Source organism: Tamandua tetradactyla, chromosome 11 (assembly GCF_023851605.1).
Source record: "Tamandua tetradactyla isolate mTamTet1 chromosome 11, mTamTet1.pri, whole genome shotgun sequence".
In the NCBI taxonomy this organism is placed as follows: Eukaryota; Metazoa; Chordata; class Mammalia; order Pilosa; family Myrmecophagidae; genus Tamandua; species Tamandua tetradactyla.
In genome coordinates, this window is record NC_135337.1 from 17223788 (window position 1) to 17295876 (window position 72089).

At 35.2% G+C, this 72089-nt stretch overlaps 1 non-coding gene and 2 pseudogenes across 1 annotated transcript; 1 reads left to right on the plus strand and 2 right to left on the minus strand.

Moving 5' to 3' along the window:
• Positions 1-24372: 24372 nt before the first annotated feature.
• Positions 24373-53108, minus strand: LOC143649073 (NACHT, LRR and PYD domains-containing protein 9-like; annotated as a pseudogene).
• Positions 39305-39468, minus strand: LOC143651094 (U1 spliceosomal RNA). The gene has a single exon (XR_013159833.1). It is a non-coding gene; the product is annotated as a U1 spliceosomal RNA (small nuclear RNA).
• On the plus strand, positions 45448-45544 carry LOC143651055 (U6 spliceosomal RNA; annotated as a pseudogene).
• Positions 53109-72089: the final 18981 nt, after the last annotated feature.

Here is a 72089-nt window from a genome sequence, read left to right on the forward strand (position 1 = left end):
GAACATACAAGTGATTATTTACAATATGCCTAAAATCTCTCGGTTCAATTCAGCACCACCTGAAAAGTCTAAGAAAAGTCTCAAGTTTGAAATGTAATCAGCTTTTTGATATTTAAGGGATTTATATCCAGAAAAAAAAAAACTCACACGTTCAATAACATTATTTTCAACTGTAGATAATAGCAGGAATAGGTTACTTTACAAAATTAAGTTATGGTTTCTAAAAACTAGTTCAGAGTTCTACTTATTTAAATGCTACTTTCTAATTTAAATGTCTTACAAGTGTCATCTCTCCTGTGAGGACTTCTTAGGTCATTCTCTGTTTTTTTTTTTAATTCTTCCAGCATTTTTATTCCTTTGTTACCACTGTCTTATACTATGCCCTTGTATAAATATATTCTAACTAGAATAGAAACTCTTTGAAGCTAAGAATTAGGTTTTCTCTATTTACGATAGAATTTACTAATAGAAATATTCTGATGGACATTAACAGAGCCACTACAAATTCAAAATATTTCACATGCTGAGGTAACAAATGGTCAAGTAAACAAAAGCCCGACTGTTTGAAATCCAGGTAATCAAGGTTATAAAAAAAATCCATTTATATTGCTTATTAAGCTTGACCAATTTCTTAAATAGGGTATATTTGAAGAATTAACATATTCTTAATTATACTTTATATAAGTTTTATTACCAGGTACATTACTCAGTACACCTAACCTAACCTATCTAGTCAAGCTATTTTAAGAGGAATTTTGAGAATGTATTTATAATACTAGCTTATTTTATCAGTAAACTTATAGACTTAGCAAAAACCCACCCAAGCAGAATATAATTGTGATTATTCAACTCAAAATTTATCATAACATTCTTTTTATCAGAGGTTGAAAAGAACTCTTTGTTTTCATAACATTTTAAAATACAAACAATTTTAAAAGTACACTGACTGTCAAGTTCTGGAAAATATACTGCAACTATTTCATTTGTACCAAGACTAAATTCAGGAAAAACTTTTCCATCTCTCTCAAAGATCTTTCATTATACTTACTAAAATTTGATAATTAGATTTTATTCAGTTAATGCTATCCCAAAGCTGTTTATAGTTTAATAATAATCTGATCACTAATTACCACTGCAACAATAATATTAACAAACACACCCTATTTTTTTTTTTTGGCACATTTTTCTGCTTGCCATTTCTAATCTCCAAGCCCAGTAAAAATAATTCTAAACCACAACTCACCATATCTTTCTGTGCCTAGTTCGCCCCCATATATTTAGGTGATTGAGTCTTAGGGAAATGATAAGTTGTAAAGAAAAATATCAGGCTTGTTGAATTTGAATTTGAAAGTTTTAGGTGCGGGCCATGGAATTTTGAGAGCTCCTATGCCCTTACTTTAACTATTTCCAATGATTGGATTTATTTTACTAAAAGCTGTGGCCAGGTCCATTTCAAAAGGTCTTTGCTCTTTTCAGAGGCAACTCTTTGCCAGTTTTCTGCTTTCTTAAGGAAATGCCAGGCACAGTTTCCTTCTAATGTCCTGGTTTGTTTATAGTAATTACAAAAGTAAGATTTTTGCATCTTGCTGTTCATATTTTTCCTCTTTTTATTCTTTTACTTCAAAGTACCAATTTATATCAGGCACTTATTTTTTTAACACAGTTCAAATAGAGTTCGTTAAGAATTTTCATATTAATTTGCTATTATCATCTGGAGGTATGAGAATATACAGTGAAAATGCAGTAGACACAAATAGAAAATTAGTTACACAAGAAACAGAAACGGAAATACTTTTGAGATAAATAAAAGAATAAATAAATTATCTCATCCCATTTCTACCTTTTTGCAGAACAATTCTAACTGCAATATCTTTAACTTTAACTATAATGGTGTATTTTCATTTTAAATCATATTGAGGCCAGATTATGTTAAAGAAATAAAACTTTTTTTTATACACTCATAACCAAAATCTTCAACTTTCAATATAGCCCAAAGGCTGTATTTCCATAATCAGCAACCAATTAGGAACATTTGACCAAGACAAATGCAAGAACATACCAACTAATAACTAGACTGAACACACCCGCTGTGCTATGCTGGTTTGAATCTGTAGTGGACCCCAGAAAACCTAAGTCCTTTAATCCTCATTCAGTATTGCTGGTTGGGAACTTTTTGACTATTTCCATGGAGGTGTGACCCACCCAATTGTGGTTGATAACTTTTGATTAGATGGCTTCCATGGAGTTGTGACTCTACCCATTCAAGGTGGCCCTTGTTTAGTTTACCGGACTCCTTTAAAAGAGGAAAAAATTCGGAGAGAGATGAGAGCCACAAGACCATGAGAGCCCACACAGCAAGGGACCCTTGGAGATGAAGAAGGAAAACACCCCCAGGGGAGGTTCATGAAACAAGAAGCCTGGAGAGAAAGCTAGCATATGTTGTCAGCTGCACTGTGTGCTTTTCCAGCTGAGAGAGAAATCTTGAACTTCATCAGTCTTTCTTGAGTGAAGGTAACCTCTTGGTGTTTTAATTTGGACACTTTTATAAGCTTGATTTAATTGGGACATTTTCACAGCTTTAGAACATGTAAACTTGCAACATAATAAATTCGCCTTTTTCAAAGCCATTCCATTTCTGGCTTTGAAATTCTGGTATATTGCATTCTAGCAGCTTGCAAACTAGACCACCAGCTAACAAACAGGCATTAAGCACTTAACATACTGATTAACAATTAAACAAACAAACTTTTTGCTATACTAAGGTAACATACTGGCTAGTGTTTACTTAACTTCATTAAATATCAATTAGTAGTTGGATTACTCATGTTTTGAGAGTATAGTCAACAGACAAATTTAGGCCAGGGCCTTAAACCCTGTACAGAATACACACCAAACACATCAATTAACAATGAACAGACATAAAACACTTAGCATACCAATTTAACAATACCTAGGTAACACACTGACTAACAGTTATATAGGCCTACTTAAATTAATTAAACACCAGTTAATTGTTGGATTAGGTCAGGGCTCAGACCCTGTCATATGGTACCCCAAAACAGAAGGTGTAGAGGTCAGAGGAAAGGGGATCATTCTGGAAGCATGACCCTTGACTAGGTCAAGGGTACTCACCCTTCCTATTTACTCCCCAATCCACTTTTACCCTGATGACCCACTCATCCTGTCAGATGTTCCAACACAGAACTGGAAATGGTTTCTCTCTTTGAAGCTTTTCAAGGTGCCAAAATCTCTGGAGAATTGGCAGAACAGAGAAACCGTGGTTGCCAAGCCTTGAGACTAAATTCAGTCCAGCAGCTGCAAATGGCTTATTGCATTTGCTCAAATGCCTGGCTTGCCTCCTCTGCAGGGGCTCCAGAGATCTGGGCATTTGACCCTAAGGGTTGCCAAATTGTTACCAGACAAAGGCCATGGATTCTTTTGCTGGATGCACTCAATAGTCAATTCCTGAGACACTGGGATTTACAAGAGAGAAAGAGTTTACTGCTAGGTGCATAGTAGGAGAGCAGATGGCCTAGCAGCCCAAAATCTGTCTCAATAATTTTTAATATGTAAATTTAGTAGGATACCTGGCAAATATATTCTCAATACATTTTTTTTAACTTTTTTTTTCTTTTTACATTTACATGGGCAGGCACCGGGAATCGAACCCGAGTCCTCTGGCATGGCAGGCAAGCGTTCTTGCCTGCTGAGCCACCGTGGCCTGCCCCTCAATACATTTTTATTGAAAGAATGAATAAACCAGGCAAACCTTTCTCCAATATTATAAAATAATGGGAAAATGAATGCAGTTTTATTGTCAGTAAAGGATAATTTAGGAATGATAACCTATTTGAAAAAGGAATTATAAAAATGTTTGCTATTTGAATAAAGCTGTAACATAATGAAAATCTTTTCTGGTCTTTGTCCCCAGTTCCTGGGAAGCTACCTCTGAATCTGAATCTTTGGAATATTCTCTGATAGAACTGTCTTATGTTATGCATGATGGCCCTACCTCTACCACATCTGATAATTCATATGTTAATGAATGACAAGGTGGGGCAGTCAGATCTTAAGTCTCAGGATCGTAGAGGCTAGTCACATCAGAAAGACAACCTATGTGACTAAGGGATTGAGACTCTGAATCATGTCATATCCTTCAGACCTTGTTGTCCTCTAGGAGAAGAGAGGGGTTACAGATTGAGTTCAACCACATGGACATTGATTCAACCAATCATGCCCACATAATGGAACCCCATATAAACTTGGGGCACTCAAAGCTCACGAAGCATTTCCATGATTGAGAAAATATAACATTATACCAGGAGGGTGATGTGGCTGATTCTAACTTCACGTAGAGAGGATGTGGATGTTTGCATATGAAACCCTTCCAGACATCTCATTATATGTCTCTTCTTTTGGCTCCTTATTTGTATCCCTTTATTATAATAAAAATATAATTGTAAGTATAGTGCTTTCAGTAGGTTCTGTGAGTGGTTCTGGCAAATCATAGAACCCGAGGAAGTGGTAGGAACCTCCCAATTTATGGTTAATTGATCTGGAACTCATGACTAGTGTCCAAAAGGCAACCTTGTAGAGATTAAACTGTGTAGTTAGAGCCAGAATTGAAGTGATTGAGTTACTGAAGTGTTTGTATCTCCTGATTCAAATTTTATATCCACATATCTGGTGTCAGATTTGCTTTAAATTTTGATTCTGATATCATGTATATAACCTAACATCTCTCCTTTTAATCACACTCAAATATATATTATACCACCACTGAGGTGGGGATTGGGAATGGGAAATTAAGGCTTAAAATGTAAAGATCTTTATTTGAAAGTATGGAACTGTTATGGTTATGTGTGTCAGTGATGGTAGCAAAGCATTATAAATAGAATTAACAGCCCATTAACATCATGATATATGTTTTAAGTGTATTATTCTAAATATACGAGTGTACTTCTTAATAAAAATGGAAAATTTCTTCATTTGATAACCTCCTGTTCTATTCCCTGCATGCACGTTCTCCATGACAATAAATAGTCTTAAATCATATCCGTTCGATGGCTACAATAAATTACATTGAATTGGAGGATCATGACGATTTAATCATCCTCTTACTGGGCCTCGTGGTTTTTGTTGTTGTTTTTCTTCTATTTTAACAACGCTGTGGAAAAAAATAAAAACCTCTGTAGTTAAATTTGACCAGTTACACAAATAAGGGAAAGGTCTATATTTTAGTTACTCTATGTAGCATAATTTAGAGTTTTAAAGCAACGCATTATCACATATGTGTGGTCATTCATTTGCTACTTTGAAATAAAATACCTAGTACATTAAGTCTGTGTACAAGAATATTTTTAGTTCTAGAAAATTAAATTGTTATATAGTGGTGATAACAGAATAAGTATTTGAAATTTCTCTGATTAGTCAGTTTAGAAATAAAGATGTTTAACTAAACAATGCTTCCAAAGCCAATATGCAGAGGATGTCTACCTAGAGAAAAGGTCGGCAAAGTATGGCCTGCAGCGCCAGATCTAAACAGGTGACTTTTTCTATAAATGAAGTTTTATTAAAATACACACTTGCTCATTTCTTTTTTGTGTGTATCCAACTGCATTGTCTATTTCCAATTTCACACTACAACAAATTACCATATGGCTCACAAAATCTAAAATATTATCTATTGGCTCTTTACAGAAAAAAAATTGCTGACTCCTGTTCTAGAGCAATCATTAGCAAAACAATTTCTTGATACCTCCCAAGTTGCTTAATATTGATTTCAGCATTTTTTTTTTCATTTGCTCAACCAATCTTCATTGTGCCTTTATTGTCTGGGTTTCATAATTTATAATTGGGTAGTCCAGTATCTAGGGCTTTGGACTTATATCTGTAAAAATCAGCAGGGTTCTGGACCTGACTGTATCTCATTAAAGCTGAGTAATGATAGGTCTGCTAAATAACCAGGCACACATAAAATCCATGGTGGGTGACTAGTGGTTTCCCTGGTAATGCAGTTTACAAGAGCTGAAAAAATACAATGACACAGTGTTAGAATATCTCAATAGTAATGCCAATACCATTTTTTTCCCATAAATAACTTCTCATTATGTTGCAGAAAATATAATGAAAATTAAAACACTCCATTGCTTGTTTTTATTAGACTTTTTATAGGAGGAATTCTGAGGAAAAAATCAACGTTTCTTCAGCAGGATAAACTGTCTTGGTTTGGTAAAAACACATACTTCCAATTCTTATTGACTTACAAAAAGTCCCTCTGGTCAACTGCTGCTCTGGTTCATATTGCATTCACTCCAGAATGTATCTGGAACATTGTAGATCTTGAGAAAATAGATACATGGCAACCCAATATTTGCTTGTTAATCATCAGCTCTAAATTGGCCAAAATATATGCCACTCCTACATATGAGGATGAAGAAACATGAACCTCCCTTAGCAGGGATACTGATAAGCCTTCTGTAATGCCTTCTTTAGTGACAGAAAAGTTCATAGTTTGAACAATGGTATTTTAAAACAACATGCTTAGAATATAATCTTGCATTTTTTGTAGATTATAAAATTCTGTAAATATGTGCATAGTAACCAATGGGTCATCAAGACCTGAGTTTGATTGCTTCTGATGAAAAGACTTTTGGAAAATGTACACATATAGAATAACTTTCAGATGCTATAAATAACAAAATAGAGACGTTAAAATAAATTTGAACACATCTGAGTTCAAAAGTTAACAGTTGAAATTTACTTTCCTAAATGGAATATTATGGGCAATGTAATATGCTATCATTTTTCTTCAACTCTAATGTCTCAAATTATTTGGACTTTAGATAACACTATATCAAAAAAATTGGATGAGTGGGCAAAAAATGACAGCCTTAGTGTATAATATTAACTCCCTTTTCTTCCCAGATTTGTTCTTGGAGAAAGTAAATACCAGCACATTAATGGAAATATAACCATATGTCTGTAACAGTAATTCTTTTGAGATATCCTGTGAAAGGGGTAGGTGTTTTTGTAATCCCTAGAATAAAGCTAGAAAATAATTTGCCTTTCCTTAAACTGGGAGCTTCCCAAGAAGCTCAAAGGTAGCATTTGCTGATTATGCTCCTCAGAGAATGAGGCAAATTCTCATGAATTTGAAATATATATGAAATGAGATTCCACGAGTTAAAACCTAGTGAAACTGTTAAACTCTAGAGATGAAGACGATATACTAGAAGTATCCAGAGGGAAAGAATAATTGATTTAAAAATGAAAGAGAATCAGACCAACATTGGCTCTCTCAAGAATGTTGTAGTGTAGAAAATTGTGAAATCCCATCTGTTGGCTATTGAGAAAAAGATATTGTGATGCCAGAATCTTATACTCATCAGAGATAATATACATCTGTTGGAAGGAACAAAGAAAAACATTCAGTGGGATATTTGGCTTTGTGAAATGAAAACTGTTTGGCAGTTACTTAAAAAATTAACATAAACTTACCACATAACCCAGCCATTCCACTGTTGGTTATTTATAAAAGCAATGAAAATATATGTCTATGCAACATTTTGTGTGTGATTGTTCATAAAAATATTATTTGTAATGGTTCAAAATCAGTAACAATCCAAATATCCATCAAGTGGTTAATGTTTCAAAAAATGTGATAAATTCAAAAGATGGAATATTATTCAGTAATAAGAAGGAACCAACTACATATACATCATAATATATGAAGGAACTTCAAAAACATCTGCTAAGTGAAAGTGAAAGGAAAAGTTAAAATTACATGAGATATCCAGAGATGATAAATGCATAAACAAAGAAAGCAAATTAGTTGTTGCCCTAATTTAGGGGTAGGACCAGGAGTTGACTACAAAAGGGCAGAAGTAAACTTTTTTTGAGGGTTGGAAATCTTTTATAACTATTGTGGTGACAGTCTCATAATTTTATATATTTACTAAAAATCACTGATTTTTACATTTATAATGGGTGAATTTTATGGCATGTAAATTATACCTCAATATAAAAAAAAAGTAAAGACAATTCAGACATGCAAGGGCTCTGAATTATGCCATACACATACTCTCTCAAGAAAAAAAGACAAAGATATATTTTCATTGCATGAAAATTCAGTTAGAAAAGAGGTCTCATGATAGTGGAAGACAAGTGATACAGAAAACATTTGTTTCTCTCTCTCATCTTTATTTTTTTGTTATATCTGTCCATTTATCAGTCTCTATCCTTCCATCATCCCTGCAAACATCCAGATCACTTTATTAAACTTAATAAAGTACATTCAGGAATGTTGTACTTTTCTCCTATTGCTACCTTCAGATATACTGTGTCCAATCTCCTGACTTCACTCTTCAGTGATATCTTCAGCAGATCCCATAGCTCCTGCATAAATTTCTGCTGATAAGAATTGCCCAGTCTTCACGTATAAAAAAGCACAGGCTAATCTCATTCAAAACCTAAATCTCTAGCCCATTTAAAACTTCTATCAACTGAAAAGTTGTGATAAAAATGAGAAAGATGAAATAATTTTAAAATTATTTTACTTTGCTGAAATTGTTAGTCCTACTTCTGAATATCCAATGCTTTTCTTCATAATGTGCATGAAACTGTTGCTATATGACTGCACCTTTGCAAATTGGATTGACATTTTATGATAGATCTGGGATTTCATGGAATGGGAAGATGGATTATTCAACATTAGAGATTACAGCACACAATTCATTAAATGAAATTATTCCTTTAAAAATATAATAACTGAAGTTGTCTGTATCCATGTGTTTCAGTTGGCATAAACGATGGGAATTTGTGCCAGTTTGAAATGTCATATTGTATGATTCAGTCTTACAGGGACAGCGGTTTGCTTGAATCCTAATTTAACAGAGTACTGCAGAAACTTTTGATTAGATGATCTCCAGGGAGATGTGGCATGCCTAATTGTGGCTGTGACCTTTTGGTTGGATGGAGATGTGACCCCACCCATTTAAGGTAGGTCTTGATTAGTTTACCGGAGTCCTTTAAAAGAGGAAATATTTTGGAGAGAGCAGAGCTGACAGAAACTTCAGAGCCCAGAGCTGATGCAGATGCTGACACTTGGAAAAAAGAGACAGGGATGTTTGGAGATATTTTGAGCCCAACAAAAATCACCCTGAGATGTTAAGCAAGCCAGAACCTGGTGATAGCCAATGGAGGCCAAGAGATGAAAGTTAGCCCTAGAGAAACAAAGTGGGGAACCCCAACAGGAACAGAGGCTGAGAGCAATGGAATCCAGGAGTAAAGGACCAGAAGATGCCATCCATGTGATTATCTAGCTGACTTGAGGTGTGCTTGACCTTCCAGGTATCTTTCCCTGGATGCCTTAGTTTGGACATTTTTATAGGTTTAGAACTGTAGATCTGTAACTAATTGGATTCTTTTTATAAAATCCATCCCAATTATTGAATATTGCATCCTGGCAGCTCAAAAAACTAATACAGAAATGTATGGCTCATAGTTTCGAGGCCAGAAGACCACATACAATGGTCTCAACAAGGTAATACTTTCTTCCTAAAGACGGGAATTATGGGTCTGGCTGCCCATGACCTTTGGTCCTTCTCCATCACATGGCAATGAATAGAGTGGCATGTACTAGCCTCTCTCTTTACTTCTGGGTTCTGTTGACTTCCAACTTCTTCCTTCCCTTGGCTTTTCTTTCTGTCTGAATTTTATTCTGCTTATGAAGGACTCTGGTAATAGGATTAGGACCCATTCTGATTGAATACGCCATATCCTCATGAAGCACACTCATTAAAACTTCCTACTTACAAAGGATTCATACTGCGGGAATATGCTAAGTTTAAGAACATGATTTTCTGGGGTGCAAAGCTCCAAACACTCATGCCATGCATAGTATATAGTTAATAGGCTCTGTAGAAATGGCCTACGCCTTTCAACACAGAAATGGATGAATTATCATAACGCAACAAAAGCTAATAGCCTTTTAAGCTAAGACTCATGTAGAAAATGAGTCTCTCAGGCAATCACTAGTTCTGTATAAAAGACCAATAAACAATGGTCTTAACACAATTTAATCTTGCTTCAATATTTAGCCTGAGGATTAAATATGCAAAATTATAGCAAGAAAGAAGAATGAGAGCTACTGAAATCCTTTCTTCTCTATTTAAAAGTCTTAGCCTTAGCTTCACATCTCAACTTTTGTTACAGATTTTTACTGGCTTTAACACAGAAGCCCCATTTAAAGACGACACATATTATTTATCAATTTCTACAGAAAAATTTTCTTGTTACTTTGTGGTTTGAGAAAACACCTTTATAATTGTCTCAGGTTCTATGAGTTAGAAATCCAGACATGGTTTGAGTGGGTCCTATCTTTCAGAATTATTCCTTAAGTTTACAATGAAGGTGCTGTCTGGAGATATGGTCTCGTTTGAAAGTTCAAAAAGCTCAACCATGTTGTTGGTTCTTCTTTTGTTTGTATGCTGCATGGTAGGGTCACATTTCATTCTTTTTCCATGTGAGTATACCGTTATTGCAGCACCATTTGTTGAATTTTTGTTTGCTTGTTTGTTTGGCTTGTTTATTTTTTGGGGGGAAGTACATGGGCCAGGAATCGAACCCGGGTCTCCCGCATGGCAGGCAAGAATTCTACCACTGAACTCCCTTGCACCCCTTGTTTCTTATTGATGGTTGTGTGAAGAGACTCTGTTCCTCACTGCTGATGGCCAGAGGCCTCCCTGCAGTTTCTGACCGTGTGGGTCTCTGCTCATGACATAGAGGCTTGCTTCATCAGAACAAGCACAACCAAAAAAAGCCAGAGGAAGAGAATGCAAGTAAGACATTAGTACAATATTTTACAGCCAACCCTCAGAAGTTATATCTTTGCCATATTTTTTACAAGGTCCAGCCCACACATAAGGAGAGGGGACTATCCAAGGGTATGGATACCAGGTGGCAAAGGTCACTGAGAGTCATTTTGAAGCTGACCACCGTAAGCATCTATGACAGTTAATACACTACCTAGTTTATAGGTATTCTTGGAAAACTGGACCATAGGTAATAAGGGAAGAAATCAGCTGTTAAAAATCTGTGGATATGATATTGGCCTACATATAAATCAAATGAACAGATTTGTATAATTAATAGTTTAAAAATGCATCTTAAATCAATTTTTGAAATTATTTCATATATTTCCATTGTGGCTTTTCTCAAAGAAAATTATTTTCTCCCATTGTATTTGATCTGTCTAAAAGACTCATGTTATGTTTATTTGAGATCTAGGAATGTTCTAGTAAAGCTTTTATTAATGCATTTTTTATGTTATGATATTTGTATTTACAGATGACTGTGCTTGATTAGAAAAGTTATACTTCAATAGTCAGCCTAATCCTGAATACTCTAGAATTTTAAAATATAACTTGGGATTTGAGCAAACAAAATGGAAATGAATGAATAAATGAGTCTACTGTATTATCTTACTTTAGCATGTTTCAAGAAATAAAATGCTCTGTAACAGTTTAAAACAATAATGTAAAGTGTCTGAATAGATAAATCTAAACTTTATTTTTTAAAAAACAACCCCCATACACACACTGTCTCTGTTTCCTAAAGCATAATATAGATGTGAGATTCCCACAATATCATTTCAGTATGAAAATCTCCATATCCTATCACATCCATGAGATATTATAATTTTCAGTTGTAACACTCTAAGAAAAACAACCTATTGTGAAATCCTATTAAGCATTTTCAGAATATATTATGCTCCAAGCTGCATGACTTTATCTAGTAATCTTGGAGACAAAACTCTTAGAGAAAACCCTAAAGGAAACACTGGTGTTTTATTCTTCCATAAGCAAAATAAGAAAAGAATCATTGTATCACAATATCAGTAAAGGTAGATTAACAAATTTCATTTAACTCCTGTAAAACCAATGAAGAAAAAAATCCTCTTCCATATGCTTGAAAAATCTTTACTGACTTTCTAAGAAAAAGGCCTTTAGTAAATATCAGATGTATGCCCTACAACCAAGATAATTATAGCCCTATGAAAATAATAGATCAATAGAAAATCACTTTTAAAATATTGCATGTACATATACTTCTCTATATATTCAAAACATGGACAGATTCAAATTATAAGTGGAAGAATGGTCTCAAGATTTTGCTAGAAGCCCTGGAGTTTATAATTATAAATGTTATCTTATATGCTTGTTGAAGATTGTTAAAATAATATTTTATTCATTTAAGTAAATATTTTGTAATCAGAAAAAAGTATATTCTAACATACACATTAGTGACAGAAGAGAATATTTAAATTATTGTATTTTATCTACACGGAAGTTTTAGCAGAATGTTTATATCTTAATTTAATAAATTGTAGTACTCTTACCGAATTTTTAAATCTATTTTTCACACATTTTGTCAGTCTTTTGACAAAATATAATTAATTTTATGTTGCTAGGGTTTAAACATTTTGCTTTTTATTGAATGGAAATATGGCAGAGTTTGAATTTTTAAATACTTGTGCTTAAATTTACATATATCAATAAAACTGCATTTTCATCCATTTTTAAGTTTCTTGTTTCTTAATGGAAATACTATCTGATCAAATAATAGAAATATTGGATCATTGTGATGGTTTGAATCTTTTATGTATTCCAGAAAAAACATGTTTTAATCCTGATCCAGTCTTGTAGGAGCAGCCATTTGTTTTAATACTGATTCAATACTGTAAGTTGGAATCTTTTGATTGAATTTTCTACAGGGATATGTGACACACCCAATTGTGAGCATGAACTTCGATAGATGGAGATGTGATTCCACCCATTCTAGGTGGGTCTTGGTTAGCTTATTGGAATCCTTTAAAAGAGGAAACATTTCGGAGATAGAGCCAGAAGTAACAGAAAGGAGAGAAATGACAAAGCCTCTGAGCTGTCAAAAACTTCATAGCAGAACTGACACAGATGTGGACACGTGGAGAATAGAGACACAGATGTTTGGAGAAGCTTAAAGCCCAGCAGATGTTGCCATGAGATGTTAAGCAAGCCAGAACCTGGAAAGGCATATGCCAGGCATGTGATTACCCAGCTGACAAAGGTGCTCCTAATCCAAGGACCTTCCTGTAATTAAGATAGCCTCTTGTTGGTGCCTTAATTTGGGAATTTTCATTGCCTTAGAAAGTAAACTTGTAACTTATTAGATTCTCCTTTTTAAAAGCCATTCCAGTTTTGGTATATTGCATTCTGGCAGCTTGCAAAGTAACACAGATTTTGATACCAGATAAGTGGGGTGCTTTTGTGGTTTGCAAATACTAAACACATTGGAACATCTTTTTAAATGGATAGGGGGGAGATTTTGGCAGAATTGTGAGAAGTTTGATAGAGAAAGCTTAGAATGCTTTGAAGAAATTGTTGATAGAAATGTGGACTCAGGATACTTTTGATAAAGGCTTTAGACAGAAATGATGAATGTGTCATTCCATACTGGAAGGAAGACATTCTTTGTAGATGGAAGGCAGAATTTGAGAGCGATGAATTTGGATACTGAGCAGAAGGAATTTTTAACTAAATATGAAAAATACCATCTGGCTTTTCCTTGCAGTTTATAGTAAAATGAGAGATGAAAGAGATAAGTTATGAATTGAACTCTTGCATACAAAGAAAACAGAAATTGGTATTCTGGAAAATTCTGGGTTTCCAGAAAGTGAGACCCCAACGAATAAGGACCCATGTGAGGATTTATCCAAACATGGAAGTAGTCAGCCATTACAGAGAAAAACAACAGAACCTGGAGAGAGCCAAGGGGAGCCAAGAGATGAAAGCCAGCCCTGGGGAAGTAAAGTGAGGAACCCCCACAAGAGCAGAGGCTGAAACCAATGGAGCCCAGGAGCAATGGACCAGTGTGCCTTCCCAGCTGATAAAAGGTGTTGCAGACGCATCAGTTTTCCTTGATTAAGGTATCTTTTACTGGATGCCTCCGTTTGGACACTTTCACTTCCTTTAGAACTTTAATCTTGTAGCTTATTAAATTCTTCTTTTTAAAAAAATCATTCCAGTTCTAGTATAACACATTTAAACCAAGAACTGCCACAATCTGAAGAGTGCTATTGGATCCTGCAACCTGAGATATGGGCAAGGAATGCTTTTTCCTTTGTAAAGGACGAAAAACTCATAAGCTGAGGATCAAAGCAACTGTTCGGAATCTGGAGAAAAATAGATTGTAGAAATCCTGGACCCAAGAGAAAGTAGATGAACATGCAGAAATGACTTCCATGGATCACTGATTATTCTTCTTGACAACTGAGTGTTATGAAAGAAGGAAATAGTTAAATGTTAGCTATTACTAATACAGTTAATATTAATAGCAACATATTATGAAGACTCTTACCTATCCACCACAGGAGAGGTGGAGAATCAGCACAAGACCCCAAACAATTGATACATTCCTAAACAAATGCATTTTTCTTAGAAATCAGAAAAAAATGAGAATAAATTAAAATTATTTGCTTGGGAATTAGAAAAGACATGCAATGAATTTTAATAAAGGCAAATATCTGATATTGGTAAAATGGGAAACAAAAACCTAAATTCAAAATTTGATTCTTTTGAATGGAGCCAAAAACTAAGAGGGAAAGAGAACATACAAAAATATATATTATAAATGAAAATATATTAAGTTTTGATAAAAACAGGTTAAATATCATGTCAAATGTGAAAGGCTAAAAGAAAAACTAAAAGAAAAAAAAAAGTAAAAGAAATTCAACATTATTTCAGCAATCCAGGACAAAAAAAATGTGGAAGACTGGCCATCGTCAATACCCTACCAATACTTGTAGTAAAAATGAAAAACAAAAGTTTTGATTATGACTACACATTTGTACATATTAAATAACTAATAGCAAGTAATTTACAAAAATATTATTTTATTATAGTACAAGATAAACTCGTATAAAAAAGGATGTAGTGGCTCATAAAAGATAAAAGTTTATTTCCCTTTTTTTTAAATGGTGAAGCACAAATAGTCTTCCAGTGACAGCAGACAGCAGGACAGGTTGACCATTTTAGTACTTGGATTTTAGGATTATGCCAGCTATTGTCATGCCTAGCCAACGGAACACAGAAAGTGAAAATGAAAGACAGAAAACCTGGTTTTTACTGAAATGAACAAAAAGTTTAGCACGTCATTCTGCTTGTATTTCAATATACTGAATTTCCTTATGAAGCACATTTAGCTGAGGGAGGGATGTTTTTAAAATACAGTGATTTTTTCTGGATGGCTAATTTCACAATTTAAACTCCGTGGATCTATTACCTAAAAAGTAGGAATTTACACCATGAAAATTGTTTCCTTTCACATGAACTTATTAGATTTTATTCCAAGAATGCATGTGGCTTAATATCAGGAAATCTACTAATATAAATGACTGTAACCTCAAATTGTGACTGGAGAAAACATAAATCATGCTGACTAATCTCTTTCTGAATTCATGAGCAAGCACCTCATGAGGGTCCTTGGTGCCTAAAAGCGGTAAGGTTTTCTCTTCAAAAACCTCCAACACTTTCTCCCAGAACCTACCTCTTGCCTGCTCAGCTGTTTTGCCTCTCCAGGCATTAATCCTCACCCTTCCTACCGGCTGAAGCCCACCCTACAGGACATGATGCCTCTGTCAACGAAAAATAGGAGTTGCATAAAAGAACTGTGGGACCCAAATAAAACCTGGAGCAGGAAATAAAACCTTGCCTTTTTTTCACTGATAAAATCGAATCCGTTAGAAGGGTACTTTCTCATTCTCCACTACTAATCTCTCAAATGCACTGCACTGTTTTCCCATCACAATGTATGAACTTCCCATGTTCCCACCTGAGGGCAATGGCTCTACTTGTTTTGAAGACTTTGTGCTTTCAATTATCACCTTATTTTCTCACATCAGATTTTATTTCTCTATAGGATCAATTCCAATAGCAGCAAAACGTGCAGTTATTATTTTTCAACTAACGAAGTCATCTCTTAAACCCACAGTGCTTTCTAAATATAGTTATATTTTTCTATTTTTAAAGAAAAATTACTCTAAATAGATCCCCACTTCCTCAACTATCTAGACCCAAACTCAGTTAAGCACTAGATGTAACCTCTAGTCATTAAGAAAATGCTAGTCAGTCATCCATGATCTCAGCAGGGTTTCATTTGATCATGAATTATCATTCACATTAATCAAACGCTCAGCAGCATTTGATACAGTAAGTAAATCACTCCCTTTTTTCATTTGGCTACTGGATCCATTCTTTGGATGATTTCATCCAGACTTATTTACAAAGCTGTCAGTACCACCTACATATTATTACTCCAGATCTAAATCTTTCCTGTGAATTCCAAGCTTTTATATTCAACTGCATATCCAACAACTTCCATTGGATGTCAGAATATCATTTCAAAACGAGATCCTGCACCAATTTTCCCAAAGCCAGTGAATAATACGTCTGTTCATTTGCTCAGGTTTAACCATCATTCATCAACTCTCTCATTCCCCTGTTTCAAAACATAAAATCTATCAGTAAACCTTACTGTGCTACCTTCAAAATCAATTGATTCCAATATCTACACTTCTGCCAGCTTTGAATATACTGCTATAATAATCATCTCTGGATGGAAATACTGCAGAGGACTTCTTTTTTCTTCTATTCTTACTGGCTCAAAATAGAGTAGACAAATTGATCAGATAAATCGGTTGAATCAGAATTTTCAGTGCCTAAAAGGATGAATTATCTGGGGGCAGACCAGTGTACCTGGGAGGACCAATAGGGAAAAAAAAATGAAATAAAATTTTGAAGCATGAAAAATACCTTGAAAATAGGGAAGACTAGCCTATCTCAGATTCTAGAGAACAGAAAACTCTATATTAGTAAGTCACATCAACATCTCTGAAGTAAGCATTTACCAATCCTGGGTATTAGTAGAAAATTGAAGCACAGGGTCATTTCTAGAAGACAAAGAAACAATCAGAGGTTTAGGTAGTCATGTGAAAATAGAGACAAAATTAGAGACTTAATGGAAGACAAGTATAAATAGAAGAGCAACAGAAGAGTTCCAAGCAGAAGTGCAGGAAGAAAAACTGGAAAAAGCAAAAGACAACATGGGACCAACATGCCTTATTCAAAAATATTTCATACACACAATTTACTCTGTTCCTCCCCCATGAATTTCTTTGCTTTTGTTAAAAATCACCAGATTTCTCACCACAATAAAAAAATTAATTCTGCTTTTTTATTAAAATCAAGAAAATTATAAAGATGCTTACTATTGATATTACTGCTTATCTCTGTCTAGTAGGTACTGCTGAATGCAATCAGTCTAAAACAAGGGATAATTTGCATAACTATTGGCATATCAAAGTGAGTTGATCTGTTTTTGTTTTTGGGGTGCACGGTTCAGGAAATGAAGAATGATTTGCTTTTGATATGATTATATATCTAGAAAATCTGAAGATAAAAACAATACACATGCAAAAAACCTCTATATTATCAGGAGAATTTGTTAAGGGGCTGGATAGAAAATAACTATCAGGAGATTAATAGTTTTTCTTCCAAACTAGCACAATTTGTACTTTTTTTATACAGCAAATATTGGAAGCTGGCCCACATTAGGCCAAGTGGTTTCTAAGTACTTACAAAACATGAGAGAAGAAAACAGAGAAAGTTATCAGCCTCCTTACAGCTTATATTTGGGAGCAAGGAGTCGATAGAAATAATAAACAAATAAATTACAACATATGTGAGAAAGTCACAAATGTCACAGAAAAATTTTTAAAGTGGTTTAGGTGAATGGGAGTCAATTGGTGATTATAAGCAGAAGGATCATAGTTTCACTTCCCTGCAAACCATTCTCTGCATTCAGATACTGAGAGCTCTCTAAAATGAAACATGGTGTTATCAATCATTTTCCCAAAACTTAGCTATCAAATTACTAGCATCACACAAATAATATTTGGTGATTTTGTTTAAATGTACATGTTCAGAGCCTTCTTGGCCATTCTCCATATATGGTGAGATATTATGAAACATTTAAATTCTTTCCCTTTTAAAATCTGTGTAACTGCCTATTTCACATTTGAATTACAATACTCTGCTTAGTTTTATTACCTTTTGTGAATTTTTTGTGATCTGTCTCTAATAGACTGAACTAATTACTACATCTGTGATATTTATGTATGTGTGTGTGTGTTTCACTTAACTCACTTAAATCACATATTCACATAAAATATAATTATGAGAGAATTACTATTTTTATGTACATTTTGTCTTGTTTCCTGGTCCTGTAGTGAGTGATTTGAGGACTGGAAATTGTCATTTTTATAAAGCATAGAAGGATGATAATGAATGCATGAAAATAACATGAAAAGATAACCTTAGCTATTAACCATGAGAACTTCTTTTCAAATGGTCATTAGTATTTATTCAGAGGACACCAAGACTTGCTTGGAATGCAACACAGAGATGGGGAGCAATGGTTGCTCAGTGGCAGAGTTCTTGTTTGCCATGCCGGAGACCTGGGCTCGTTTCCTGGTGCCTACCCACGTAAAACAAACAAACAAACAAACAAAAGACCGGAGACAGGGAATGATATAATTAAACCACCTAGCTACAACTTTCCTAGTTGATTTTTCCCTTAACCCAGACATGGTGTATATTGTGCTAAATAGAGATGTTTAAATGAAATAAGTAGATTATGCAGATGAATACATGAGAGTTTATAAGGCTATAGAAAGTGTAGCATTAGCAAGTAGCAAAGATTTCAACCAGGCAACTCATATTTATACCTTCCATTTTCAATAGCATATTGGATTTATCTAGGTTATGTTAGATAGGCTCTTAAATTTTAACCAGGTGTTGGTATTAGATGAAACTTAATTATCCCAATTTATATATAATATGTGGTCACTTGAATAGACACTAGTAGTTTGCTCTGATTCTAAACAAAACCTGGACATAGGATGAAAAATTTTTTTGGTATGCTGTTCTGCAGGGGTCACATTTCATTCTTTTTCTATGTGAGCATCCCTTATTGCAGCATCATTTTTTTGAATTTTTTTTGTTTGGTTGGGTTTTCATTTGTTTGCTTGTTTGTTTGGGAAGTGCATGGGCAGGGAATCGAACCCGGGTCTCTCGCATGACAGGGGAGAATTCTACCACGTTTCACTCCCCAGAATAATTTTAATATCTAAATAAACTGAAATCTCAGAATCCAGGAAAGTAGTTTTATTTTCTCTAGAACATTGGTATTTTATTGTTGAGTATTCTTCTTTTAGTATCATGTTCCAGATACCAAAATGAAAATAATTTAAAGTTGCTCATTAATGCTATGAAATGGGATATAGTTTAGTGTAGTTATGGTTGTTACTATTATTTTTATATTTTAAAATTTAGAGTGATACAAACAGACATGCAATATATTTGTTTTCTCTTAATTTTACTTGGAATTTCCAATATTTGTCTATGAGAGTACTGGTTATTTAGTTAGAATTTTATAGTATGATACGTATTTGCAAAGTGGATTTTTGAAATGTGTAAAAACTATTGCAATAAGAAATTAAATGGAACAACTGACATATGATCCATAGAAAAAATCTTTGACCCCAGTATTTCATCATTATAATTTACTAGTTATTCAAAGGCAGTTTTAATTAAAAATACACTCTATGGAAGATTATCTTCAAAATCTATCTATTTTTATAACAATCTTTGATGAATCTGTCCGTTGTGCTGAGGTTGTTAGCCAGTTTTATGATTTTTATCTAGCAAAATGAGAGTTAGAAAGAACAGAAATGAGCTGTGGACAATCTTCAGTGGGAATAACTTTAGGAAAAATTACTTTCACAATTTAACTAAGCTAACATAAAGTTAAAGACTATAGAGCTGTTGTTAATTCATTAAATGGAAGGAACTGAGATGTCTATCTATGATGCTTTTCTCTAAAGAAAATCTACTGGACACTGAGCATTTTGTTTATCTAAATCCTTTTATTTATTTTATATTATGACCCCATGCTTATGCATATCTTATTCTTTTCATGGTGCATTGGAGCAAATGTCCAGTATTGTCTCTGATAACATAACTGGCCTTTTCAGAAGACAAAGTAGGTAAGTGTCAATTAATAATATCTAGATGCATTCATCTGATCCCACCATCAGCCATTTCATCTTCCTCTATTGTTTCTAATTGGAAAGTTTTTCTTTGTCTAATAAAAAATATTCTTGGAGATGATCTACTTAGCAAAAAACTGTATAAGAGGATTTATTGATAGCCAGGAATGATCAAAGCCTAAAGTAGGTAGGTATGGTGTAGTACTTGGGCAAGAAAATCAATACAAAGGGTGCAAAGAACATATTAATCTGAAGTATCAAGAGGTTCTACAATAGCCAAAGCCATGTATTCATTCTCCAAACTTGCTTTCTTCCTGTGGTGCCCATTTTTTTTAGGAGAGTCAGGTTCTTAATTTCATCCACAGGACATGGGCAAACATGAAGCACACCTGCCCAGGCTCATAGTATATTTGAAAATTTAGATTAATTTAATATCGACTGAACTTTATCCTCACTTCTTCCACCAAGTAAGAAAATAAATCAGATTTTTGTGACATTTTCATTCCTTTCTTTCTTCTTTTCTCCCTCTTCCTGCTCCTCCTCCTCCTCTTTCTCCGTCTCCTCACTCTTCCTTTCTTTCTCATTTTCTCTCACTTTCCCATTTTGTTTATTTTATTTGCTTATATTTTAGATGATTCACCAATCTTCAAAGATGCCTGGATGGCCAGATGGTTCCTTCTACTTCATATATGTATATTTTGATACAATCATCTATCTACTTGAGATAATGAAAGTTTATATAAAGTAGGAGTCACATAACTTTTTATTCAAATGTTATAAGTGGCAGAAAAATACACTTCTTAACAAATAAGCACTTGTTATAATTGTCAAAATTTGCATGTGCTGCCTCAACATGCATCTTACATTGGCTAAGCCATTTACCTCAACATGGACCTTTGGTCTAGCTAATGAGTGGCTTTCCAGCTTGGGACATAAACTCCCCCAGAGCCCAAACCCACATCTGCAGCCAACACCCACACCACCCACACTCCTCACCAAAACCCACAGCTGGTCTCAAATGACAAGCTAGCCACCCCTACAATGCATGGATCCCCAGTAGTTTTCTCTTTTCATGTGCATTTGCTCCTGTGGGAAATCTACTACCCTCCACCCCTGAACCACAGAAAAGGCATAAGCCACGGGTCCCTCTTGCTTTGCAGGTTGAACCACTTGGTACTACAGCGCTTCCCACTGCCCCCTCATGGCCCCCCTCTCTCTCTCTGGGACCTGTGAGTACACACTATCTTATCTTAAGCATTATGGCCTCCTTTTCCCATTGCATTGCATCTGATCTACCCCCAGACCCAATTTTAAAATCTGACTTAACTGATTTAGAACAGCACTATATTGCAGATTCCAAAAATGTCAGAGGAGCTGAAACAGTTTTGTCACAGATTGTCTATCTATATATTTGAGAGCAAACGAATGAAATATACTACAAAGAGATTAAAATTAAAAGGCATGTAATTATTTATATATCTTTATTAAAAATTAGTAACACAAATTGAACATTCTCAACAATTCCATTTGTCACTTTCCCAGGGAGGCCTCAGTAGGATAAAATTGATTTACAATAGAAATTATTCAGAAATTCTTTTAGTAGAAGGTATTGTTTCATATTTATAACCCTTTATTTTAGGGCACGTGAACCTTCCATGGGTCTTGTAAAGCCTTTTATACATTTTAACTCATGTGACTTGCAATTAATCTTAGTGTAACAGAACAGCAGGACATATTTCTGTGATTTAAAATTGTTTTCTTTCTTCAATTTTTCTTTCAATATGTAATCTGGAAATGTCATAAGAAAAGTAGTTTCCTTAAAATTATAATGCAATATTTCTGCAATTCCTAGCACATTAGTTAACAAGTTTCTCATCTGTAGGTTTCTTCCAGTTTTTACTATATTGACACTATCATTTTACTCTGACAGTCGACAATATTATATGGTTGTCATCAGCTGTATTCTACTACCTTCTTAGGATCTCTCCTTGCTTCTATTCTGGCTCTTCAAATATATTCTGTTTTAATCATCTAATTTAAACCTCTCACTTCTCTAAGTCTTTGTCTCTTGTTATGTGAAATAAGTAAATTACTCAGCTGATTTCTAACTTTCCTCTAGCCCTTAAATTATATGAAGTTTGTTTTTGGTCTTTCATCCCCTAGGGAAAGGCCCTTTCCCTTGAGTCTCTGCTCTTTTTTTTAAAAAAAACATTTTATGGCATTACCATTTATCCAAGCATTCACTCTTACAGTTTTCAATATTTTTCCTTTTCTTTTTTTTTTACCCTGCATAAATTCCTATTTATTTTGCTCTTTTGAATTTTTATTTGTTTATCCACCATTGTATTCTCATTTCTGTCATGTTTGTTTATATCCTCATTAACTTGACCCTGAATTTTTGGCCTGGCTTCCTTCCTAGTTGTACTACTTTCTACATGCTCTCTTTTCAGGTCACCCTCCTCACACACCTGCCAGAACAACAGCAGCCATATTCAAATGAGTTCAATAACCCATATTGCCAACTAAATTAACTATAAGCATAAAATTCTGGTGTTCAAGATTTCTACAACTATCTCATAGCCCTATCCCTGTTGCTTATCATAAAACTACATAAAACTTTTCCAAATGTGTAAAATTTGAATTTTCCTAAAGAACATATTTGCCCCCATTTTATTTGATTAATGTTTTTAATGTTATTTAGTTTTGTTTATTTTAACTCAATAAATTCTATGCATATGTTTATATACTCTCTTTTCTTTGGAATTCCTTCCCCATATCATCAAAGGCCACACTTGTCATACGGTCAATTGCAAATCTACTATTTAGTTGTCAAAGTCACTTTGTCCATGTAGAAGCTGAAAGGACCTAGGAGCAAATCATTAATTTTTCAAACAAGGAAAAATTGCTCAATGACTTAAATTGCTCAATTTTTTATATTATGTGGTGATTTCTCTCATTTTGGAGCATCACAGCACTTCATGCCTTTATTACTGTGGTTGGTCTATTTTCTCTCGAATTTTTGTGTTTGTGCTTTTATGGTTTTCTCCTAGTAAATCACTAGCTCTTTAATTGCAGAGAGTATGTCTCACTTTATTTATTGTCTTGTTAAAAAGAAAACATATGTGTGAAAATATCTTCAAGCTTGGAACTAATAATCAAAGATGCCAGTTAATTGAAATACCCCTGAGAATTACTGACAATACCCATATCTTGTCTACGATAGTAATACTTTCAAAACTAATAGAAAAAATATAGTAGTCTTGTTTCTAGAAACATGAAAAAACATGGAAATGTTAAGGTAGGTGTTATTTCTAGCTGTATATCAATACGGAACTAATTTAATTAAGTTGTAAAAACAATGAAAACTGATCAGGAATGTTTTGACATTTTAACTAACAATTGAATTATCAGTTAAACTTACTTTATGGCGATAGGATTTCATATAAATTTAGGATTTGTTCATAGTTAAGCTACCTGCTCAGGACCATGTTCAATAAAACTCCATACATTTTGAATATAGTCTGGATCTATGCCCAACGTTCCATTTACAGTTTCTGAAGATGAGAAGTTCTCATGTCTAAGCAAGGTGGCAATTTAACTCTATAGCTGCATTAAAACAAAAACAAATCATCTAGTTAATTTTCCACAGACATATCTGGAGGGACATCTAATTTCTCATTATTATCTTTTGTTTTTGTATATTATAAAAGATATATAATAGATAGTCATATTTTATCATGTGAGATGTTTGAGTTATTGCGGTGGTTTAGAGCCTTGAGATGCCAAAAAACATGTTTTCAAACTTAATCAATTCCTGTGCAAGTGAACCCATGGTAAGCAGGACTATTGATGAGGTGACTTCACTTAAGATGTGACCCCCCCCAATCAGAATGAGTCTTAGTCTCATTTTTTTTTTTATGATGCCAAAAATCCATGCATACTTTATTCTAAAAGATTTGGGGAACAAGAGAATGATAATTATGATAATGAACTGTTTATGTACATTTGAAAGTGATATTGAATTAAGTAGCTTAGATACATTTGAAAAATATGATATTCAACTTAAAGGCTATTGGAGTAGCATTTACTAAAGACAAATCAAGTTTTGGGAACACATATTTTTAGACCAGAAAACTGATAAACCTAAACTTTGACAGTCAAATTAGAAATGGGAAATTCAGGTGAATGTTAGATCTAGTACATTTCAATACAATCTAAAAGCATTCTAGCATCACTTCCAAATCGGAAGTGTTGGAGGACTGTAGTTTCTTCAATCCAAGAACCTATCCTCCAGTACATTCATTAATAAAATGTAGGATTTCCAAAGTGTTTAATATTCATTTCTTTGTCCTTCTGAATGTCTTTGTGAAGTAGGATGGGAATTCTAAAGATAAGAGCATAGAAGACTTAGGCAAAAAGAAAATCTCAGACGAACACTGAATCACATTCCCCAATCATATTACAAGGACACTGTATGGGGTAGTCCTGAAATCACCATCCCAAGGCCATGCTGCGTGACTGTAGGACAGGATGTGCTGGAAGGAGAAACACCCACTGTGATCTATAAGAAGCCCTTGTGAGAGGATTACTCCAGTGCATTCCCCATCAGAAGGGCACATCCTTCATCTTGCACTCATTATCAATCCAAGCATCATGTAAAATGATCAGTTGGGGATTTTTCTCTTCAGAAGATGCCAGCAGCATCTGAGTTTCCTCATCAAAGGAAGACATGTCCAGCCCGAGCACCTGCAGGGAACAGTCCGGGTGGTTCAAGGCCTCACATAGCACCAGAGCCCCATCGTGGTCCAAGGGGATGGAGTGTAGACTCAGATGCCTCAGTGTTTTGCAGATGGTGAGAGCAGAGGCAAAGTCCTCACAGCAGGCACTGGTGAGCCTACACCTGTCCAGCCCAAGATCCTCTAATTTACAGTTAGGATGCTTCAAAGCTTCGCACAACTGTTTGACACCATCATCTCGTATTTCATTATGCCCAAGTTTCAGGGTCTTTAGTTTTTCATTACTAATAAGAACAGAAGAAATGTCCCTACAGCAATCTGAAGTGAGGTAACAACCCACCAACCACAAATCCTGTATGTTACAGTTTGGGTGATTCAAGCTTTCACATAGAGTCTTGATTCCGTTATCTTCCAGGAAATTGGACCCCAGATCCAAAAGCGTCAGTGATGTGTTAAACAAAAGGAGTTGGGAGATGTAGTTACAGGAGTCGAAAGTAATACAACAGTGCATTAACACAAGTGAATCCAGCACACACTTTGGCTGCTTCAATGCATTGCACAGTAACATCACTCCTTCGTTCATCAGGGGATTTTCTAACAGGGAGAGATGCTTCAGCTTGTTGCAGAGGAGAGCAGAGGCGATTTCTTCACAAGCGTCACTCGTGATGTCACATTTTTTCAACATCAACTGTTCTATGTTGCACATGGGGTTTTTCAGTGTCTCACACAGCTGCTTGACTGCAACATAGGAGAGGTTTGTGCCCTGCAGGATCAGGTGTTTCAGGTGAGCGTTATGAAGAATGGCCTTAAAGAAGTGTGGACCATTTCTAAGGTTAGAAACAAAATGAATCTCGAGCCTTTGGAGTTTCTCATGGGCTGTGCCAGTGCTTTACAAACAATCGTCAGGGAGGCATCATCTAGGCTCCAGTTGTCCAATTCCAAATCTTGCAGGTTCTTGTTGGTGCTGAGCACTGAACAAAGTTTCTGCCATGAGAGGAGACTCTCTTGACCAGTCTGGTTCTGGTCCTCGGGGCCACACGGATGAAAGGACAGTCTGGTGGGGGTCTTAGTCTCGTTATTGAACTCCTTTATAAGCAGAATGAAATGCAGACAGAAAGAGAGCCCAGAAGAAGCAGGTAGAAACTAAAATCAGTGGAACCCAGGAGAAAAGAGAGAAGACAGAAGAGCCACGCTATGCATTGTCAGGTGATAAAAGAGCTAAGGGACAAAGATCACCAGCAGCCAGTCCCGGAATGCCACAGTGTTTGGGCAAAAAGTGCCACATTGATAATGCTTTGATTTGGACTTTTCTTGGCTTCAAAATAATGAGTCATTAAATTCCCATTGTTTCTACCAGCCCATTGTATTGTATTTGCATGAGCAGTGAAGGGAATTAGAACAGGTATCTTCGTGCTTTAAAAAAATGTGTATTCATGGCATGATTTAATATTTAAATACTTTGCGTGTGTGTTCATGCAGGTTTGAAAGTGCATGTTATAAAAGATTGCTAGAATCACCCAGTGGAAGGAAACAAAAAAATTTCCCCCGAAATAGCAGTAGATGAAAACAGTTTGAAGCAATGAGGCATTTTATGCAATGCAAATTCACTACCTGAAGAAATGCAGGGACAGGTAATCATTTTCATTGAAGGATATATGTACATTGATTTGATGATGACTGGTAGCACATATGGTCTCTGCCTGTGTTTGAATGTATCTTGGAGTATTATTTCCTGTATCTGGATTCAGTGGAAAATGAGTGGCTGGGACTGCACTATGCAAACTGATAAATCAATGTGTTTAGTTAAGTGAAAAAAAAAATTACCTACATGGAGAAAAAACACAATCATTTAAATTGGTCATTTTTCATTATCTGGGAAAAGTAACCAGATAATTAACAGAAATCCCCAAGTAAACAAACTCCTTCATCATTGTGAAGGCATAGTCAGTGTAACTAAAATGTTATCTGGATAAATTACCTTCCCATATGAACACTGAATTCTCCAGTTCTGGCACTTACAAGATAAGTGACTCTTACTAAGTTTTTTAACTTCTCTGAGACTCAGTTACCTTATTTGTAAAATGGAGATGAAACCTAATTCAGAGAGGTTGAAAGTTTTCAATGAAATAGAATTATTATAAAGGGAACCTAGAATCTACCATATAGTAGAAGTACCCTCTCCCTTCCTCCAGCTTAGTGCCCCTTGTTTTGCTTACTCAGAAATCTTGATTAAATCATACTCCTTTGACTTTTATGTTCTACTATCTATGCAAATAGATTCATCTAATTCATATGGTGCAATAATTATCTTGTTGAGGTAAATATTAAAAAAAAATCCTGAAGTCATTAGCATATGTGTTAGTTTGAAAGCTACGGGATTGCAGTATACCAGAAATGCAACAGCTTTTATAAAGGGGAATTTAATAAGTTACAAGTTTACAATTCTAAGGAAATGAAAGAGTCCAAATTAAGGTACCAAAAAGAGGTTACTTTCACTCAAGAAAGGCTGATGCATCAGGAACACCTCTGTCAGCTGGGAAGTTACATGGCTGGCATCTGCTGGTTGGTCCCTTACTCCTGAGCTCAGTTGCCTTCAGCCTCTGTTCCTGTGGGGATTCCTCACTTTACTTTTCCAGAGTTGACGTTCATCTCTTGGCTTCCCTTGGTTCTCTGCAGGTTCTGGCTTGATTAACATCTCATGGGAATGTCTACTGGGCTCCAAGCATCTCCACACATCTGTGTCTCTTCTGTACAAACATGTGTCAGCTCTGCTGTGATGTTTCTGTTGGCTCTGTCATTTCTGACTCTCTACAAACATTTCCTCTTTTAAAGGATTCCAGTAAACTAATCAAGAACCACCTGGAATGGGTGAAGTCACATCTCCATCTAATCAAAATTTCACTCCCACAATTGGCCCCATGCCACACCTCCATGGAGGTATTCTAATCAAAAGTTTCACACTACAGTATTGAATCAGGGTTAAAAGAACTTATTGTCCCCACAAGATTAGGTTAGGATTAAAACATGGCTTTTCCAGAGTACATAATAGGTTCAAACCAGCAGAGCATACACACATTTTCAAAAGTTCTTTATTGAGGATTATGCGAATCAATTTTACCACATAGAACACACATTATGTAATAATCCAACAAATAATTAGGGAGAACATATTATGCCTCACAGATGGTAATAAGATGTGGAAGATACCATGGCAAATCATTATGTGGTACCCTTGTGTCCTCCATGAAGACACACTCCAGAGCCAGGGTGTGAGGTTTTATGAGCTGAGTATGAACTGGATTTCACTCCCTGTTGGAACCTTATGTCAGAGTTTTTGTACAATATGTAAAAGGCACAACAGAGTTTGGTAGTCCTGGTTCAGGGATTGCAACCCAGGTGTGTTTCGGTGAAAGGGTTAGAAGAGCATTGCCATTGTGCTAGCTAGGAAATTAGAGGCTGAATTGTGCAAATAAGGGTAGTGAATAAAACGCTATTAAGAATAGTGAATAGTATGCCACAGGAAAGAATGAGAGCAGACATGTCAGTATTGTCACTCTTCATTCTTAGTTTCTCGATAAGACCGTTCTCTGCTGTATTCGGTTCCCTCCTCTGGATGGGGGGATGAGTTTCTCATCAGCCTAGGTCCAGAAAAATGCAGATGCAAGCAAAGCCCCCTTATTTCTTCTTGCCTGAGTCCACTGACTGCCTGGTGAGTCACAGTGCATCTACACCTCATTCTCTAAGTATAGGATTATGACTTTCAAATTGTTTGTATCTAATTCTTTCCTCAACAACATTTAATAAGGATTCCCAATACATTAAATTAGGAACTACTAGACCGTAGTTCCATTTCTTTATCTGTACCTTGTTCTCATAGATACCACTCAGAAATCAAGAGGGCGCTGCGTACTGAAACACACTAATCTAGCACAGTCAAGATTCTCTACCTGTCCCACAATAGATCGCTTCATCTCACAGTTCTTCTCAGACTCTGATTTTCTATTGGGATATTAAATATATATTCAAACTCAAATGTCAGTGTCCATTCCCTAGTAATGCTTATTTTAACAAAATTTTTCAACATCTCAACCCAAAAGAATGATTCAAATTCCATGGGAAAAAGTTGCAATATCTTTAAATTCCACCAAGGAGCAGATTTTGTTCCTATTTAGAAATACTTTTGCTTGATCTTTTCCTACGGATCTTAGTGAAATGGTCAGGGCTGATGACCTAGTCCTGCCACTGATCCATTAAGTTTAGTTAATGGATTATATTTAAGTTTCCTTCTCAGCAAAGTATATTTGATTCTTATCTAGCAGACCTGCAAAGTGTGTACATAAGAGGCTTATTTCAAAGTCTCAGGAAAGGCATTAACAATTATTATGGTAATGTAATAAGTATGAACCCATCAAATATCTTTTTCACTGGAGCCCCAATCTTTCTCTGTGAACTAAGAGCAGATGAGTAGAAAGAAAACACATGGACAGATGTGGAGATGCTCATTGATTCCAAGACTTCCCATTACTCAAAGTCCGTGAAGCTTCTATAATAAATATCTTATTTATAGGGAGCCGATTTTTGCTTATCCTAAAAGCCAGACAAAGAGAAGTTTTTGTTTGTATTTCTTATGTTTATGCAAACATTTTGGTGGCTGCGAGGACGCAGATATAATAATGATGATGATAATAATGATAATTGTTTAGTACATTAGAAAACACAGGATGCTTGCACTTAGGTTATTGCACTTAATCAACTTAATAACCATAGGAAAAAGACTATTACTATTTTTACTGTTTGAAAACTAAGGCACATACAGGTTACATGATAATTAAGATTACTCAGCTATGCAGTGGCAGAAATAGTGGACCAACCCAAAGTTTTTTGTTAAAAACTTTTTTTACCATCTTTTTTTATTTAACTGTATCTCTCAAATTATTAAAATGTAACATTGGCATCAATATAACATTAAATGTTGCATTACAACCTTGGGATGTGGGCTGTACATTGATTACGTAAAGTTTTAGTAACATAGTTTTTGTTTTTTAAAAGTCACTATCACATGGGATTTATAATGTAGAAATCTTTGTGCTTGTCAATATGAATAATGTAGACTAAATACACTTTTAAATAAAATATCTTCTTATTCAAAGAGACATGCTTACGTATGCAGTCTGAAAACTTCTATTTATTTCTATGGTCCTCTATATATTGCAAATGTTATCAACTCAGGGTTTCTCAACCCATGTCATCTTCCTGTTTATTTGCATTATTAATGCCTTGCTTATTGTACAATATGTTGTATTTCCATGCTCCTCAGATCACAGTGTAAAGGTGTTTCTGCATCTCATGTTGTCTCTGCATCCCATGGTGTCCCAATAGTTCTAACTAAGATAATAACACTGTTGGTTTGCCTGTTGTATTTGAGTGGTTGCCATGAAATGAAAATTCATTTGCTTAAACAATTAATAATGAACTTTGTTAAACTTCACAATTTATGGTTTAATGATGTTTTTTCCCACAAGTGATTTCTGTAGTGAAAATGTAGAGGTAAATTGCAGAGGTAAAATCATTTATTTTGAATGAGATAGACTGACTTTGCAGGTTAATATGCTTTCAATCTGAAGGTAAACTCCATCATTTTAGTCAATTAACTTTTTGTCCTTTGTTCAAAGTCCAAAAATGGTAAAAGGTTATTCTGTTACTTTATTCAACCTGAGTATTCTTGTGAATCTGTAATTATTATAGTGAGAATTTCAGATTTATAGCCTTCTACCAATGTTGCAGAGGCAACATGGTATCCAACATAAGTGGAATTTTCCTTAATGGATTTTATGTGGTAGTCAAGACCTTTTTAAAGTAGTAGAACTAAGGTCTTAATGTTCATCTGATACGAATAACTGCATTGAAAGTAAAAAGATTTTTTATTAATATCCTTTTACAAATGCAGCAAGATGGTACTTGTATCATAAATGCAAAAACTAAAGATGGATACTGAGCTTGTAATGGAAATGTAGCACAAACCCTATTTCAGTCCTTTAGCATTGCACATCTGTTTCAGCTGGTTATTATCTGATTTATTGTCACTAAATTTCATTCTAAATTACATGTTAATCATTTGAAATTACTACTCTGCATCTGGAAGATTAGATTTAAAAACTTACATTGGTGCCTATACTCCTGAGTGTGGCACCCATGGATAAAAATGTATTCCTCAGACATCTGTCAACTTTTCTCCTCTGGTCTTCCGTGTCATTCAACCCACTGGAAATATTGTATCATTTTCTCTCTACTTATTTAAACATTACTATTCTGTTAAAATTCTCCTAAATTCCTATCTTCTGCAATTTTATACTGGTGAACTCAAAACACACTGAAGTCCAATATTATTTACTACCTTGATCAATCATTCAACTTTTATTGTATGCATTCTAAGATTCTTACAGTGAAGCAAAGGCTGCATTTTGCAGTTTTTGGTAATTCATATTCTATTGAAAATAATACCAATGGAGGAAATATATCAAAGCATTAAAATTCACTATGCAGTAGAATATATGATATTTTAGGCATTTTTTCATGCTTAAACTTGAAACTGATATATATTTATTTTTTTTCACAATAATATGGAAATTAAGAAAAGTATTTGTGCCTAAAAGTAACTAGGGGGAAAATCCAAATCTGAAAATTGTTAGTTAACATCCAGGAAGAAGTATTTTAACATATTGAGATAAAGATTGAGATGCTACTGTAGGTTATGAGCACAGATGAATGCCATGAAGTCAGTATTCTATAAATCTCAGATTGCCAAAGGAATGTAAATAAGACGGAAATGGAAGTGGAACATGAAAGGTAATGAATAACGCGGGAAATAATAGAGAATGTAAAGGTGGATGACGCGAATGGTAGAAATAGGATGAAGAAGGTCTACCAAGAATGAAAATATTTGAAAGGTTAAAATTATGTGACTTTGCTGACAATAAATATACAGCAATAAAGAAAAGGATAAATTCTTTAGTGGCCAAAAATTTAGAGATGACATTAACACAAATTTGTTTTTTCCTTGGAAATTACTTTGTGAAACAAAAATGTGGTCAGGTATACATATATTGAAATTTAAGTGATTATTAGCATCCAGATAGAAATTACATAAAATGAAATATGCTTTGTTTGTAAACATATATTGAATTTTAAGTGATTACTATCATCCAGATAGAAATTACAAAAAATGAAATATGCTTTGTTGTTTGAAGTGTATTTTAATGCAACTTTGAAAAGAAACTATGAGACAAAGCAATATGCACTGATTTGAAGTGACTTCCAGGAGATGTACTTAGTGAAAAAAAGCAGAGTGTAAAAGAAATACATAGTATGCTGACTTTTCTGTAAGAAAGAAATGAAAATGAGGAGAGGTGTATGCCTGCTCAACATTACAAAAGGAAACACTGGTAGGGCAAACCATAAAACAATGAAATTTGCATGTACAAGGGGTGGAGGAGGTGTGGGGTAAAGGGGTGGAGGAAGGAGTGGTCAGACATTTCTTTGCATTACTTTCTTAAACAACAGTGGTCGTTTTGTGATTTTGGCTTTATTTTACTAAAATGATACAAATAAGGAAAACCTGAAATATGTATAGGGCAAGGTCTGGGAGGGCCTCAGATGTAGACTCCTCTGTCCTCTCCATGTGAAGTCAAAAGGCTTAACCCTTCTGGCACAGAGACATATATAATCAGTCATGGAAGCTCTAACAATGACTTTTAAGACATGTTAATATCATACATATAAGAAGAAATCAAATCCGTAAGAACAAGAAAGGGGACTAAACTAAAACTGAAGGCAAACTGAAATAAAAGAACCTAAATATGTTTCAAATCTATACCTTAACCACACTGAAGGGAAAGAAAAAGAGAGAGAGAGAGAGAGAGAGAGGGAGGGAGGGAGGGAGGGAGGGAGGAATTCTGAACACAATTTAGATTAAACATAGGAATAATAAAATGAATATATGTACTGACATTTTTGGTAGCTGGGAAGTAACAGACACACGGAGTGGCGAGAGCAAAAAGAGTACCCATGTAGATGGATTGGAGCTGGAAGTATCTGAGTAAACTCATGATAGCTAAAATATGTAAATATACACCCTTATGAGCATATACATATATAATTTAATGGCTATTTGCTATATTTGTGTATATGTATGTTTACCTGCACATGTATAAATATGTGTGCATGCATGTTTTAATTTCTTAGTATTTTTAAGGAAAGGGCAAAGAAGAAGCAAAAATACCGTACTAGAAAAGAGCACATGTAGTACTTGGACCTTGATTTCTGATACCTGAGACTCTTGAAGAAATGGCTTATTGCAGGGCTGAGGGAGGGAAAGTATGAAATTGGCCTAGAACATCTTTTAGGCCAGAAAATAAGAATGTGCACATCTCTCAGGGAAATAGGGGCCACTCTGAGGGTATTCCACTGGGCAAACAAGTCATTTGAGGCCAGGAATAATTAAAAGAATTATAAAACATAGGGATATGTAAATATAAAACACAGAAAATAGGCATCCATGAATCTATCCCAATAACTGGGGAAAAATAGAAGGTAGCCTCACTCGGACTCTTACAGCAGAATGCTGAAGGTAGAGTTGTAAATATAAAGGGAATGCTGGAATTGGGAGAGGAATCATGCTTTAACTATCACATAAAGATTAGATAAGAAATATAGGAGGTCTGAAAGAGGAGCATGATGTTACAATCTCCCCACAGACTGTTTATTAGTTGAAGGAAGAAAAACAAACACAACAGTAATTGGAAAGGGAAAAATTGTGCAAGACCCAAATTGGGTGATAAAATTAGCGGCACCTGTGAGGGACAAATGAAGATCATTTACCTCCAGAGGTGACATCTTGAGAAGGTAAAAATCACTTTTGTAGTAATCTAGTCTAGAATGTATAACTTCAACTTAATTATGAGGAAATAGCTGTCAAACACAAAATAATGAATTTTCTATTTTTAAAAAAAGATGGTAGAGTTGTATTCCTCAAAGTTGTCAGTGTCAAAAAGACAAAGAAAGCCTGTGGGACTGTTCCAACTTTAAGAGACTAAAGACATAATAACTAGTTACAATGTCTGACCCTAAAGTAGAACAGACACTGAAAAGGGGAAATTCTATAAGGTTTATCATTAAAAAAATACAAATATGGAATCTGGGTGATAGATTAAAATATTATATAAATGTAAAATTATTATGTGTCTAAATTTATCATGGTTACATATGATATGCATATGAATAGGATATATGAATGGAAATATATATGAATAAAAAGTCAGGATGTATCTAACTTAATATCGAAGCTCAAAAAATTAGTATATATATATATATATATATATATATATAAATGAGAAAGACAGAGTATAGAAAGAGAGAGGGAGAAAGAAAAGAAGAGAGAGAAAGCAAATGAATGATAAAGAAAATGGGGCAAAATTTAAAAAATGGACAAACCTGGATAAAGGGATATAATTTAGCTTTCAGAAATAATTTTACCTTTGAAATTTTTGTAAGTTTAAATTATTTTCAAGTAAAACATTTAAAAATGTGCAATTTAATTTTGAAATAACTTGTATTAATTTTAAGCACCCTAAGACTATGTATTTTGAGGGCTGTGTAAGTATAATCAAACTCTCTGTAAAGGCATATGTACGTGTGTGTGTGTATATATATATATACACACACACACACACACACATATATATATATATATGTGTGCTGGTTTGAAAGGATGTATGTCCCCTAGAAAAGCCATGTTTTAATCTAAATCCCATTTCATAAAGGCAGAAAAATCCTTATTCAATACTGTATGTTTGAAACTGTAATCAGATTATCTCCCTGGAGTTGTGATTTAATCAAGAGCAGTTGTTAAACTAGAGAGGTGATGACATGTCTTTATCCATTTAGGTGGGTCTTGATAAGTTTCTGGAGAATGGAGATTTGGAGAGCGCAGAGAATGCTGCAGCACCACAAAGCAGAGAGTTCACTAGCTAATGACCTTTGGAGATGAAGAAGGAAAGCACCTCCTGGGGAGCTTCATAAAACAGGAGGCCAAGAGAAGAAGCTGGCAGATGATGCTGTGTTCACCATGTGCCCTTCCAGCTGAGAGAGAAGCCCTGACTGTGTTTGCCATGTGCCTTCTCACATGAGAGAGAAAACACTGAAGTTCATCAGCTTTAGAAGTTTAATTGGGAAATTTTCTCAGACTTAGAACTGTAAACTTGCAACTTATTAAATCCCACGTTTATTAAAAGCCATTCCGTTTCTGGTATATTGCATGCTGACAGCTAGCAAACTAGAATTATATATATATATATATATATATATATATATATATTAAATTATATATATATAAATATATAGAGAGAGAGAGGGAGAGAGAGAAAGTAGTACAGCAAAAAAGTAATCAACACTGAGTAGTACAGTGAAAAAATAATCAACACTGAGGAATCGAGAAGTTTATCAGTGTTTGTATTTAATTTAGAAGCAAAAATGAATTTACTATCATTAGAGGTAAAGCATATTTCACCACTTCCATGGTTTGGCTTTGGCCATGTTTTGGCCAAAGTTCTATTAAGGACACGCCAGAAGAAAAGCTTGAAATGTGCTCATGTATTGGGGCTTGTCCTCTTGAAATTTTGCCTTTGCCAAGTAATAGAAGTTTCATATGTAGCTGCTGCCGCTTCATCTTAGATTTAGATCAGAATGAACTCACAATTCGCACACTTGTGACTAAAGTGCAGGGAAGAGGTAAGAACAGCAGATACATGTTGAAGAAAATCCATAGGGTTGAAGAAAATCCACACAGTCAAGCCCAGCCTCTGTTGGTTGATTCTCAGCCAATCCACCAATATATATATGGGAACAGATTATTGCTGTTTAAAACTCTATGCTGGTGAGTGGGGAAAGATGGTGACATAGGGAGGTATGGAATTTAGTTTGTCCTTTAGGGAAGCTAGTAAACAGCCAAGAACTATATGGAACGATTTTTGGGGGACTTCCATGACCAGACACACATCATATATCAGTCTGGAATGATTGATAAACCACAACACAGAACTGTAAACAAAATTTTCCAGCTGTGGAGGCTAGTTAGCCTCCCCCAGTGGCACATCAGGCAGACTGGGGTCTCTCGCCAATGGGAAACAGAAGCCCTCTCTACTAGGAGAAAGGGTGGGACAACTCATCCAAATGCGAACTGAGGTTTGATCAGCAAAATCAGAATGCTGAATGCCAGCTCACAGCCCAGAAAAGTCTACAACTCAAACAAAACACCCAGAGATCTTATTAGCTTCACCCCTCATGGGGAGGAAGCAGTGGTGATGAGCGAAACAAACAAATAAACATAAAAATCAGAGGTTTCTGGAAGCAACTGACCTCAGAATACTGGAAAAGGCTGTGAACCTAGAAAAGGGGCACATAGAGCTGGGTACCAACTCTGAATTTGGTTGGTGAACCAGGGGTCTGTGGATTGGCTCTGGGAATAAAAAGATTTATTAACTTTTTTTTCTTTTTAGCAGCCCATTAAAGAAAGTAGCACAAATTCTTAACTTTCAGTCTTGTCCCCAGGCAAGGGTGGAACTGAAGAATGACTGAAGGAGTGACAAAGTACTAATCAGGTGAAGGAGATGGTTCCCTAAAGGCTTATCTTCCCCAAGGAAAGATGGGGGGCAGGGTTGAATTCAGGTGTTGGCCCTCACTGAGAAAATTTAGACCCCAAAGTTTGGGATATCAGCAGCAGTTCCAGTCTACCAAAAATGGAGCCCAGCCTCTGTCTCAAATTTGCTTCTGGCAGGAGGAGAGGGGTGCTATTTGAGAGTCCTGTAAATTTTCCAGCCTGCAGGCAAGAAGGGGCTGAAGAGTGGCTCTTCCCACCCCCCCAAAGAAAAGAGGAGGGAAAGCCAAGCACAGACAGTGACTGCTCTTTGAGGATTTAGATTCAAGGAGCAAGAAATCAGAAATAGTTTTTTGTTGTTGTTGTTTATTTTTTTCAGAAAAGTTTAAACTTACCTTCAGCCTCAGCTCTATTTCAACAACATCCCTAGCAGGGACAGGGTCTGTTGAAAATTAAAGAAAAAGTGCCAATTTACTTATGCTTAGGGGGAACAGCAATCTGACAAGCACTAACTACTTGGCAGAATAGGAAAAGCACAGAATTAAGAGGCTTCACAGGGACGGCTAGCACTCTGCTGGGTCTCATTCTCAGGGATCCTTGATACTGGTTACACCCCCTTCATGAGTCTTAGGCATATCTTGTCTGGGAAAATCTGATTGGAGCCTAACCTATCTAGGAAGACCCTCCTTCCAGGGCCAGATCTCCAGGGAAAAGTTGCTAGAGGTAATGACGGAATATTAGAAATATAGAGGGGCAAAAAATAAATAAAAAACAGACAAACAACAGATCAACATTTCTTGAAGAGGAAGAGAGAATAGAGAGCTTTTTCATGGTGGTGAAATGACTGCACACTCAAAAGAGGCAATCTCAACATTTTCCATATAGGCAGGGCAAGAATCAGAAAAATATGAGCTGAAAAATTCTGATTTGCTAGTCTGGAAGTCTAGAATAAGTTGAACCAAATGTCAAAAAACAGTTAGAGAACTAAGCCAATCAACAAGAAAACCCTAGGCAAAAGAGAGAAAATGAGCTCCAAGTTAAACTAGTTAAGAAAATCAGATGCCTGAATACCAGCAAAAAAATCATGAGCCAAACTAGGAAGCACAAAGGTACGGCCCAGTCAATGGAAGAAACTAAGACCTCAAATGAGTTGAAATGACTAATTAGAGGTATTCAAACAAATCTTCTAAATCAATTCAATGAATTGAAGGAAAATATGGTAAAAGAGATGAAAGATATGAAGAAGACACTGGGTAACCATAAAGAATTTGAAAGCTTGCAAAAATAACTGGCATAACTTATGGGAATGAAAGACTCAATAGAAGAGATGAAAAACATAATGGAGGCACACAATAGTAGATTAAAAGAGACACAGAGAAGGGCTTAGTAAACTAGAGGCCTGGATGTGTGAAATCCTACATGCAAAAGAACAGATACGGAAAGAAACATAAACATATGAGTAGGGGCTCTGAGAATTGAATGACAGCATAAAGTGCATGGATATGCATGTGATGGGTGTTGCAGAAGGAGGAGAGTAGGGAAAGGGGCAGAAAGAATGATTGAGGAAATAATCACTGAAAATTTCCTAACTGTTAAGAAAGATCTGCAGATTACAAGTCCAAAAAGAATGCACCCAAGTAGATTACCACACAACACTTAATAATCAGGATGACATATACCAAAGACAAAGAGAGAATTCTAAAATCAACAAAGGAACAGCTATTTATCACATACATGGGAAGTTCAATAAGAGAAGCGTGGATTTCTCAGCAGAAACCATGGAGACAAAAAAGTAGTGACATGAAATTTTAAGATAGTATAACCTAGTCCTGGCATCAGGTGATTTCAAATGCCTCTTGACCAAAAGGGGGAAAAGAAATGAACAAAATAAATTTTCAATGGCTAAGATATTTCAAATAGAGTCCGGAGGTCATTTTAGAGGTTGTTCTTATGCGCACTCCAGCCAGATATTGCAAATTGCCACAGTATGCAAAACTTGAACCAATAGTACTGCTAAAAAGACTCTGTAAATGTTTTACTTAATTATTTTTTTTCAAAAACTTAAGGCTCCCAGATTTTTCTTGTCTGATAAGCCCTGGAACCTAGAGGTACCAGTCTCTCCAAGAACATCAACAGTTTCATTCTTCAACGCCATAAGATTGACACCCCTTTTCAGCAGGAAGAAGCTAAAATAGAGATTGCCCAAAAATCTCTGCAGATTGAGAGAATGATCATACGAGGAAGAGGAGGTGTAACCAAGAAATTAGGATTTAACAAATTGTTATGACTACTGACTCATTATATAGGTACTTCTTTTTAGTTTCTAGTATACCAGAATAGCCAGAAGGAAGTGCCTGAAATTGTTGAACTGTAATCCAGTAAACTTCAATCTTTGATAATGATTGTATAACTATATAGTTTTTATCATGTGACCATGTGATTATAAAAACCATTTGATTGACACTTCTTCTATCCAGTATATGGGTAGATAAGTATTAAAATAAAGACATGCATGAAAAAACAATGCTTTGGAGATATTTGTTATGCTCCACTATTGGGCCAATAACCCGGAAATGATGACTGAAATATTTATTGCAAGATTCTGTTATATAAAACTTTAAAACAAAATAATGTGCAGTACTGGCAGTCAAAAAAGTTTGAAGTGATAGATTATTACTGGAATTGAGCATGAAGGGGCTTCTAGGGTACCTGAAATCTTCAATATCTGATACAGGATGATGGCAAAATAGGTGTTTTCATTTTTTTTTTAACCAGGGGAAAATGCAAATGTGGTCCCCCACTACCATAAATTATGCAATTGAGTTTCCCACATTTGGGGAGATCACAGGAATCAGTACATCTGGAGTGTAATGGGTAAGACTTGCTCTAAGAAAAGCATCTCCTTAATCATGATATCTTCCCGGTCAGGTAAGTGTGGTGCTTTTACTTTTTTAAATGTATTTGGCTATGATTTGACTTGTGCATTTTATGTATGTTTATGATGTATAAATATATATTTATATTTAAAAGCCTATTCTCCTAGCTGCTATAACATATATAGACCAAGTTTTCATTATTTTAGGATATATAGCCATATTAAAGTATCAACATCCCTTGAACATTAGAAAAAATAAATGCATTTTTAGGGGCAATCTAGGTGAACAAACCCAATAAAGCCTTATTTATAGAGCTTACAACAGTATAAGTCCTGTGATGAAGAATATCTTGACTGTATTGCTCACTACATACCTTCCCAGCTAAATGGGGAGACCTGAGCAATTTTTTTTTTTTTTGTAAAAATGAATTCAAGAAATTGAAGAATAGAGTCAATTACTTCAAATTCTGCATCTATTCACGAAGGTGCCAAAATCTGGGAAATTGACAAGTCTTTTTGGCAGATGCATATCAAACATCTAGGTTGAGTTTTTACGAATGCAGTTGGTTATGCAATTCCGGACCTAAAGGGAGAGAACTAGGTTGGGGATATACGTTTGAGAGTCACTGGTGTATAGCTAGATTTTGATTCTATGATACTGGATTTAATGTTCTAAATGTAGATAGGGAAGTGCTCAAAAAACATCATTTTAAGTTTGAGGTGGGAAGAAACCAACAGAGAGACTGTGAAGGGATGATCAGTAAGGGAATCATTAATTATTGTTCAATGGATTTGTCATTGTGGCAAATAATGTTCAGTTGAGTTTATAAGAGCTATTCAATGAGACAAACTATTGATGTATTTAGGTTTAAGAAAGAATGAGAAAACCAATGTGGAATTGGTTGTAATTGGTTAAGAAAATAAGAAGTCATTTAATGCAGTGTAACTAATTGAATTAATAAATAGAAGAAGATATTGGGATAAGAACTGGCATTTGCCAACTTAAGTCTCATTTCTCTTTTTACTCCAGGTACCTCATGCAGGAATTTCATACATTTGGTTAACCTCTTTATGTCTTACTTTCCTTTTTCTAATTAACAACTTCATATGCATACCTAAACTCAATCATCATTTTAAAAGAAGAAATTTTGTTGTCTTGCCTAAGTATGTTATTAAACAGAGGCTTGTTTGGTGCCAATGTCTCTAATTTATGGGACCAACTTAGCATTGGTCCATTTACTGGAATAGTTATTTGATTAACATTAGTCTTCCTCTCTAAGGTCTAAGGTCTTGGAGAACCCTCACATATTACACCTTTTTTTGACATTATTTAAGCAGTCTGATGCATACATATGGCAATAAGTTTTTAATTAATTAATTGAGTAATAATTTTTCCCTTAAAGAGCTTTGAAAATAAACATTTAGAAAAACACAGGGAATCTAAGAAAAAGCCAACAGAGGTTGGATATATTTGTATGATAACTATTTACAAGAAAAATAAGCCAAAAAAAAAAAAAGAGTAGAGAAAGAACAGAAAAGTCACTTTTAGAAAAAAAAATGGTAGACTTCTGTATTTGAAACATGGTCAATGAAGAGAACAGATAATAAATAACAGAAATCAATTCTATTGTGAACTCTGCTTTTTTCACATGGATAAATAGACCCTAGACGTACCTTCACCACACTTTCATTTCCTATACATGCAGCATATTGGTTGAAAACAACCCGCTTAGACAGTTGTTGAAGGTCTCCTGCTTAGTGACCAGAAAATTCATTGATAGAAGAAACTTTATGTGTCGACAAGCTAGACCTGTTCCTCTTTAAAAGGAGCACTTGCAGCGGACCTGAAGAATGGTTTTTAAACTGCACTATTTAGGGGTATTAGTCAGGGCAAAAGATTACACTTTGCTTTCCATTCACAATTCACTTTGTCATGTGTGTTTCTGATTTTTTTTCTTTTTCTCTTTATTTCTTTCTTTTCCTTTTCCTAAAAGTTTCTAGTATGCTCACTTTGGAGTTCTCCTTAGTATTTGAGAGTAGGCCCCCAAAGGTAGCTTTCTGAGGACATTTCAAATTATTATTCGTAAAAACATATTCAAAATAAACTGTGCTGTCTCTTATAGTTTTCAATTTATATTAATCCTCTACATAATCCCTTACTGGTTATGAAACCAATTTCACAATTGTGTGATGAAGAGAGAGATTAGGAACCTACGTAACATTAGTTTTGGGGATATTAATTTGTAACTCTGGAAAATCTTTCTTGGAAATACAGAACTATTCCTAGAAAGGGTGATTAAATTTGAGTACATCAATGATTGTATGATTTCTGGATAATTTCATTTATCCAAAATCATGAGTTGCACAAAGATATGACATGGTTTTTATTAACTTTTGTGCATATTTTATATTAACTGACACATTCAGAACATTATTTTTTACTCTTTATATATTTACATTTGTTTCTAATGAGATTTCTAGCTTTTGCTTTATTCCCAAATAATGCAAACTTTTAAAGGAAGTTGTGTATGGACATGGTTTGAGGTATAATTTTTGAAATATACAAAGGTGAAATATATATACTTAAGGCAAAATATATAGTAGCCTTGGAATTATCTAGGATTGAATTTTATCTTACTGAAATTTGGAAGTAATTAAAATGGAGAGGGCATTGTTCAAATCAGCTCATATAGTGCATGAAGTAAGAAATAGAAATCTCAGCAGCTATGATATGCTTTTAGGAGGTTGGAGTAATTCCAGCACTCTGCATATTGTTTCATTCACGTTTTATTATCCTAAATTTCACATAGTCTATACATAAGCCAGTGTCCCTTTGTAAGAATGTTTGTCCTATGTCTTAAAATGACATCACATTTCTACTCAGATAGAAACTAAAGAACGCCCAACCATGAATAACTAGAGATTCTTGTCAGATATTGAGCAATTAATTCACTTTCAAACTTTATCAAAGACTTACATACATATATTTGGTTTAATTTTCTTAATTTTTTTTTCCAACTCTGACTTCGGTGACTTCATGTTGATATTTTGAAATCAGCTCCAGTGAAAATATTTAAACCAAGGAAATCAGCAAACCTATAAATCATAGAATATGCATAGATATTCTTTTTTTCTCAATAAAGAGAGATGCTAAAAGCAATGTGCAAGATATTAACTGTTTAATGCATGCATATTAGGAATTTTCAATTTGAGTAAAATAAGAAATCAATGCATCTATTCCAATTACCACTCTTCATTTCTACCACTAACCTTCTCAGTCCAAGCTAGTCTCACTTCTTAGCTCAGTTAAAGTAATGTCTCCTATCTGATCTCCTTATTTCTCACCCTTATTGTTTATTTTTCAGAGAGCAACTAGAGTCATCTATTTAAAATGGAATCATATTACTCTGCTCATAACCTTCTAGTGACTTCATAATCTACTAGTAGTAAAATCTGAAGTCCTTAAAATGGTCAAGCTCCCTGATGATTGCCTTGGGCCCTGCAAATTACTGCCTCATTTACCTTTATTCCAACAACATGCACTTTTTTGCCATTCTACAACAGCAACCAGCAGACTTGTGCCTGAAATGAGTTTATTCTCCAAACGGTCACATGAGTGGCACTAATACTACACCCTAGTGACCCAATAGAAAAATGTTTGCTTCCTGTTCCTGCAATCATAAGCTCTACTGGTCTGTAAGTCCTAGCTCCTGAGTGAGGAGTGCTTCTACCAGGAGACACACCACTGATTCCATTGAACTGAAAGTTTAGGCTGCCACCTGGCCATTTTGGACCTCTCATGCCTTAGAATCAACAGGCAAAGAAGGAGATTACTGTATTGGCTGGGGTGACTGATCTTCACTATCAATGGAAAAAAAGAACTACATCTATACAATGGAGGTAAAGAAGAGTTTGCCTGGAATACAGTACATCCCTTAGGGTGTGTCTTATCTGCTATCATGCTCTGTAATTAAAGTTAATGGAAAATTGCAACAATCCAATACTGGAAGGACTACCAATGGCCCAGAAACATAAGAAAGTTTTGAGTCACCCACCAGGCAAAGAACCATGCCAGCTCATGTGCTTGCTGAGGGTAAAGAGAACACGGAATGGGTAGTGGAAGAAGGTAGTAATAATATGAACTACAACCAAGTGATCAGTTAGAGAAATGAGGACTGTAATAGCATGACTATTTCTTCCTGGTTTTGTGAAGAATACATTTATGTATGTACTTAAAGCAAATATCTTTATTTTCTTCCCTATCTTGTGCCTATATCATATGATGTAAGTTGCATTATTCATCTCAGAGTATTTAAGTTATAGGATATCAAGTTTATGGCGGGTGTGACTATTACGCACAAACTTAAACCCTATTCTGGAGATATTTAGTGCATTTCCAGTTTTATGCAGGATAGTTGAGTATTATTAGGTGAAAATGTCTGTTATTTTTTATTAGAGATTAAAAATGGTTTAAGGTGATGTGTATAGCTGCCAGGTTGACAAGGGGTAGACTGTGATGGTTATGTTCATGTGTCAGCCTGGCCAAGGAATGGTGCCTGGTTATCTGGTCAAGCAAGCGCTGTCCTGTTACTGTGAGGACATTCCATGGACTTAAATCATGAGTAAAGTGATTGCATCTATGGATGATTACATCTATAATCAACTAAGGAGAGTATCACCAGCAATGAGAGAATTTAATCCAATCAGCCATAGCCTTAAAATGGAGTGATGATTTCATCAGTCAAAAGAGACCATTTTCATCTCTACTTCAGCTTCTTCTGGGGAATTTGTCAAAACCTTCATTAGAGTTCCCAGCTTGAAGCCTGCTCTAGGGAATTTGGACTCATGCAACTCCATAGTTGTGTGAGACTATTTTATACAATCTCGTATTATTTATAGATATCTCCTCTAGATTCTGTTTCCCTAGAGAATCCTGACTAATACATGAATTATTTCTAATGGCAGAACATAGATGTAATTGAAATTATCAGAAGGAATAAAAAAAGAACAAAAGTAATATTTAAAGCACAAATAGCAGGCAATTTCCCAAAATCAGTAACAGATAACAAACCGGAGACCCAGGAATCTTCAATATCACCAAAAACCATGCAAACAAGAAGGGAATGCAGTGAAATGCTTCAAGTTTAAAGAAAAAGCATCAATCTAGACTTCTATATACCATGAATTTATTGCTGAGCAGGAAAAATTTAAAAATAAAAAACTGAGGAATTTCATCACCAGCAGGCATCACCTACAAAGCTATGTTAGAAAATTTCTTCAGGGAAAAAGAAAATGAAATTAAAAAATTGGATCCAAATAAAAAAAGGGGCAGTATCAAAGAAGGAACACAGAAGGTAAAATAAAAACTTATGTTTCTTAATTGTAATCTATTTAAAATATACCTGTATAAAGTAATAACAGTAACAATGTATTGGTTGATTTTTAGCATATGTATAGGTAAAATAAAGAGAAACAATGCCACAAAGAGTGAGAGAGTGGAATAAAAATATTATGTAAATATACTAACCATGAGTGTCATAGTGTTATTTGAAAATAGATTTAGAGTAGTTAGAAATGTTTGTTGCAAATTCTAGGTCAAATACTAAAGGTGTTTTAATGGAAATATAATAGATACACTAAGATAAAAGATAAAATTTAACCATAGAAAATGCTCAATTAAAACCAGATAAGATGGAAGAAGAGAAGATACAATTAATATTAAACAGATACAACAATTAAAGAGCAATTTAAAATAGTAAATATTAATCCAATTATATCAATAATCTCTTTAAGGGTCTAGATGCACAACCTGAAAGGCAGAGATTGTCAGAATGGTTAAAAGACAAGATCAAACCATATGTTAGACTAACCACTTTAACTATAAAGACTAGGATCAGTTAAAAGTAAAGCGATGGAGAAAAAAAAAGTAAAGGGATGGGTTAGGCCATGGTGGCTCAACAGGCAGAGTTCTCGCCTGCCATGCCAGAAACCTGGGTTTGATTCCTGGTGACTGCCCATAGGGGGGAAAAAAACTCCTTGTGCTTGCTTGGCAAGCACTAAAATTGTAACTATACAGAAAAGATTAGCATGGCCCCTGCGCAAGGATGACGCAAATTCATGAAGCGTTCCATACTATAAAAAAAAAAAAAAAAAAAGCAAAGAAATGGGGGTGCACAGGTGGTTCAGTGGTAGAATGCTCGCCTTGCCTCCTTCATGAGGGAGACTCAGGTTCAATTCCGGACCATGCACTCCCCTCAAAAAAACAAAAAATAAGTAAAAGGATGGATATACCAGACTAAATACTAATCAAAAGTAAGCTGATATAGCTGTATTAATTTCAGACAAACTAGACTTCAGATCAAAGAAATTTATTTAGGGATAAGGAAGGCAATCCATAATGACCATGGGTCAATTTCCCAAGAAGATATAAAAATTTTTAAGATGAATTTGCTTTGCAACAAGGTGTCAAAATGCACAAAACAAAAGCTGATAGAATTACTAGGAGGAATAAACCAATCCATTATCATGGATGAAAACTCTCACACCTTAATATCAATATTTGACAGATCCAGCAGGCAGAAAACCAGTAAGGATAATATTGAATCTGTCAATTTCCTGGGTACAATTTATAGAATACATCATCCATCAATAGCAGAATACACATTCTTCTGAAACTCTCTTAGAACATTCATCAACATAGACCATATTACAGAATATAAAACAGGCCTTAAGAAATTTTTATAAATAGAAGTTATACGATATTTTCAGACACAATGGAATCAAACTAGAAATCAATAGCAAATTGTCCAGAAAAATACCTGAACAATCTAAAAATATTTGGGGATTAAAAACACTTTTAAATAAATAACACAGAATTCATAGAAGAAGTATCAAGAGAAATTAAAACATATGCTGAATAGAATAAAAATGAAAATACAACCTATCCAAATGTGTAGGATGTAGCAAAAGCAGTGCTTACAGGGAAATTCATAGCATTGAATACTCACATATATTACATAAGAAGAAAGACCAAAAATCATTTGTCTAAACTTCCCCTTTGAGAAACTAGAGAAAGAAGAATAATATAAAGCCAAAGCAAACAGATGAAAAACTAAAAATTAAAGCACAAATCCATGAGATAGAAAGTAGGAATCAATAGACAAAATTATTGAAACCAAACATGTGTTCTTTGAAAAGAGCAATAAGATCAACAAACTTGTATGCTGACTAACCGAGGGAAATAAAACAGAAAAATCACATAATAACAATATTAGAAATGTGAGAGAGGTCATTGCTATTAATCCCATGAACGTGAAAATATTAATTAAGGAATATTATGAGCCAAACTATGCCTACAAATTTAATAACTTAGATGAAATTCACTAACTCTTTGAAGGACACAAACTATCAAAATACACAAGGGAGAAATAATTTGAGCAGACCTATATATAATAAAGAAATTGAGTTAATAATTAATAACTTTACAAAATGAAAGCACCAGAGCAAGATGGTTTGCTGGAGAATTCTAACAAACACTTTAGGAAGAAAATATATAAATTCTGTACAATCTTTTCTCAAAAATAAAGCAGAAGGTATACTTTCCAACTCATTCTATGAGACCAGCATTCCCCTGATAATAAAAGTAGATAATGACATTACAGGAAATAAAACTACATGCAAATGTTCTTAACGAAGTTTTTGTGTGCTACCATATCAGGATGAGATACATTTGTCTGAAATAGATGCATATTAACTAAAATAACAGACTTGAGCAAACCACCCTGCCAATTTAACAATTACATCTATGCCATCATATGTTGCTTGCATGTATTACTTACAGGCATATACTATTTTAAGTTGCTGAGGTGCCATGCTTGTGGAACTTGCTTGAAATCTTCCATTTAGGGTGTTGGGAAAGGTCTCTACACAGAGATGCTGTGCCTTGGAACTTACTGAAAACTCAGCTGTGGGGATGTTGAGTGAGTCTGTCCACGAGAAGGTACCTCATTTTTGGCACTCTACTATAAAGCTTCAGGAAAGATGCTAGAGAACTTTGTTGATTGCTGGGTGCTTCTGGCTACCAAGCTGATTGAACCAGTGGTTGAAGAAGTCTTCTACAGGATCTGAGTTTTGGAGATAGGTCACTTTCCTGGAACAAGGTGTTGGAGAAGGCTGTGTTCTTGATAAACCTAGTAGAGGAGAAAATCATGAGCACTCATGAGCTGAATGCTGGAAAAAGTATGCTCTGTAGTAGCCTAGAAGGGTAAAAAACTGTACACCTTCAGCAACCAAGTGTTGGGGAAAGCACACCATAGAAACATGGCAAGAGAGACACAATGGACCAGGAATGGAAAGGCTCTTCCTCCTCCAGTGTCTTTCAATATGATCTGAGTATCCTAACAGCTACTACAGGAAATATTTACATAACTTTCCTCCATAATAATAGAACAGTAAAAAGAATGGTTATGGCGATGAGATGTAATAAATTGATAACTGGCACACGCATTAAATGAATTATTCCACATTGAAATCTAAAAAGACAAAATAGACCACAATTGATTTTCTAACATACTCTAATGGAATGGCACTGACTTTAGTATTTCCAATTGTATGCCTTTCAGCAGCTCATTCTATATGCTTCAGTTTCTAACTTTTAAGTTGGGAGGATATTTGTTATGATGTGTTATAATTGTAAAAAGTTCTCAAAATAATAGGTTGCCGCCTTAATCATTATTATTGGGAAAACATTCCATAGTGGTCTTGATGAATATTTGAAATACGAAATAAATTAAATATGCTTCCTTCACTCCTACTTTGAATTGTTTAATGTTCTGCAGATACAAAAAAAGAAAGAAACTATCTCCTTGAGTTCAACAGATTTACTTATTTTTCTTCTGGTGCATATAATAAGGTACTAGAGAATAGAAAGACTTTGGGGAAATGTGTATGTCTTTAGTAGAGGGCTACCAACCTATTTTTAAAGGGAAGGTGACGAAGAATGACAGAGAGGGTGTAACAGATGCTAAATGAAGTGTGACCCTCATCTGGCTGGGGCCTTTGGAACTTTAACAGTACAATGTGACTTTTTTTAGTTTATTGTTTATTTCCCATTGTGTGCTAGGCTCCAAAAAACACAAAAGTGAAAGATGGTTAAGAAAATTCTTAAACCATAATATGAGATTATTAAAGATACATCAGTCTTTTCTTCCTGAAAATGCACATTAAATTCACACTCTTCTTTTTCTTTTTCCTAGGTTTCAAGTTATATTTTCTTAACCCTTTTGTTATTAAATGAAAATAAAGCGTTATGGCCAAAACAACAGTCCTATTCTATTAGTGGATATTTAATTAGAGAAACAGAGCCGTATATATTAATGATGTAATTAATTGGCTTGGGATATTGTGGGAGCTGGCTGTTCTAGTTTGCTAGCTGCCAGAATGCAATATACCAGAAACAGAATGACTTCTAAAAAGGAGGATTTAATAAATTGGTAGTTTGCAGTTCTAAGGCCAAGAGAATGTCCCAATTAAAGCAAGTCTACAGAAATGTCCAATCTGAGGCATCCAGGGAAAGATACCTTGGTTCAAGAAGGCCGATGAAGTTTAGGGTTTCTCTCTTAAGTGGACCGGCACACGGCAAGCACAGTCAGAGTTTTTCTCTCATCTGGAAAGGCATGTGGTGAACACGGTGTCATCTGCTAGCTTCTTCTCTCCTGGCTTTCACTTTCGTGAAGCTCCCCGGGAGGACAATTCTTTCTTTATCTCCAAAGGTCATTGGCTAGTGGACTCTGCTTCGTGGTGCTGCAGCATCCTCTGCTCTCTCCAAATCTCCTTCATTCTCCAAAATGTTTCCTCTTTTACAGGACTCCAGAAACTTATCAAAACTCATCCAAATGGGTGGAGACATGTCGTCACCTAATCCAGTTTAACAACTACTCTTGATTAAATCACATCTCCAGGAAGATGATCTGATTACAGTTTCAAATGTACAGTATTGAATAGGAATTATTCGGCCTTTATGAAATGGGATTTAGATTAAAACATGGCTTTTCTAGGAGACATACTTCCTTTCAAACCAGCACACTGGTTAAGCAGTCTCTCTAAGGCTTTTTTTCTTTCTCTTTTGCATGGGCAGGCACTGGGAATTGAACCCGAGTCTCTGGCATGGCAGGCAAGAACTCTGCCTGCTGAGCCACTGTGACCTGCCTTTTCTAAGGCTTTTGTCTCCACTTCTGATGCTGGACCTTGAAATGACAGCCCAGAAATTTGGAAGAGTTGCTTAGATGTGAAATGGGGGAGGTCAAGGGCAGAGAGGATCACACGAGTTAAGAGCCAGAAAGATCTCTATATGGACAGAAACCCGTATCAGTTCTTTTTGTCTTTAACCTTGGTGAGTAGTTTCCTGCAGAAGGCAGGGTCCCTTGTCACAGAGCTGAGTCTGGCCTAGAAGTTAGAAAAGCTGAAGGAAAATCCAGGGAAAGGTGGAGTAATTGTAGGACCATCGACTGCTTCATAACAATGAACTCAGACAGCAGGTCAGCTACTGTGTGTGTCTGTGAATGTGTGTGTGTGTGTGTGTGTGTGTGTGTGTGTGTTTGTGGAGAGAGAGAGAGATGGCTACTCCTTTACATTGACTCCCCAAATCTTCGAAGAATCCCCTTTCTGAGAAAGGCCCAGAATAGTTGGCAACATAGAGGAAAGGAAATTTCAGGATATGTAATTCACCCTACCAGGCTGACACATTTTAAGGCTATCTCACTGGTCATGTCTTTTATATGATAGTAATCTTTAAAAATTATGTTGAATCTGAGATTTGGTTGCTTCCATCAAAAAATTGATTTTTGTTTCTTTTTTAGTTGATTACTTAATCACCAGGTTATTATACATTGAATATTTTATTTCTCCTTCAAGACAGCTTGCTACAAGGAGCATAATTGGCTGGTAGGTCTGACTGTTTCCCCTCTGGCACTGCCAATATGTTCTGCTAAAGCCACATATCACCTAGTTTGCTACCAGTCAAGGCTGAGCACAGTGGGAATGTTAGTGCCAGTCCATCTGCTAAGGGTTCAGAACTCATCTATGCAGCAACCTTGGCTGGTTGAAGCTTCCTTAGAACTGTGCTATAATATGAGACACTTCCTACCCAATTCTCTTTCCTTTTCCCTGTCTTTTTAAGTGCATCAATCATTGCTTCAGGTTTCTCCTACCTACTCTTATTTATTTTGTTTATCCATTATAGATGTTCCTTCAAAAATCTCTGGCACATTTAATCCCATCTTGACATCTTTGCATTCTGATACTAGCTGGTTATTTAGTCAATAAATATTTGAATGTCTATAATCGCATTGTTGTGGAATACAAGGAGAATAAAGGCATGCTCCACAAGTCACACTCCATTATGGGAGAAAGAATGTAGTAAATATCGCCAAGTCTGTAGAAGAGATAATTCCATTTCTGTACCTTCTATAGAAAGTTGATGTAATAAAAAAAACATGGTGTTTTGAACATGAAAAGTCCCATTTAGCCTAATATACCTGATATAGGGAGATAGAAAATGTTAAAATCAAACAATTTTTTATATTAAATTGCATGGAAACATTTTGATTGTAGTAAATCCTAAAATAAATTGGAAAAACTGTTGAAGATATGTTAATTTTATCTGCTAATTTACAGGAGCATAAAGTTAAAATATGTTACTAGTAAGGAAAAATGAATACATTTTGAAGTGCTGCCACCATTTTTCACACAATTTTATAAAGTCTTGAACGTAATCTCACATTTGATGTTCATAAAATGATCATTGAAAACGCATTTATGAAATACAAATAACTTGTATTTTCAAGTGTCTTTCTTTTTATATATAAATGCTTTCTGAATTTTTGTCTACATCATCATCATACATGATGTGTCTGCCTCTGTGAGGTTGTATTTGTTCACTGAAATCTGTGACTGGAGTTCTAAAATGACAATGATTTCTTCAGGCTGTGCATCTTCTGTGCGATGCACAACTTCACTCTGCAATCCTTTCACATTGTCAGACGGCAGATGTTGGACATCAGTAAAAACTAAGCAAAAAAGACTTATACCTTACAAGTGGTGGGAAATATTCAATTAGTAGAGAGGACATGTTTGTTTAGGGGATAGTTTTAAAAGATCTCAGTTCTGTATTCTGTAGTAGCTAGAAGGAAAAATCTGAGAGGACTGCATGGCAGCCCATGATAAATGCTGAGATCTGTCCTGTAGCTGGCTGTGGAAGGGTGCTTTGAAAACTATTGTTTTTTTATTTCTTTGCTTTGTATGTATGCTATACTATACAATAAAAAAGTTTAAAAAGGAAGAAAGTGAATGATATGAAAAATAATTTTATGATTTAATTCAATAAAAATTAAGAAACTCCAAAAAAAAGCTCAATTCATCAGTGCTATCTTTTCATTCATAACTACTTTTAGCTCCTTGTCTACCATGAGGACCAATTAATGAATAGAAGACTAATTATAGCCTACCATGCATACATTTTATGTCAAGTTACACTATAAATAAAAATATTTTTAAACAAAAACATATTTTAGTTTTCTATGTAAATAAGCAAAATCTTATTTTTAATTAGCTTATTTGTAATTATATACATTTATATATACACTGTCAAAATTTTGGAAATGAAAAATATAAAGAACATAAAAATGACCAAAAATCTCATCACTGATAAATACCCATTATGGACATTGATATAATCTTATGAATTAACAATGTGTTATAAAGAACTTTCTATGTAACTGTATATCTTTCAGCAATAGAATTTTAATAGAGTCATAACATTTATTCCAGAAAACATGTAATAATTTATTTAGTTGATCCTTTAGTATTTCTACATTTTCATAAAATATATGTTCAGATTGCTGTATATTTTTGGGAACAACAATTCACTGAAATGCAGTTACTAAATAAAAAATTTTTGATGCATACTGCCAAATTGCCTTCCAAAACAATGTGTATGCAGAAAAGTTTATAAGGATTATCATATCCTGATTTTTTCAATTTTTTCAATTTTTAAATAAATTTTTTCACTTTGTTTAATTCTCTTGTCAATTTTCAAAGAAGTAATAATCTATTTTAATAATAAGTTATGCCATTTTTAACTGTGAAATAAATGTAAACTGTTTCATATGGTTTGTCACTTTGTATTTCTTCATTACTGAATTAAATAAATGTTTGTGCATTTTTCTTTTAGGATGTCCCTCTAATATTGTTGCTTGTAAGGAATTTAATTCACTTAAGTAAATTGATCTTTCATGTAATATAGATTTGAATGTTTTCAGCTCCAATTATTTGTATTTTAATATTTTAGAGGATTTTTTATCATGCAGAAATTCAAAGCTCATATCCGTTGGAAATTACCAATTTTGTGTCACGATTAATGGTAAATTCTTGTGTCACCTTGGCTAGGTTATGGTGTGCCATTGTTTGGTCAGGCAGACACTGGCTTGATTGTTACTGTGAGAATATTTTGTGGATTTAAATCATCAGTGAGTAGATTGTCTCTACAGCTTATTACATCTACAATTAATTTACGAGATTTCCTTCAACAACAAGAGAAATCTCAGCCAATTAGCTGAAAGCCTTTAAAGAAGGTATGATTTCAGCAAGAAGAAGGAAGTGTTTCTACCTCTAATTTACCAAGCCAGTTTTACCTGAGGAATCCATCGAAAACTTCCTTGAGGTTCCCAGCTTGCACCCTGCACTGTGGAATCTGAACTGCCCATTCCCACAGTCACATGAGTTAATTCCTATAATAAATTATATTATGTATATATATCTGTCAGTTCTGTTTCCTTGGAGAATGCTGACTCCCTTTGGCTTTCTTGCTTAGAAAATCGTAACACAAATTTATATAACACAGATATGAGATAAATATTCAATTGTGGTAAATTGGTACTTTGTTAAGAGTTGGTACTTTAATCCTTCTGTGATTTGTTCATGAATAAGAAATCTAACTTTATATTCTAAATATTTAAGAAATTGTTCAATCATTTGTATACAAGAATTCACCCATTTTCCAATATTTCCTACCTTAGTCATATATAAAAGAGATTTATACATGACTGTTTCTTTATTTCTATTCTGTTAGCAGCCTATTATTTTGATATTATAATATTTTCATTATTGTACTTTCACAGTACATTTGTTATTTGGCAATGTGAGTTACTCCCATTTTTTGCAACAGTATCTTGGGATATTATTGCATTACAGAAAAACTCTAGGGATATTTAAAAACTTTTAATCTGTTATGAGTGTTGTTGGTCATATACTACAATTTATAAAATAATTTGAAAGTCATTAATTCATTTTATGAATCTTTAATATACTCCTTCATAAAAGTCAGGATATTGGTATATTTTTCTACTTATCAAATTTTTTGTATACACTACAGTGATATTTTAGCTTTTCTCATCCTGATCAAAAGCATTTCTTACTAATTTTATTTCCATTCATTTTATATTCTGTTGTAAAATCATTATATGTTCTAATAGATATTTTCTGAAAGATTGGAGTTACTCATTTCTGCATACTTATTGTAACTGGACACCAACTTGAGTCCTTTTACTGCTGCAAATAATTTTTTATTGTATTTCTCAGGATAATTCCAAAATCATCTGGAAATTATGAAGATTTTTGTTTCTTCCTTTCACATTTATATTTACATATACAATCTTTCTCATCCATTGCATTTAACTATAACTTCCAGGGGAAAAGATGATGAGATAATTGTAAGAAAGGTTATTTTTTACTTGACTCATTTTTTAATATGGAATTTTTAATAATTAGCCACTAAATAAGACATTCTTTATTGGCCTGAGAGGAAGTTTTTAGTCATTTAAGGTGTATTAGTTAGGATTCTCTAGAGAAACAGAATCAACAGGGAACACTCGCAAATACAAAACCTTCAAAAGAGTCAGAAATTTGCAGGGCAGGCTGTGAAGCTGAGGATTCCAGTGGAGGGTCTGGACGAACTCCACAGGAGAGGCTCACCAGTCAAAGCAGGAAGAGAACCTGAATCCGCTTAAAAGGCTTTCAGTGATTAGATTAAGCATCACTCATTGCAGAAGATGCTCCCCTTTGGCTGATTACAAATCAGCTGTGGATGTAGCTGACATGATCACGATTTAATTCTATGAAATGTCCTCATCGCAACAGACAGACCAGCACTTGCCCAACCAGACAAACAGGTACCACCACTTGGCCAAGTTGACACATGAACCTGACCATGACATAAGGGAAATATGCCAATCTCCTAAAATTTTATTTTTAATCTCAAATGAATACTGAATTATTTCACATGAAGTTTCTTTTCACTTTTATGAAGATACTCATGTGATGTTCACCTTGGCCTATTATGAAATAAATTGCATTGTTTTCCAATTTAAGTTCTTGTTTCCTTTCTAGTCAGGGTTGGTTTGTTCTGTTATTTATGTTTCAATTCCATTTGCCTCAAATTACCCATAAAATATGGATATTTAAACCTGTTTGTGGTGATAATTCTTTAAACTTTCATTTCTTTCTAGTTTTTCTTTTCATTTAAAAAATCTGTTTTTTATTTTTTGCTTATACATATTTTTATTTCTATACAAAATTAGAAGATAATTTTTACAGTGTTAAAGATCTTTTGTTATTTTAGGAAACTAGTTATAGAATTTACCTTAAAATGCTATTTTTTGGGGGGGATACATCCAAAGTACACCTTTTTATCTTTATATCTCTATCTATTTATATATTTTTATTTTTTCCATTTCCTGATATTTTTGAAGTGGGAATTTACCTTATTTTATTTTTCTAACTTTTATAGCTACTTAATTAATAATTTGTCTTCATTCTTTTTTTTAAATGAATCATTTAATGACAAGTGGTTTCTTCTGATCATAATAGTGTTGCTGTTATGTTTTAGATTTGTATTATATTCTTGTTAATTCTACTCCATTTTTGTCCTATTGCTTATTTTCTCTCTGATGCAACCCGTTTCCTTTTTTGTTTGTTTGTTTTTTGCATGGCCAGGAACCAGGGATTGAACCCAGGTGTCCAGCATAGCAGGTGAGAACTCTGCCCGCTGAGCCACTGTGACCCGTTGCAACCCATTTTTATAAACTTATTTTACAGAAAATCTTCAGTAACTCAGAAATGGAGAATTAAAAATTTACATATGTTATAAATTTATTGTTCATTTACTTTCAATATCTGGTCAGATAATGAGGCTCATGGGATTTGGACTCTTGGGAATTCATAGAGGTTTTAATTACAGCATAATATAGCACCTATTCTTGTGATGTGTCATACGTTATCGAAATACAAATCTATTAGATTTATAATCACATAAGGAAGTACTTTAAAAATGTCTTTCTTGAATGGAAGGAAAGTATAAATCTTGTGCACCACTGAATTTCACTGTCTAAAAGACTACCTGGCACATTATAAGCTCTATATAAGTATTTATTTACTAAAGTATGAATAAGTGATATAATACTAATAATAAATTTGTAACCTTAGTTTAAACTCAAACCCTATATATTTAAAAATATCTTGATTATTTTACTTTTTATTTCCATGATCTGTTGTAAGGTGGTCATAGTGTTTTAAGATTTCCCCAAACAGTTAAGACACTTGCAATCTTTTGCCATATTAGTAATATAAAATTGCTTTTAAAGTTATAAATGATCACTGCATTTATACATGAGTCAAAATGTTTAACTATTAACCTATATCCTCTTACTCCTATGATCCAACTGTAATTACTCTCAGTATGCAGTTCTGTATCTTCTCATGTATTATTCTCACAGTATAAATACTGCATATTCCTACAATGACACATTTTTACAATTTAAATAATCTGAGACAAAAATATGTCTGCAGGCAAATGTATAAGATTAATGTGGTGTCCTCTATACCTTTTTCTTAGGAAACAACTATGCAACTTAAAAATGAAGATTCCTTAGAACTGAAGACAACATGTGTATCTTTGTGTACCTGCGACTATGGTTAAGTGTATATAAAACTGTCATTTTTTAATATTCGTACACACCTTTTTTTTTATTTTTTTATATTTTTTTATTAACGGAAAGAAAAAAAAAAGAAATTAACACAACATTTAGAAATCATACCATTCTACATATGCACTCAGTAATTCTTAACATCATCACATAGATGCATGATCATTGTTTCTTAGTACATTTGCATCGGTTTAGAGGAACTAGCAACACAACAGAAAAAGATATAAAATGTTAATATAAAGAAAAGAAATAAAAGTAGTAGTAATAGTAAAAAACAGCAACAACAAACAAACCAACAAGCAAACAAAAACAAAAAAAAACCTATAGCTCAGATGCAGCTTCATTCAGTATTTTAACATGATTACTTTACAATTAGGTATTATTGTGCTGTCCATTTTTGAGTTTTTGTATCTAGTCCTGTTGCACAGTCTGTATCCCTTCAGCTTCAATTACCCATTGTCTTACCCTGTTTCTAACTCCTGCTGAACTCTGTTACCAATGACATATTTCAAGTTTATTCTCGAATGTCCGTTCACATCAGTGGGACCATACAGTATTTGTCCTTTAGTTTTTGGCTGGATTCACTCAGCATAATATTCTCTAGGTCCATCCATGTTATTACATGGTTCATAAGTTTATCTTGTCTTAAAGCTGCATAATATTCCATCGTATGTATATACCACAGTTTGTTTAGCCACTCTTCTGTTGATGGAGATTTTGGCTGTTTCCATCTCTTTGCAATTGTAAATAACGCTGCTATAAACATTGGTGTGCAAATGTCCGTTTGTGTCTTTGCCCTTAAGTCCTTTGAGTAGATACCTAGCAATGGTATTGCTGGGTCGTATGGCAATTCTATATTCAGCTTTTTGAGGAACCGCCAAACTGTCTTCCACAGTGGTTGCACCCTTTGACATTCCCACCAACGGTGGATAAGTGTGCCTCTTTCTCCGCATCCTCTCCAGCACTTGTCATTTTCTGTTTTGTTGATAATGGCCATTCTGGTGGGTGTGAGATGATATCTCATTGTGGTTTTGATTTGCATTTCTCTAATGGCCAGGGACATTGAGCATCTCTTCATCTGCCTCTTGGCCATCCGTATTTCTTCTTCTGGTAGGTGTCTGTTTAAGTCTTTTTCCCATTTTGTAATTGGGTTGGCTGTCTTTTTGTTGTTGAGTTGAATAATCTCTTTATAAATTCTGGATACTAGACCTTTATCTGATATGTCGTTTCCAAATATTGTCTCCCATTGTGTAGGCTGTCTTTCTACTTTCTTGATGAAGTTCTCTGATGCACAAAAGTGTTTAATTTTGAGGAGCTCCCATTTATTTATTTCCTTCTTCAGTGTTCTTGCTTTAGGTTTAAGGTCCATAAAACCACCTCCAGTTGTAAGATCCATAAGATATCTCCCAACATTTTCCTCTAACTGTTTTATGGTCTTAGACCTAATGTTTAGATCTTTGATCCATTTTGAGTTAACTTTTGTATAGGGTGTGAGAGATGGGTCTTCTTTCATTCTTTTGCATATGGATATCCAGTTCTCTAGGCACCATTTATTGAAGAGATTGTTCTGTCCCAGGTGAGTTGGCTTGACTGCCTTATCAAAGATCAAATGTCCATAGATGAGAGGGTCTATATCTGAGCACTCTATTCGATTCCATTGGTCAATATATCTATCTTTATGACAATACCATGCTGTTTTGACCACTGTGGCTTCATAATATGCCTTAAAGTCAGGAAGTGTGAGACCTCCAGCTTCGTTTTTTTCCCTCAAGATGTTTTTAGCAATTCGGGGTACCCTGCCCTTCCAGATAAATTTGCTTATTGGTTTTTCTATTTCTGAAAAATAAGTTGTTGGGATTTTGATTGGTATTGCATTGAATCTGTAAATCAATTTAGGTAGGATTGACATCTTAACTATATTTAGTCTTCCAATCCATGAACACGGTATGCCCTTCCATCTATTTAGGTCTTCTGTGATTTCGTTTAACAGTTTTTTGTAGTTTTCTTTATATAGGTTTTTTGTCTCTTTGGTTAAATTTATTCCTAGGTATTTTATTCTTTTAGTTGCGATTGTAAATGGGATTCGTTTCTTAATTTCTGCCTCAGCTTGTTCATTACTAGTGTATAGAAAAGCTACAGATTTTTGAATGTTGATCTTGTAGCCTGCTACTTTGCTGTACTCATTTATTAGCTCTAGTAATTTTGTTGTGGATTTTTCTGGGTTTTCTACATATAGTATCATATCGTCTGCAAACAGTGATAGTTTTACTTCTTCCTTTCCAATTTTGATGCCTTGTATTTCTTTTTCTTGCCTAATTGCTCTGGCTAGAACTTCCAACACAATGTTGAATAATAGTGGTGATAGTGGACATCCTTGTCTTGTTCCTGATCTTAGGGGGAAAGTTTTCAATTTTTCCCCATTGAGGATGATATTAGCTGTGGGTTTTTCATATATTCCCTCTATCATTTTAAGGAAGTTCCCTTGTATTCCTATCTTTTGAAGTGTTTTCAGCAGGAAAGGATGTTGAATCTTGTCAAATGCCTTCTCTGCATCAATTGAGATGATCATGTGATTTTTCTGCTTTGATTTGTTGATATGGTGTATTACATTAATTGATTTTCTTATGTTGAACCATCCTTGCATACCTGGGATGAATCCTACTTGGTCATGATGTATAATTCTTTTAATGTGTTGTTGGATAAAATTTGCTAGAATTTTATTGAGGATTTTTGCATCTATATTCATTAGAGAGATTGGCCTGTAGTTTTCTTTTTTTGTAATATCTTTGCCTGGTTTTGGTATGAGGGTGATGTTGGCTTCATAGAATGAATTAGGTAGTTTTCCCTCCACTTCGATTATGTTGAAGAGTTTAAGGAGAGTAGGTACTAATTCTTTCTGGAATGTTTGATAGAATTCACATGTGAAGCCGTCTGGTCCTGGACTTTTCTTTTTAGGGAGCTTTTGAATAACTAATTCAATCTCTTTACTTGTGATTGGTTTGTTGAGGTCGTCTATTTCTTCTTGAGTCAAAGTTGGTTGTTCATGTCTTTCCAGGAACCTGTCCATTTCTTCTAAATTGTTGTATTTATTAGTGTAAAGTTGTTCATAGTATCCTGTTATTACCTCCTTTATTTCTGTGAGGTCAGTAGTTATGTCTCCTGTTTCATTTCTAATCTTATTTATTTGCATCCTCTCTCTTCTTCTTTTTGTCAATCTTGCTAAGGGCCCATCAATCTTGTTGATTTTCTCATAGAACCAACTTCTGGTCTTATTGATTTTCTCTATTGTTTTCATGTTTTCAATTTCAATTATTTCTGCTCTAATCTTTGTTATTTCTTTCCTTTTGCTTGCTTTGGGATTAGTTTGCTGTTCTTTCTCCAGTTCTTCCAAGTGGACAGTTAATTCCTGCATTTTTGCCTTTTCTTCTTTTCTGATATAGGCATTTAGAGCAATAAATATCCCTCTTAGCACTGCCTTTGCTGCGTCCCATAAGTTTTGATATGTTGTGTCTTCATTTTCATTTGCCTCTAGGTATGTACTAATTTCTCTTGCAATTTCTTCTTTGACCCACTTGTTGTTTAAGAGTGTGTTGTTGAGCCTCCATGTATTTATGAATTTTCTGGCACTCCGCCTATTATTGATTTCCAACCTCATTCCTTTATGATCCGAGAAAATGTTGTGTATGATTTCAATATTTTTAAATTTGTTAAGACTTGCTTTGTGACCCAGCATATGGTCTATCTTTGAGAATGATCCATGAGCACTTGAAAAAAAGGTATATCCTGCTGTTGTGGGATGTAATGTCCTATAAATGTCTGTTAAGTCAAGTTCATTTATAGTAATATTCAGGTTCTCTATTTCTTTATTGATCCTCTGTGTAGATGTTCTGTCCATTGATGAGAGTGGTGAATTGAAGTCTCCAACTATTATGGTATATGTGTCTATTTCCCTCTTCAGTGTTTGCAGTGTATTCCTCACCTATTTTGGGGCATTCTGGTTCGGTGCGTAAATATTTATGATTGTTATGTCTTCTTGTTTAATTGTTCCTTTTATTAGTATATAGTGTCCTTCTTTGTCTCTTTTAACTGTTTTACATTTGAAGTCTAATTTGTTGGATATTAGTATAGCCACTCCTGCTCTTTTCTGGTTGTTGTTTGCATGAAATATCTTTTCCCAACCTTTCACTTTCAACCTATATTTATCTTGGGGTCTAAGATGTGTTTCCTGTAGACAGCATATAGAAGGATCCTGTTTTTTAATCCATTCTGCCAGTCTATGTCTTTTAATTGGGGAATTCAGTCCATTGACATTTAGAGTTATTACTGTTTGGATAATATTTTCCTCTACCATTTTGCCTTTTGTATTATATATATCATATCTGACTTTCCTTCTTTCTACACTTTTCTCCATGTCTCTCTCTTCTGTCTTTTTGTATCTGACTCTAGTGCTTCCTTTAGTATTTCTTGCAGAGCTGGTCTCTTGGTCACAAATTCTCTTAGTGACTTTTTGTCTGAGAATATTTTAATTTCTCCCTCATTTTTGAAGGACAATTTTGCTGGATATAGGAGTCTTGGCTGGCAGTTTTTCTCTTTTAGTAACTTAAATATATCATCCCACTGTCTTCTAGCTTCCATGGTTTCTGCTGAGAAATCTACACATAGTCTTATTGGGTTTCCCTTGTATGTGACAGATCGTTTTTCTCTCGCTGCCTTCAAGATCCTCTCTTTCTCTTTGACCTCTGACATTCTAACTAGTAAGTGTCTTGGGGAGCGCCTATTTGTGTCTAATCTCTTTGGGGTGCGCTGCACTTCTTGGATCTGTAATTTTAGGTCTTTCATAAGAGTTGGGAAATTTTCAGTGATAATTTCTTCCATTAGTTTTTCTCCTCCTTTTCCCTTCTCTTCTCCTTCTGGGATACCCACTACACGTATATTTGTACGGTTCACATTGTCCTTGAGTTCCCTGATACCTTGTTCAAATTTTTCCATTCTTTTCCGGATAGTTTCTGTTTCTTTTTGGAATTCAGATGTTTCATCCTCCAAATCACTAATTCTATCTTCTGTTTCTTTAAATCTGTCATTGTAGGTATCCATTGTTTTTTCCATCTTTTCTACTTTATCTTTCACTTCCATAAGTTCTGTGATTTGTTTTTTCAGTTTTTCTATTTCTTCTTTATGTTCAGCCCATGTCTTCTTCATGTCCTCCCTCAATTTATCGATTTCGTTTTTGAAGAGGTTTTCCATTTCTGTTCGTATATTCAGCATTAGTTGTTTCAGCTCCTGTATCTCATTTGAACTATTGGTTTCTTCGTTTGACTGGGCTATATGTTCAATTTTCTGAGCATGATCCGTTATCTTCTGCTGGCGTCTGGGCATTTAGTCAGCTTTCCCTGGGTGTTCGACCCCACAGGTTGAAAGATTTTTCTGTGCAATCTCTGGGTTCTGTTCTTCCTGTCCTGCCCAGTAGGTGGCGCTCGTGGCACACGCCTGTCTGTGGGTTCCACCAGCGAAAGTTGCTGTGGGTCTCTTAGCTCTGGAAAACTCTCGCCGTAGGGGAGGTTCGGCAGCCGAAGCGTCTTGGAAGAATGCCAGCCGGCCCAGGGTTCCAAACGCGGGGAGGGTCGCCGGCCATCGCAGCACAGGAGAGCGTCCGGCCAAATTAGCCAGTCGGCCCGGGGCACCAAGCGTGGCGGGAGGGCGCCAGCTGTCACAGCCCGGGAGAGTGCACTGTTCCCAGCCAACGGGGGAGTCACGTGTTTGGAAGGGATCCCCCGGTCACTGTTCTCTGCAGTCTGGGATTTTCCGACCCAACTATCTCAGTTGTTCCGGGGGGCCTCGTGTGGTGGGGGCACCAGCCGCCGCGGCCTAAGGGGACCGCCTGTCCAATTCTACCAGCTGGCCCGGGAAGGTGGAAGGGAGGGACTCCGGTCGCTTGCCGTCCCACCCAGGAAAGCCCGTGCCCCTTGGTGATCTCACCGGAGCTGGTTCTCCCAGATAGTCAGCCGTTCCAGGATGGGGTACGCTGTCCCTTTGATCTCCCTCGTGGCTCCGGGAGCTGCTCTGTATTATCTCCACTCCCCCAGTAGCTGTTCTGGAGGAGGAAAGGTGTGGGCGGCAAGGCTGTCGAGGCTGGTGGTGGAGGAGCACGGTGAAGGCGGGGGAACAGGGCACCGTGGTGGTTGGAGAGCAGCCGGAGCAGGAGGGGGAGGAGGGGGGAGAAGGAGGGCGGGCGGCTTGGCTGCTGCGGGGCGTGGGCGCCGCGCGGCGGGCCGCCGGGGAAAGAGAGGGGAGAAGGAGGGCGGGCGGCTCGGCTGCTGCGGGGCGTGGGCGCCGCGCGGCGGGCCGCCGGGGAAAGAGAGGGGAGAAGGAGGGCGGGCGGCTCGGCTGCTGCGGGGCGTGGACCGTACACACCTTTTTTATTTGACAGTAATATCTAATATTTTTTGAAAGCAATATTTTCATATTTATGTCATTATTTTCAAAAGAGATGCAACTACACTACAGGTGTACTGTCTAATTATTCCTCACTTGATGGTTAATTCAATTGTCTATGATATTTTCTATTGAAAAATATTTCTTTGAAGTATACATTTCAGAAGAATGTCATTGAAAAATTTTTATATGTGGAAGTGTTAGGTGTAATCATAAAAAGTTTTAAAATGTTGATAGATATTCTTTCAAATTGGCAGGGCTACAACCAACCCACCTAGCAACTTATTGGGAATTAAGAAAGCACACTTCTTTTCTAGGTAAATGCAACCTAGTCCAGGTCACAAAGCTTGGCAACGGAGCACATACCATCTTCATTTCACTTCCTTGCCTGTCCAATGACAACTTTTCCGTTTGTATATGGTGACCGCACATATATTGCACACCAAAATTTTGCAATTCACGCTCCCACTAATAGTGTATAAGTGTGTCTCATCATTAGAGTTACATTGCCTTACCACTAGCAAGCTTGACCATCTTTTTATATATGTATTAACCATTTCTTAATACATGCTTTTTATACCATTGTTATAAGCAACTAATTCAATACATTTTAGTTATATTGTTCTGAAATACTAAGGTGAATTAACCTATCTGTAAATAAAACAAAAATCATTATGTGTTTAAATGTATTTGCATAGTTAAATTCATCTAACTAATGTAGATCAATTGAATTCAGGTAATAAATTAACATTTTTATTATCAATTAATTTCTGCCTTCATGCTATCATATTCATTAAAAATTAGCAGATGGATATAATTAGCCATGATCAAGCAAATATTTATTACCAAGAATGCTATGCATTGTTAATTATGGGAATGAAAGCATAATTATGTTCATCAAAATAATTTACATAATTTTAAATGTGGTTTTGTTATATAAAATAATAAGTAACAAAATTTCCCCAAGCTCTTTGGTATCTGAGTGGAAAATACTATATTAGCACCAAAAAACATTGCTTATTTTCATAAATGAAAATGCATGGCTCTTAATTCAGCCTGGTTAGCAAAACTGATTCCTGCACAAGTTGTCACGATCTGGAATTAGACTTTCTAATGGCACTGACAGTGAAGAGAAAAGTACAGGTACAGGCTATGAAGCCTTTCATGACTGCGGGCAAACCCAGTATTCTCCTTCATCCTATCACTATTCAACTTTCATTGTATGGTTTAGTAATATAAAATTGAGTGCAATTCCTCACATGTATGAAAGGACGTAACGCAGCTTAGCTGACTGCTTGGTTTGCTTTGAAGAATTGCTCATTTGAGAATACTTAATATAGTCAAAACATGATCCTTTCTTTTTTCTCTGAAATATTTATAAGGTACAACTGACATTATGCTGTCAATTATGTGTCATCAATCATCCAAAACTTTTTCTACGAAACCACCATGTAGTCTCAGAATGTTTTTCAACAAATTTATTTTCTATACTTAATCATGCAGCAAAATATCTGTTGAACATTTACTGTAAACTAGGATACAGTACTAAAATATGACCCTGTTTCCAGAACAGTTACATTCTAATTGGGACGACAAAGGATGACGGACAATAAATAAAATAAATAAACATACTATTTTGAGTGGTGATAAGTGGACATAAGTGAAGAAAATAAAAGTAAGAAGACAGTGAGTGATGAGTGGGTACTATTTTAAATGGGGTAGTATGTGAAGGTATCTTTGCATTTTTCACTAAACAGTAAATAGTGAAAGAAAGTGAGAGAGTGAGTCAAATTTGTTTATAAGAGGAGAACAGTTCTGACAGAGAGAACCATGCAAGAGCTCTGAAATGGAACTTGCTTGTATGTATGGGAAACAGAAAGAAGCCTAGTGAGGCTGAAGAAGGAAGCTGGTAGAAGATATGGGTAAAAAGGTAAAGAAATACAGATGGGTAGGTCACATAAAGTTTTGGATTTGAACCTAAGTGAAATGAGAAGACATTGGAGTATTTGAAACAGAAGAATGTCAAGATATAACTCAGGGTTTTAAAGGTTCACTCTGGTTTTGTGGATTGTAGAGAACAAGAGTAGAAGTAAGAGGTTATTGCAGTAATCTAATTGAGGAATGATGGTGGCTTGAAGTAAAGTGGCAGTTATAGGGCAATGAGAAGTTGCCAGATTATATATATATATATGTAAAGTTAGAGCCAAAAGCATGTGCTAATAGTTCGGATATGGACTCTCAAAGAGAAAAGACAGGATTTTAGGTCTTGTCAGCAGGCGAAATGAAGTAGTCATTGTAAGAGATGAGGAAACTAGGCAGAGAAAAATTAGGGGTTATGATCAGACGCTTTATTTTAGAAACATTGAATTTGAGATGTCTGCTCTACATCCATCTAAAAAAGTTGAATAAGCAATTAGGTTATAATTCTGGGAAGGAGGGCTGGGTTGAAAATAAAAATTTGGGAGTCACAGGCATATAAATGCTATTTCAGGCTTTCAGACTAGAAGTGTTCATTCAAGGAATTAGGGTTTGTAAAGAAGGTAAGTCCATTGACGGATCCTTGAGTTTTTTCAGCATATTGAAGTCAGGAAAAAAATAGTGAGCCAGCAAAGGAGACTGAGGAATGGGAGTCCATTCTGGTAGGAAGAGAACCTGGAAAAAAAAAGTGATTATAAGCTAAGGAAAGTAAGTGTTATGGGAAGTATGGAACAATTGACGGTATCAAATGCTACTGAGAATCCAATGAAAATATAGACTGAGAATGGTTAGCAGATTCAAAAGCACAAAGATCATTGTCTGCTTTGATCAGAGCCAATGGAAAAGTGTAGAAAATAGTCAAGGGAAAATTGACAGAAAAGAATTGGAAAGGAAAGGAAGAACCTCTCAGAAGTTTTGCTATAGAGAGAATGAAAGAATTGGGGCAGAACTGGGAGCATGACATACTGGGGGCAAGGGATGCTTTCTTATATTTTTTATTTTCAGGGAAAGATAACAGAAAACAAATATGTTTTTTGTTCCCAAATTATGTGTTATGGTGCTGGGGTGCCGTAGTAAAACTGCAGAGGCATAGTCGGAGGTTCAAAATTTCAATGGAAGCCTGTTGAACACCACATGGTCTTCTAGATTGAAGCAGTTCATGGTTCCAACATTCCATCGTGCTGCACTCTTTCCAATGACATCATTTTTGTGAGGCTGAGTTTTTAGTAGTTGCCCTGATTAAAAAACAAGTCCCCAGTTTTAAAATCAACATGCAATAAGGAGTGAGGTTCAGGTTTTCATATGTGGTTTGAAAAGTTATGAAATATCTAATGAATACGCATGTCCTATCAACAAGTAAAATATGGTTATTTAAGAAAGAAGTTAAAATATTTTTTTCAATATATGTATGTTTTTAAAAATATCTTCTAAATTATTAGGACATATACTTCTTAACTTGTTTAGGCTGAACGGCTTAACAAAATAAATAGTTATATGCTTGCATTGGTGTAGGACCTCCGAAAAAATTAGTGAGACCCCATGAGTAGTATGAATGAATAATTGGGGAACCTCTGGTGTATGCTGATGGTAGTAAGGAGGAAACAGCTAATGACTATGGAGAGAAAGAAGACGATTTCAAGAATTATTCATGAATAGGTGAGACATAAGGAGATCCAAAGTACAAGGAAATATATATTTCTAGAGTTGATCGTTGGCTATTTTTTTCAAAAAAGGAATTAAGCATAGGACAGTTAATCATTTAGTTGAAAGTGGTAGGTTTTCAATTTTGGAAACTTCATTTAACCTGTGAAAGTGGGATCATAACTTGAAAGTGAGAAAGAGGAAAATAATATGAAGTTTTAGTTAAAATGAGGTATAAAATTGAGGATATTAGTAGAGTGAATTTGCTCTGTAAATTTAGTAGTTTTACTGGACAACACTATACTACTAGAGTACAGTAAAAGCCAGAATGATATTAGGTTCATCAATTTAATTCAGAACACATAGTGTACTATTGTATTTGTATACATACATTTAGCTAATTACGTGAAAATATGAATTGCAGTTAGAGTTAGAGCTTCATCAGTATACGAAGGATTGACTAAAAAGATGATTCATTCAATATAAATCAAATATTAAGTGAATTGAGGTCATGAGTCAAATAAGGGCCAATGAAAAGTGTTTAGAATCACTGGATTAAATATGTTGCTGAATTTAAATAATTGCTTGGAGTTGTAATATTGGAGCAAATGAATTAGAAAGGTAAAAGGTATTAGCAGTTTCATCATCAGGATATTGAAAGCGCCAAGAAACAAAATAGTAATAATGGTAAATTAAAAACAAGCACAGTACGTTATCTGCCAAAGTATTGAAAAAATGAGAAGTGAGGTGGTAGCTTGTAAATGACTTCAAAATATAATCGGTTGACTTGTTCAGAACTCTGGAGGAAGGCAAGGTTGAACAAGAATCCCACAAAAGCTGAACTGAAGAAAATGAAAAATATTAGGTAGGAAACTATTGTTTAGGATGGACCAGTCCCCTCCCCTCCCCCTCACTCAGTCCCATGCAGCTCAGGAAGTGCACAAAAGTAGCATTTGGGATTCATTCCAGCTCCCACCAAGGACAAAGACTATAAAATCTCTCTCAGCAGTGAGATAGATCCCCACCTATATCCAGACATAGATAACCAAGCCCACAGAGATGCACAGCAAGATTTAATCTGTGGGGAAGCATGGAAATAAAAAGACAGCAAGGAAGAATTTCCAAAATGGAGGATTAAGAAGGGAACTACAAATCTTCCTAAAAGCAGCAGGTAGCTAAGCAGAAAATACTCAAATCAACTATTTGGACATTCAGGCAACTAGGGAGGACATTTAAAAGCCCAAGTGAGTGAGAGAGGAGAAGTGTGAGAAAACGTGGGCAGAGACTGTGTTCCCAGCCCTGGGTCTTGGTGCCCTTTCTCCAACCTTGAGGGAAATAGCAACAGTTAGCCTGATCCTTGCCTGGGGGAAGGCTATAGACTGGGACAACTGGAGGAATCCTCAACTGCAACTAAAGTGGGGCATTGCAGCCCCATATTGGGCCAGATTTTGGTTGGACAAGTGAGTGCACAGGAACCCTGGAGTTTCAATTCCACTTCCATGACTCCAGGAGGAGAACAGCTTCTGAAGAAGATCAAGTCGCCAAACAGTGTCATCTACTTGGCATGGCGTAAAGTGTAGGGGAATTGCAAAGCTTTCCGAGCCTCTTCAGACTCTATTTCAGGCCCACTGGGGCTGGTCTACACCCTCCACATGGGTACGTGGCTGTTTTGGCTGAGAAATATGGATGACCCCAACAGACAAAGACGTCCCCTAAAACAAATGCAGTCTTGCTGGCTTAAGTTTAAAATATTTAAATATTCAAATTTAAAATATAATAAAGACACAAAACAGATTTGAAAAGTCAGAAGAAAAAATAAGCAACTTAGAGGGCAGGGCAACTGATTTTGAATGCACAAAGGAACACATGGTGAAAAAGATGGAACAAAATGAATTGGATCTCAGGGAGATTATTGACAGCATGAAGCAAACAAATATAAGAATCATTGTTGTGCCAGAAGGAGAAGAGAACAGTAAATGACTAGGAAGATTATTTGAGGAGAAAATTGGGGAAAACTTTTCAACCTTTATAAAAGACATGAGTTGCAAATCAAAGAAGCTCAATGGACTCTAAATAGAATAAATCCAAATAGGCCCACTCTAAGATATATGGTAATCAACTTTCAAACGCTAAAGAGGAGAAAGTCCTGAAAGCAGCAAGAGAGAAGTGAACACCCACATACAAGGTTGTCCACAGAAAACTAAGTGCTGACTACTCATAAGGCACTATGGAGGTGAGAAGGTAATGGTATCATATATTTAAGGTTCTGAAAGATAAAACTTGTTAGCCAAGAAATCTTTATCCAGCAAAGCACTCCTTTAAAAGTGAGGGAGAGATTGTATGATGTGATGGTAGTTCAGTGGCAGAATTCTTGCCTACCCGCATCTTGGAAACTTGGGTTTGAATCCCAGTGCCTGCCCATGTAAAAAAAAAAAAAAAAATGAGGGAGAGTTTATTAACAAGAGCTAAATGGAGTTCTGTAAAATGAATGTTACTGAATTAAACTCCTCAATTAAAAGACACATTGGTAGAATGGATTAAAAACTATGATCCTTGCATATGCTGTTTACGGAAGACTCATTTTCAACTCAAAGCTGCAAACAGGTTGAAAGCTAAAGATGGAAAAAGATATACTAAGCAAGTAGTAACAGAAAAAAGCTGCGGTAGCTATAGGTTTATCAAATAAAAGAGATTTTAAATATAAATATGTCATAAAAGACAAGGGAGAACACTGAATATTTATAAAAGGGGCAACTCATGAAGAAGAAATAACAAGCATAGTTGTTTTTGCACCTAATCAAGGAGCTCCAAAGAACATGAGGCAAACAGTGGCAAAAATGAAAGAAGCAATAGATGTTTCTATAATAATACTGGGAGATTTCAACACATAACTTTCTACTATAGATAGAACAATCAGACCGGATCAATATGGAAATAGAGAATCTAAGCAATGCGATGAATGGATTACACTTAACAGCTATATATATAGATTGTTGCACCCCAAAACATCAGGATATACAGTCTTCTCAAGTGCTCATGGAACATTCTCCAGGATAGGCCATATGCTGGGACACAAACAGGTCTTAATTTTTAAAAAGATTGAAAATTTTCAAAGCACTTTCTCTGATAATAATAGAATGAAGCTGGATATCAATAACCACCAAAGAACCAGAACTGTCACAAGTACATGTAGGTAAAGCATGCATTCTTAAACAACCAGTGGGTCAAGGAAGAAATTTCAAGAGAAATCAGTAATTATCTGGAGATGAATGAAAGCGAGAATACAACATATGAAAACCTATGGATGCAGTGAAGGCAGTACAGAAAGAGAAATTCATAGCTCTAAATTCCCACAGTCAAAAGTGAGAAAGAACTAAAACCAAAGACTTAACAACTGAAGAAACTAGAGAAAGAGCAACAAACAACCTTAAAGCAAGTAGAAGAGATATAACAAAGATCAAAGTGGAAATGAATGAATTAGAGGGAAAAAAAAACAATAGAGAATCAAAACAAAAGGTGTTTCTTTAAGAAGATAAACAAGATTGATAAACCCTTAGCTAGACTGGTAAAGTCAAAAAGAGAGAAGATATAAATAAAATCACAAAATAGAGGGGGGTCATTACTATGGACTCCAAATAAATAAAAAAAATCACAAGTGGATGCTATGACCACCTGCAGGCCAACAAATTAGACAACTTAGATGAATTGGATAATTCCCTAGAAACACATGAATAACCTATACTGACTTGAGTGGAAATAAAAGACTTTGACAGACCAATCACAAGTAAAGAGATTCAATCAGTCATCAAAATTTCCCCTGTAAAGAAAAACCCAGGGCCATATGGTTTCACAGGGGAATTTTACCAAACATTGGAAGAGCTATCACTATTCCTGCTGTTCAAACTCTGCCCAAAAATTGTAGAAAAGAGAACACAACCTAACTCATTCTATGAATCAAACATCACTCTAATACCCAAACCTGACAAAGATACAAAGAAGGAAAACTACAGATTAGCCTTTCTAATGAGTATAGATGAAAAAATTCTTGACAAAATACTTACAAATCAAATTCACCAGCACATTGAAAGAAATATGCACCATGACTACTGGGACTTATTCCAGGCATGCAAAGTTGGTTCAACACAAGAAATCAGTGTGATACAACACATTAACAAATCAAAAGGTAAAAATCACGGGATCATCTTAATTGACACAGAAAAGGCATTTGAAAAAGTCAACATCCTTTCTTGACAAAAACACCTTGAAAAAGTTGGAATCAAAGGAAACTTCCTCAATATGATAAAAGGCATATCTGAACATTCTACAGCCAGTGTCATACTCAATGGTGAAAGACTGAAAGCCTTCCCAGTAAGATTGCAAACAAGACAAGAATACCCACTGTCACCCGTGTTCTTCAAAATTCTACTAGAAGTTCTAGCTAGAACAATTAGGCAAGTAAAATAAATAAATAAATAAATAAAACATATTCAAATTGGAAAAGAAGTAATAAAACTCTCATTATTTGCAGAAGACACGATCCTATATTTGGAAAATCCTGAGAAATCTATAACAAAGCTAATAAACAAACTCAGCAAAGTGTTTGGATACAAGATGAGAGTGCAAAAACCAGAAGAGTTTCTATACACTAATAATAACCTAACCAAGGAGGCAATTCAGAAATATATCCCATTCACAATAGCAACTAAAATAATCAAGTATCTAGGAATAAACTTTGTCAAGGATGTAAAGACCTGTGCACAGAAAACTACAAAACAATCCTAAAATAAATCAAAGATCTAAGTAGGTGAACAGATATTTTGTGTTTATGGGTGAGAAAGCTAAATGACATGAAGATGTCAATTCTACCCAAATTGACCTAAAAATTCAAGGCAACACCAATGAAAATTTCAACGATCTATTTTATAGATTTGGAAAATTTAGGGGTTAAATTTGTTTGGAAGGGAAAGGTCCTCAAATAGCCACAAGTATCTTAAAAATGAAGAACCACGTGGTCAAAACAGCATGGGATTGGCACAAAGATAGATGTATTGCTCAATGGAATTAAATTGAGAGTTCAGAAATATATCTTCAGAGTTTTGGTCAATTGATTTTTGGCAAGTTCCCCAAATCCACTGATCTGGTACAGAATATTCTCTGCAATAAATGGAGCTGGGAGAACTGGATAACCATAGCTAAAGGAATGAAAGGGCCCTGTCATGGTCAGGTTCATGTGTCAACTTGGCCAAGTGGTGGTACCTGTTTGTCTGTTTGGGCAAGTGCTGGCTTGTCTCTTGTGATGAGGACATTTCATAAAATTAAATCATGATCATGTCAGCTACATCCACAGCTGATTCCATTTGTAATCAGCCAAAGGGGAGTGTCTTCTGCAGTGAGTAATGCTTAATCTGATCACTGGAAGCCTTTTAAGGAGGTTTCAGAAGAGACAGGCTCTTCCTGCTTGGGCTGACAAGCCTCTCCTGTGGAGTTCATCCAGACTCTCCATTGGAATCATTGGCCTCACAGCCTGCCCTGCAGATTTGGACTTTGCATTCCTGAGGTCACATGAGACACTTTTACAAATTTATTTTTGCGAGTG